The sequence below is a fragment of the Vigna unguiculata genome, chromosome 3 (assembly GCF_037176805.1).
Source record: "Vigna unguiculata cultivar grain cowpea cultivar isolate G323 ecotype 2 chromosome 3, ASM3717680v1, whole genome shotgun sequence".
NCBI classification, from domain to species: Eukaryota; Viridiplantae; Streptophyta; class Magnoliopsida; order Fabales; family Fabaceae; genus Vigna; species Vigna unguiculata.
The window spans coordinates 50,899,434-50,971,522 of NC_140794.1; the positions used below are offsets into that span (position 1 = coordinate 50,899,434).

Genomic DNA, 72,089 nt, shown 5'->3' on the forward strand with positions numbered 1-72,089 from the left:
AAATCCTTAGTGTGACACGTGTCAATTACATGTGGTAAGTTACCGCCACGTGGCAAGGTATATGTCAAGTGTCATGTCTTTATTTCAATTTAGTCTCCACATGTGTCTATTTGTTTCAATTTAGTACTATGTTTATTTGTTTCAATTTAGTCCCCACTCTATTTGTTTCAATTTAGTCCGAATATTTATTTTTTAAAATAGAAAAATAAATTTAAGAACTAAAAATATACTTAATCCAATATTTTTGTTTACCACACAATTTTCCGTAATTACTTTTAAAAAATTATCAATTTTAAAATAAATAAAATTTTTTATTTTAGTGTAATAGAAGGTCGACAAATAGTATGTAATATAATTTAAAAGCGATAATTAATTTGAATTTATATTCAATATTGATTATTCAAAACGAACATGTACCTTAAGTTGGGAGTTAAAAATGCAAATCTGAAATAAGGAGTTTAAAGAAGTAAAATGACCCTTGAGATTGAAGTTGTTGTTCTCTTTAATAAGAATATATAACTAAAGTATAGGTCAATTAAAGAAGAAAGGGGTACAAACAAAATTTTTTCGGTAGATCTCACATTCATTAGAAATAATAATAAATTATACAGAACAAATTTCATACGATATCAGACTCGTTCAAAATTTATTTTAATCAATATCCAGTCCTAAGATTTTATACAATTAATCTGTGGTTAATATTTCTCACATGAATAACTTAATCTTAGTCATTTGATTTTTATAAAAATATTTAAATAAAATTCAATAATAATGATTAATAAGTAACATATATTCACTAAAATTTTATAAATTTTAGTGTTTTATTCCCATAAAATGTTTAAATTCGATAATAAATGTGTGGAGTGGGATGAACAAAATGTGAGATTAGAATGAGATGATGATAATAAATAATAATGACAATGATATAATATTGAAAAATGTAGTGTAAGAATTGAGTGATAAAATATATGAAAGATATCTTAAGATTTTATGATAATGTGAATCGTATAAATGAAGACACAAAATAACAAAAGAATATTAATGAAAGTTCTCCCCGTTTATTTAGGTATAGATTCATAATTTATTTCCTAATATATATATTCCAGTGAAAATATTGTGTGTGTGTTTATTTTTTATATAATAAATATAATAAAATTATTATTATTTTTATTATTATAATTAAAAATTAAATATAAATTATTTTTATAAATTTAATGCAAATAGTTTTTATTTATTTTGTAGGTAATTTTTTAATTAAAAAATGGTTAAGTTTAAAAAATGAAAATATTTTATTCCATATTTCATATATTGGGGTTCTTTGTTGTTTATTTAAAGTATCAATTGGGGTTTGGATCACCTTTGTTGGTACAGAGAATAATGCTCTGTTGATCTTGAAATCTCCAGAATAACTTATGGTGTATCCATTAATTATTATTAGTGGAAGTTTTTACTGGACTAGGTCTAGTGGATTTTTCCTCTATATTGAGATTTTCCCACTTTACAAAATTTTGGTGTTTGTTTGTTCCTCCTTTTCTGTTATATGCATTCTATTATCTTATATATTATTTATTTTACTGGACTAGGTCTAGTGGATTTTTCCTCTATATTGAGATTTTCCCACTTTACAAAATTTTGGTGTTTGTTTGTTCCTCCTTTTCTGTTATATGCATTCTATTATCTTATATATTATTTATTTAGGACATATTTGATATGGATTTTGCTTTTGCTTCGTTATTTATTATATTTTAGATTTTTCCAACAAAAGTACTTACCTTGTCCATATTTATAATAAAATTGTAAATATTAATAGGTCGAAAAGATTAAGACCCGATTATCATGCTATAGATGAGGGGCCATGGCCCCCAAATGCTTTTTATTTTTTATTTTAAATTATATACATATATTTGAAATTTTTAAAAAATTTAAATTTTTAAAATTATAGATTGTATATTTTATAAATTGATAGAAATTAAAATATATCTTTTTATTTCTTTTATAAAATACAACATTTAATGTTAATAAGTAATAAAAACATAAAATTAAATATAATAAAAAATAAAAATATTTAGGTTTAATTATTCTTTTGATCTCTGTTTTTGTCTAAAAATATAAAATTGTGACTAAAAAATTAGAACTAATTTGAGACTCATCTTTGGAAATAGTAACTGAAAGGGTAATTAAACTAAACATTTATTAAGATATTTTTATTTTCTTCTGTCATTATCTTTTTATTTTTTCATAAAATTGTACTCATCTCTCACTCTCATATGTTTTTTTTTTTGAAGGGAAAAAATGAAGTTAGACACACACCAGTGCAGTAAGGGCTTTTTGCCTCGATTATTTTTCTCATTTTGCCTCGGGTTTGGAACCGAGGCATATTGGGGACCCCTTTTGGCCTCGGTTGTTACCCAGAGCCATAGGGTTCCTTTTCTGCCTCGGGGCCACGAGAATCGAAGCCATATGGTAAAAATATTTTTTTTTAATTAAATTTTTTGCGGCACCACTCATGGCAGCAGCAACACCATGCTCAAGAAAGCTGTCACCATCACGAAGCAACCTACACGCATACCAAACTCTCTGGCCACCACAGATTCGCGCAGCCACCAACCATGCTTGCAACTCGCCTGAACCAGCGCATCTACTGTGATGAACGGCGAGAACGATTTCTTCGTCTCAGAGGCGACGATCTAGATCCGCGATTGGGGCTCACAAAGCTCACATTCTCAAACTCAACTTCGCCATGACTCCAGAATCTCCCCACCCATGTTGTCTGAATTGATCTTCGGAACCCTTTTTATCACTTCCATTATGCGTTCTCCTGCTGTGCTCGCCTCTGAGAAGTACTTCACGTTTGACAAACCAACACCTGTTACCTGCTTCCTTGCGCACCACTCATGGCAGCAGCAGCACCATGCTCGAGCAAGCCGCCACCATCACGAAGCAACCTGCACGCGGACCAAATTCTCCGACCACCATAGATTCGCACAGCCACCATGCTTGTAACTCGCCTGAACCAGCGCATCCATTGCGACGAACGACGAGAACGATTTCTTCGTCGATCTGGATCCGCGATTGGGGCTCGCGATTTGGGTTCTCAGGTTTGATCAGGTCTGGTGACTAGCGAGACACAGAGAGAGATGGAGAAGATGCAGCGGCGCGCGAGGAAGTAGTAGAGGGGTTCGTGTTTTTGTGCCCTAATTAAACTATATGGCCTCGGTTCAATTAATAACCGAGGCATATAGCCTTATTTGGCCCCGGTTCAGTGCCACCCGAGGCCAAAGACGTAATGACTAGTGGCATTTTTGAAATTTCTAGCTACGTTTTTGGCTTCGGGTCTGTTCAATCGAAGCATATAAGCACCTTTTGGCACCGGTTTTTTTTGAACCGAAGCCTATAACCCCTTTTGGCTTTGGGTTTTTCTTGAACCGAGACATAAAAGTTGTCTGGAATTGCAAAAATGCCACTACGCCGTTATATGTTTCGGTTCCTTGCCAACCGAGGCCTATAAGGCAGGTAAAAATGCAATTCTGCACTAGTGACATATCCATTATTTTTGCTCTCATTTCTCATTTATTTTCTTCGTTTCTTGAAGAAAAAAAAATGTAACTCTCTCTTGCCTTACTTGATGATGAAATATTAGTTTAATAGTTATTAAAATTATTTTTTATCTCATGAGCCTTTTGTATACTGATTTTTATGATTATAGAAGCAAAAAGTAATGTATTATGTATTTTTTACCGTCGATTTTTAATTATGAATTGATTGTAATATATTTTTCTTCTAATAATTATGTTTCTCAATCTTTTATTAGATTATGATAAATTATTTTTTAATATATTTTAAAAAAAGATATATCAATGAACAATAAGATAATAGATTCATTTTGTATAAGTAATAGAAGGGAAGTTATACGTCAAGATGAAAACAAGATAAATTATACTTTTTTTTATTCTTCTTCACATCTTTCAAAGCATTTAAAGTATTATACTAATTATCCAATCTAAGGATCCAATTATTTTATAGAAGAGTCATTCTTTAAAGTGTTATACTAATGATCTAATCAAATTATAAAAAATTATATTACTCTAGCTCCTCCAATACTTTGGGTCAAGATCCGTCATTGCACATAAGGATTTAGAACTAATTTTTTTGTTAAAGTCTACGTATGTGCACTACTAGAATTTATAATATTTTAAAGGACTTTTTGCAAATTTGTTATAAAAATTTGAAAGAAAACTTTTTTTTGTTATTTTTTTTATGAATTTTAATTGGTAGATAATTCTTTCATAGATAATTATTTTTTATAAAATTATAAAATTTGTAAATATTTTTTACAAAATTTTCTACGAAAAACGTTTTGTGCAAAATATTTTACAAAAAAAATTGGTAGCAAATTCTTGTAAACAATTATTCATAACTAAGTGTTTTCTAATAACAAATTTTAAAAAAAAAATGTATCGTTTTAGTAGTGGTGTTTCAACTTCAAAAATAACTCACAATAATATTTATTGAAAATCATTTAAAAAAGGATATATATGAAATTGGACTTTTCCACAAACAAAAATATCCCGGTCAATACCAGCTTAATGTAGTAACTTACGAAAAAAAGTCTGTAATTTGTTAAACTCTAATAACTATAAGAACTAAAAACGAAAACGAGACAGATATAATACCCCGTAATTAACTGAATGAACAAGTGAAAATGATGAGATATACGATCCTCAGTCTAACAACCCAAAAATAGAGTAAATCCATATATAGAGTGCATGCAATTTAAAGTATCTAACAAACCTGACCATAAATTTCATTAATAGGCATTTCGGTACGTGCAATTGCCTCAATTGCAAATGCCCAAGTATCCATTAAATGCAAATAAAACACATCCTTATATACTAATTGCTCAATTGCAAATGCCCAATTCTCCACAATTTAGGTTCTCACACTTCGCTTCAATTTCATATTTTTTTCTTCTTCCTACAAGTATCTCAAATCCATTAGATTGAAGACTAATACTGTTGAAAGTATTATGAATGTAACTCACATTTAACCTATTTTAAAATTTATATTTTAGATTTGAATTTTAAAAGCAATTGGAGAATATATAGTGAAAAAAAGATCAGCTTTCATTTGAATAAAAAATATTTTAATATAAATTCAATTAATACCAAAATAAGAGTTCAATTTTAATATTTAGTCTATGTATTTTTTTTCTATAATTAAATAATTAAACATCATGTACTATATAAAACCATTATTTAAAAATTAAATTTTTTTATCATATATTTTTTCCTTCGTGACTTTTCTCTAACCCATTATATTAGAGACCAAATCCATATATGACATTGTAATTTCGCTAATTAATAATTATGATTACTTTTTGCAAGCGATTATTGTTGGAATAATTCTTATAATGTGTGAACATCTAAATCATAACCCGCCGCAAGATAAAAACTTTTTATATATGACAAGTAGTTATATAAATCCTTTGTATATTTAGTGTATTCTAATTAAAATATGAAAGAAAGTTTGATAAACACCATGTTAAATATATTTATTAAGAAAACAAAAGTAAAACTATTTGATAAACTAGTTTTATATTTACAATATAATTTTGACAAATGGCACATTATCCAATATAAGTTTTGCCCATGCTTGTTTCTTTATACTTCACAATGATTGAAATTAATTGGTTTTCAAACAATTTAATCTTCAGCAACAGTAACTGAAAGAAAAGTAGTAGGACTGTTACTTGTGATCATATACTTGTTTATGTTTTCATTGTGGGTTCTATGACACTACCAAGACAAAACTTACAATATATAAGTATATAGATTTTTATTTATTTTTAATTGTAACAAGTTACAATCTGATCAAAGTTAAATTATTTTAGAGGTCTCCATTTTTGTAACAATTTCAAGTAGGTCTCATTTTTTTTATTTGACTAAATTGGATCCCTAATTTTGAAAAATAGCAACAATTTGACTATAATCGATAACAACGTTAATGATTGTTAAATGAACAATGACTAGGTTTGCTTATGTGTTGTTTTTAATTAACGTGTCAATAATGTGTCTTCAACATAAATTATGAGGTGGAAAAAAAGGGGGTCGGAGGAGGAGGATGGAATCTACGGAGACAATGAAAGCATGACGACAACGACAACGAAGGCGTCATGATGACAAATTAGTAATGATGTGGAAGTGCGATGGTGATGCAAAATTGCGACAACGATGGTTGTTGGAGTTATAGAGGAGTTGGAGAAAGGAGAGGAAGAGGAAGAGAAAGAAAAGGAGGAGGAAGAGTCAGAGGTGATGACAGTTGACTGGCGGTGAAGGCGCGACGAGGAAGAGAGGAGGAGGAGGAGAGACTAAAGAAGAAGAAGGAAAGAAAAAAAAAGAGAGGAAGAAAAAGAGGAAGAGGAAGAGGATGAGAAGGAAAACGTCTGAGGTGATGCAGCAATGGAGGCGTGGTGAAGAGGAGAAGAGAAAGAAAAAGAAAAAGAAGGATAAAGAAGAGAAAGTAGAGGAGAGAAAAGAAGATTCGATCGTGATTTTTGAGAAATTTTATCAATGAATAAAAATTGTCGGTAATTATCAACGAATATTTATAAAAAAGTATTAATAGATGAATTTTTTGTCATTGATAATTATTGGTGAATCATAATATCAGTTAGTAAAATTTATCAATAACCACTCTATCACCAAATTTTTATCCATCGATAACATGTGGTACAAGCAAATTATTGACGATTTTTTTTATTATCAACGAATAGATAATTCACGAATTTCTTATAATATTATAAATGAAGGAAAAAAAATGTACTAATTAATATCACAATAGTACATGGTAGACATGTTAAATATTGTTAGAAATTATTAATAGTTAGAACTTTTTTAATCACAGGAAAAAATAGTAGAACCGACCCACATTATATAAAAGTAGAACCACTAACCCACATAAAATTTTTAAGTTTTTGTGACATTGACTATTATAAGATGACTCACGTAAAATATTACTATTGGTGGTTTTGACTTTCCTTTATATTCATGAATGTGCTGTCTTGTGCTGAAGTATTGACTTACAAATCGATATATTTCGTATCTTACATTTCTTTTTCCTTTCTTTTTTTTTCTCCTTAATTTCATATTTAAATTTAAACTCAGTGCAATATCTACCTATGTTTTTTGTTTTGTCGTGAGTCTCTTACAGAGTTTTGATGACTCATCATCCTATTTTTCTCTCTCTTTTCTTTAGATTTGGAGACTGTCGAGTATATTGTTCTTGAAGCTTTGGTAAGTTTCTATTTTGAGTGGTGCCTAGCAGTTGCTGGATTTTGTATGATACAACTATGTATATAGGGATATGATTCCCCCTATTCTTTGATATGTTAGCTGGTCCATATTCAGAGTTACTGTTTCGTATAAAACTACCTTATTGTTGTGAAATCTGTGTCGAATTTCTGATCATTCTTTGATTCAGTAATGCATGAGTGATAAAAGAATGATCTTTCACAAGGAATTATGAAACTCATTTTTACCCCCACCTCCATTTAGGGGTAAAAATGAGAGTTTGTAATGGTGTATACATAGATTATTTGATTTGTTAAAGAAAAGGAATATAAAGTTAGGTTATGGATTGTATAGTGATAGGAAAAAAAAGGTTTCTGAAAATGTGATATTGTGGACTGATTGAAGCGAGGAGTGAGACAGAAGAGAAGAGAAGAGAAGAGAAGGGAGGAAGATTTTTATTTGATTTATTAGGTAATTGTGGGAGTGATGGATTTTATGTAATATTAATAATGTGGATGGGAAAAATACATATTCCATTCGATTTCCTTGTAGGTAAAGAAACCGAGATTCGTGAAGACTGCGGCCCTTTGAATTTTTTAAAAATAAACTGGAAACCACGAATTGAGGATTCTGGTTATCTTGAGCTTTGATGCACCATTCTGTCGTCCATCAATTGCGAAAAGTGAAGGAAAAGAATAAATGAGGGAACACACACACCTCCCACACCCCTCCATCTCCCTCCACTGATCTGTCCACGCTTACACCGGTCAATTCTGCTACAATCCCCACCCCTTAATACTTTCCTCTCGACAACGCAAATTTATAAATTGTTTTCCTAGCGACACAAAGTTCACAACGCAGAATCTTCCCACCTTTCCTTTAAGTGCAATTTGTGAGGATGTTAACCAAGTCCAAACACTCCGCTGCTAATCACCTTAGGGTGTTGATTCCACTCCCACTTATGCCTCCGCTACGCACCAGAAACTTGGGAATGATTGGACCCTCATTATTTCCAACCCAGTAGGAGCGAACTCACATATGCCAAAGTCAAATTTTGGACCCTCTCTCAACTTCTTCATTCATACCATCAAACACTTTCAGTCAACAACTCCCTCCAATAGGTCCCACACCCAAAACCCCTTCACCGTTCATTTTTCCCTTCTTTCCTCCTTCCCCCCTTAATATGTAAACCCCCTTCACTTCTCCTTCTCCAGATCCCACACCACACCGATCTTTTTATCTCCACCCTTTTCGTTTCCGAATAAAGCACTTCAAGGTTCAAACCTTGAAGCTGCACCAACCCTTCTCCCTTCTCTAGAATATGAGGCTCTCTGTTTTACTTCTACTGTTCCTCACCGCTCTCGCTGCCACTTACCCAACCCATGTACACTCTAGACCCCTTCCACCATCACCACCACCTACCAACGCCCCTCACCACCCTCTCAAAGTCCTTCGATTTCTCATCACCTTAGTCATCACAGACAAGCCCAACACCAACAGGGTTTTGTCTGAGAACCAATTCCAAACCATGTCCTCGGGGCCGAGCAGAAGAGGTTCGGGTCACTAGTCTCATGCTCCGCTCAATCACTATCACTGCTCTTTCATTGCTTTACTACTACAGTTGGTTGGATTCACGTCATACTCCATCTTTGTACATGAACTATATATATATATATATATATATATATATATATATATATATATATATATATATATATATATATATATATATATGTGGAAAGTGTAACTTCTGTCTATAAGGTATCTATGGGTTGATTTTTTAGAAGAACAAAAGTATAGTAGGAAAGAAATTCGAATTTCGCACATTGTATTACAGTTTCAAAGCTTGTTGTAACATGAACATAAAGTTCTTGGATTGGTAGAAGGGAAGAGTTTATTGAATGTTAAAGCTCTCTATCAACTCTCCAGTCTTTTCTTATTCGTAGTAGGATCGTTCTTTTAAGGTGTGAATTTCATTCTATCTTTGACCGTGTGAAAATTCTGAGCATCCATACATAATTAACGTAAAAGCAACCAATAATTGTTCTGGCGAGTAAATATTGGCGTTGTAGGTGCCACCAGTACCATCTCGTATAGCAGTAACGAGATTTTTTTAATGAAATTTTTCATGCCATCAGGTAGAAAACAAGGGTTATAAGCCCTGGTATGGTGCATGCCGTAAAATCAAATCAGCACGAAGACTAAACAAACCGCCAAACCCATCAAAATCAAACGGGTAGGTTCCTTTTGTTGAGGAGAAAAAAGTTACAGCACTTGTAGTTGGTCACCAAACTATGACAAGGTAGTTGACTAGATTTTGTGAGATCCAACCTTCAGCTTGCAGGTCAATAGAATGGACTATTATTCCTCCCTCAATCTGTCCCCGCTAAAAAATTTTGAATTTAATAATAATTAAAACTTTCCAGTGCAACTTTGATGCTATCGTGTAAGTTAGAAAGTTAAACCCTCTTTACTTGAATTCACCATACTCAGACACAGACATACTATACATTTTTCTGTTCCGGAAATTCAATTGCTCTAATATTTATGCATTAAATAGTCTAGTTTTATCATCACAGCGTCTCTTTTCTTCTTATATTTGCTTAACTGCAATTCCAAATTGCAAACAAGAAGCAACGATAAAAAAAATGGTGAAGTAAATGGGGTAAGTGAGTGATTTACTCTGACATATAATGCGTGAGATTACAATCTTCAATAATGTCTCTTAATTACTGGAGTCCGTGTAAAGAATATTCCTATGAATCTCTCGTTTCCGTGTAAATTGAAGAGATATATTCTCCAAGCGCGTGCGAGCTGATATATATTAGTAATGTATACTATGGTTATATTAAAACTGTCTAAAAGTTAGACACATGTTATAAGTATTTTGTGTCAAATCTAAATTGAGTTGCTTTTTCACTTGTCCTCTGACCCAGCTAAAGTAGATTGTTCTCGTACAAGAGAAGAAGCATGAACGATTGTAGCCACGCTAAGCAATCTATGGCTAATTATGTGGAGATAGATAAATCCTAAATTAATATTTCAATCACCTTCACCAAATCAACTAAAACATTAACCCTTAGCTTCCTGTAAAAATTGTAGGACGTCAATTATTAAATTGACGAACTGCAATCGTCCTGTACTTAAAAATGAAAAATCAACAAAGTTATGCACGTGAAGAAGCAAAATGTTTACGGGTAATACTCCATTTGTTTATCCGTTTCTTTGGATGTTGTTTGAATTTGTCTCCGTTTTGACAAAAAAATCTGTATATTAATTGAGTATGGATATAGGTCATATCTAGAGATGACAAATAAACTTGTTTCCGTGGATATTGTCCGATTTCGTCTCCATTTTGACGGAAAATCCCGTATTGACTGGATTTCGGTATGAGTATGGAAAATCATCCCGATTTTTTCAATTAGGTACGAGGATGAGTATAATCCGTTATAAAACTTGTCCCCGTCATATTTCCATTCATGTTTAAATTATTAAAGTATTTACGATTAATTAAGTAGTTATATATATATATATATATATATATATATATATATTTATATTCTTTATTTCTTCTAATTATTTGGTTTGTCATATATATATATATATATATATATATATATATTTATTTATTTCTTCTAATTATTTAGTTTGTCATGAAACTCATTCGCATCTCCAATGTAATTTTCATTTTATCATAACTTTTATGTAATTATGTTAAAATGATGTATGTCAATTAAAAAAAATGTTATGTCTCACATTTGAATATTTATATTATTTTTTAATATTTTATTTATTGTATATTTTCCTTTCACATGATAATGTTCAATACTTTCAATTTAAGTGTTTAATAGCATAAACCTTTCATTTACTACATAATATGAAAATAAACCTTTATTTATTATTATAAATTTATTTTTATTTGAAAAACTCTTTTATTTTGTCAAAATATTTTTTGTTATTTTTCGACCATTGAGTATATATGTTGATATTTGAAAAGTTTTCTTAGATATCTAAGGTATTTTTTCATCTTATCATGCTCTTACTTACACATTTATTTTTCTTTGTGCGATTTCTTTCAATAGTCTCTCAAATTGTTTATAAAACACATATTTGTTAATTTTTTAATATTTTTATTTGGTGTTTATTTTTATATGTAGAATACTATTTCGATATATTTTATCTAATTATTTTTTATTTTCTAACTCATTATTAATCATACTGTAATTTTTTCACTATAATTGTATAAATAACTTTTATTTACTACAATATGAAAATTTAATGTAATTGACATTAATATTTTTATCACCATCCAACATATATTGGAGTTCAAAAGATACAAGATGTTAAAATATAATTATTATATTTATTATTTGTTCTTTGCGTCATTTTAATCGAATGATGTATTATAATTGTCATTAGTATATAAAAAAATATTCATTAGAATTTAAAAAATTGAAGTAAACAAACATTTAAAATATATTTTAATTTGAATATTTGTTTTCCTTTTATATTTTTTTAAAAATATTTTTAAATTTTATCAACTAAGTTTCATTAATGTTTGCAAATTTAATAAATGTTTTGGTTCTCATGAAATTTTATTTAGTATTCTAATCTAAAATGTAATAATTATAATTTATTTTAAAGTATTTGATATCTAAGAACAATCATCCTCCTAATATAGAATATTTGATAATATTATGTTTCCTTTATCATAATTGTTATTAATTTTATTAAAATTAATTAAAATTAATATTGAAGTAGTAAGAAAACGGGTACGGGTATGACTAAGAGATGATAGTCCTTACCCTGTACCCGTACCCGGTGGAGATGTGAATGAGAATGAGACAAAATTTTGATACCCGTTGAATTTGAGTATAAAAACGAGGATGTATTTGTTTTTTACGGGGATAAGTATGAGATAACGAAACAAACCCTCGTCCCGCCTAGTTGTCATCCCTAATACCCAAATTTTTATATTGGATATGAAAATGAGGATGTACATATTCATCCTATCTTCGTTCTCATACCAGGCCTCATATTCAACTCTTCTCTCATCCCAGTCCTGATTTAAATTAATAAAATATTCATAATTTATTATGTAGTATAATATATCTATAACAACATATAGAGAGGATATACTCTTTTGTGTCCACTTTTCGTTATTTCAATTTTACCCTTAATTATTATTTTAAAAATTAATTATTTTATAAATAGATTACTGTTATTCTAAAAATCTCTTTTATCCTTAGTAGTTAATTAAAAAACTTCTTATATGTACATATTTTATTTTCTAATTTTACATTTAATAACTATTTTAAAAAGTAATTGTTCTCAAATTTGTATGAAAATTAAAAAATGTGAACATATAAACACAACAACGTCTGTGTGTTTGAATATATATATATATATATATATATATATATATATATATATATATATATATATTATTCTTAGTCTTTTAATTGTATAACCTTACTTTTTTTAGTTACATATTTCTTTTTCTTAATAGAATTTAAAGAAAATGAGAGTGAAAATACATTTGAAATATTTTAAATTTGATGATCTGTTTTCTTTTTATTATTATTTTTTTTAATTTTTAAACTTTATCAATTTTATTTCATTAACTTTGAAAATTTTATAAAATTTTTGGATTTTATGAAATTTTATTTGTTATTATAATTTAAAGTATATATAATTATAATTATAAATTCTTTGTAAATACTTGATATTAAAATATTAAGAAAATAAATATGAATACAGGCACAAGTGAATACAGTAAGGATAAAAATGAGGCAAAAATTTTATATTCATTTAATCTAATTATGAAAATAATATTAATTTTCTTTTCTTTGGAATGTTTACGAGAGACTTGTCCTGCTACTACCATGTTAGTTTGACCTATATTTGGTCAAATTATTTATTGATTTTTTATTTTTGATTTCTATCGGAAACAGAAGGAACTTAGTTGATTTTTTTCTTTTCAAATTATTTTTTACAATTTAGAAAAATAAATCAAACAAAATAAAAAACTCATTAATTAATAGTTCTTTCCAATTTAAAAGTAAATATTTTTGATAAAGTCTTGGTAAATAATTTCATTTTTCTTTATTTCCGTTCTTAAATAAAACTATAACAACTTAGTCATATATCCTATTCTCCCCAATAACCTATTATTTCTACCAAAACACTGAGATAGGTAACCATCTTCTGCAGCGACACCTTGCCCGCGTTCCTTTCCAATTTGTCCCGCATCACTCAAGACAACTTAGTCAACTATTCGATGCAATGGAGTCATTGCAATCATGCTTAAGTGTAAATTTTTATTTATATTACTCACTAAAAGCCAATTTCGAATCCATCTTCATGTAGAGATCGTGGCTACTCTTCCCCCGTGCACTGCGTCGCCAGAGGGTGGATGGAAGGCAGTGATATGTCTCCGGCGTCAAAAGCAAGACCGATACAACCTCCTTGAAAGCAAATGCAGCAAGTAAGGACGCTTTATTTCAATTAATATTTCAGAAATGCAGGATTCCTTCACGTTTCCAATATCTAAATTCCGAAATATGGAAGATTAGAATGATTTTTTAGAATTAAATTCTAAATGTATGTCAATTGGAAATGAATTTCCAAATTTATATTTTTAGTTATGAACTCTGTTTGCATCAGATAAAGTCTTACTGAAATGAAAACAGAAAAAGAAAAATTAGGATGTGCAAACAGCAAAAGGGGTGCAATACCACACGGCCTTAATGAAACTTTCTATTTGATTGAAAATAGTTTGTCTTCCCTACGGTGGCATTGGCATACCTATTTTTTTAATAAGAAAAAAATATTACATATAGTTAAATATAAAAAAATCCTAGCAGGGGCAACTGCCCCCACCTTGTAACGCAGATCCGTTTATTGTTGATCATATAGGGTTTTTAGTATGTTGAAATGAAAAGAAAAAAAAGAGAAGTAGTAGTAAATTTGAGATTGGTTGATGATTAAAAGTCTTGATTACATCAAACCGCCCTTAGCTTGTATACAAAATGTGGAATAACTAACTTTACCAGAGGGGTTTAGTCAGTGTGTGTGTTCTGCCTTTGGTCATTTACCAATCCTTTTTTATAGTGTAGTATCCTTCACACTCAGGTACATCTTTCTTAGTTTCCTCCGAAGCCGTGAAATATGCACACCGGTTTCCTTCTCTAAATTTTCGTGAACTTAAGGACCGTAAGTATAGTAAAGCATTCAAATTAAAGGTATATGTGGCTTCTAAGGTTTGTAGCTTACTGCAAAGAAAATATTTGAATGCTTATTTGACTCAAACTAATCAAGGAACCCAGACGAGGATGGTGGAATTATGAACAGAACCACCATCCCATATTCAAGGAAGGCCTTGTCCTGATCCTGGCTCAATGCTTTGCAAAGGCATTCTCAATGCCTAACTAACCTTTCTAATTATACATTTAGTGATGGGGATATGGATACTTCCCATCTACTATTTTAATTGGTTGTGCCATATAGTAAAATGTTTCAGCAGGCTTCCGTTTTTCTGGATTTTTAACTCAATAGGAACCCCATCTTTTGTTTTACTTCAAATAATCTCTTTGTATGAACTGAGTGCAACAGTGATGTCGGTCACGTATTACCTTCTTTGGAATAAAAAGGAGTATGACTTGATTTTTTAGTGGACAGGAAGAAATGACCATTGTTTCGATAGAGTTTTTCACGCATAAGATAAATGATCAACCGCATGATCGGTAATAGAAAGACACATAAGATCAAGTATTAGGTGATGATAAAGTCTTGGCCAAAGGGACTATCCACACAAACCCAACATATAGGAATATATAAAGTATAACTGAGACATGCGCAGTATTTACTAGGATTTCACCCCATAAATCTAACTTAGAAGTTAAGATCCAAGATCACGTAAAGCCTTGTCTTACAAGAACCATATCTCTAGAGGGAATTAGACATATCTGTGGGATCATCATCATTTTAGAAGGTTTCACTTTAAACGCTGTTACTTAAAGTGACTACTTTTTTTTGCTAGAACAACCATGAAATCCATTCTTTCAAGCCCATGCACGAATGCCTTTTTAATTCTAGAATTACTGTCAAAGTTTTTTTTTTTTTCACATAAACAGTATCCAATTTTTATTCATTTAAGACAGGGAGGTATGTTCACTAGCTGCTAGGGCATCAGTGCCACTCTCTTCTTCCTGTACAAGCTGATTTATATGGCATTGAAACCCGAAAAGGGATAATGAAAAAACGAAAGCGTGTATTTAATATAGCATGGTTAGCCGCAGTCTATGGTATATCCACTAGTGCAAACAAGTGTGGTATGAAATTGAACTATTTATCAATAATTTATTGCCAGCATAGGAATGGACTAATAATCAATGATTTTACAATTGCTTTCATAACGTTATTTAAACCACAATAGACTGACAACAAAAACTACAGAAAAAAAAAACAAAAGAAAGGTTGAAAAATCTATCATAAAAGCAGCTACATACTCAAGACATTTGGGAATTGATGACTGCCTTGAAGTGCTCGATACTCTATCTGGCATCATCAATCTTCAACTGGGAGAAAACGGAATCCACAACACTATCGGATTCATCACCCCTCACAATGGTATCATCCGCTTCACTCAGTGTGGAGAGTGAAGGAAGACGCCGAACATTGGGCAGTTGAAGTGATGCAGAAACACTACTTGAACTATCCTCATACGGGTCTGTCTGAATTGCATTTGCACCTTTCTGAAGCTGCAGCGCATACTCCAAGTCCCACAACACATCGCCCATGGTTGGCCTATCAGAACCATCTTCTTGCAAGCATTTTTCTATCGTCTCACTAAATTTTCTGAGTGAGTTTTGATCAATTTGGTACTTGATGGAAGGATCGATGATCTCTTGGAGTATCCCCTTGGTTTTGCAAAGCAATCCCCATTCTGCCAAGTTTATCTGATCTCTTGGAAGAGTTGGGTCAATCACTGCTCTTGCACACAACACTTCCAAAAGAACTACTCCAAATGAATAGACATCAGATTTTTCTGTCAGCTGTTGCGACCTGAAATACTCAGGATCAAGATACCCAAAAGTGCCTTTAACACCAGTGGTGACATGAGGTTGAGTATCAGGAGGACCTGACCTTGAAAGACCAAAATCAGCAACTTTAGCAACATGGTTCTCATCAAGCAATATGTTTGTGGACTTTACGTCACGGTGAATGATTCCCCCAGCTGCTCCTTTGTGAAGGTAATGAAGACCCCTCGCAGAATCAATGCAAATTTGAAGCCTCACCTTCCAGGACAAGCTTGGCAACTTTGTATTATACAAATGGTCCCTGAGTGTCCCTTTTTCCATATATTCATACACCAGAATCATCTCGAACCTCTCATCACAATATCCAATTAAGGAAACAAGGTGCTTGTGGCGAATCTTAGACAAAACCATGATCTCTGTCTGAAATTCTGGAAGGCCTTGACCTGACCCTGGCTGGCTTCTTTTCACAGCCACTGTCATGCCATTCTTGAGGACTCCCTTGTAGACGTTGCCAAAACCACCCTTGCCAATTAACTGACTTGCGTGGAAGTTCTTTGTTGCCAGTTGAAGATCAATCAAGGGTATTTTGAGACCTAGGTTTATGTTGGGAAGGGGAGAACCGTGACTGGTTATATCAGTCAATCTGCTGTGAGAACTCCCTCCAGCATTAACGGGGATTGGCAACCAGTCCGAATTCTCAACGGGCTTTTCCTTCCTCATTTTAGAACGCCAAAGAAAGCCAAGTAGCACCACAACAAATACCAATACTAAACCACCGAGAACTGAACCCAGCAACACAGGAAGACGATTATGCTTGGAACCGGGTTCCACCAAGTCAGGAGGGACAGAATTTGATGATTCAATCACTTTCATTATTTCTAGCCCGTTTAAAAATGCATCCTTTATGTCAGCGGTTCCATTTGGTGTTAGGCTGACCTTAATATGTCCAGAGTTATCAGATTTCACCACGAAATCATAATAATAAGGGGCAGGCAACTCGTTAGACACGTTTCCGTCATTATTTACCTGTATGACATGAGCGTCATAAATGGAAAGATCGAAATATGTTAGGCCAACTTGTGAACTGACATAGTCACAGAAATGAAGCCTAAGGAAATGATCTGTGCTGTTGTCCACCGGAAGAGCCCATGTTATGTTGAAAAGTCCAAGGTCTCCGTCAGTGGAAGAGATGTTTCTAGTCTCCTTAGCAGTTCCGTACACCTCGGATGGCGCAGTATAACTAGTTGCGTTTGGACCATCGGCGTCATCACCTACACGGGGCACGATTTGACCCTGGTAAGGGGAACGATTCTTGGCGTTTTCCGGATAAGTGAGATATATATCATCAGGAATCCAGTTTCTCAATAGAATATCTTTGGTAGTTTCGCCACCAACATTAAGTCTGTGTTTGGTCTCCAACACCCGAGAGTACAAACCTCCGTTGAGGGGAGATGTACCTCCAATTGGAGCGAAACGCGCCACTTTGTTGGATATGAGATGGAGGGGTAGTACGAACAGTTCTATGGCATTCACAAACGCAAACGATGATTCCAGAGGTCTGAAAGTTATTTTGATACTGGGGGTACTGATTTCCATGAAAAACTCTTTTACTAAAGCAGAGTTGTTATTGCTGTCATTTCTACCATTAAAGTTTTGCAACAACCAGAAGCCAGGAACTGAAACGTTGAATCTGGCAGAGGAAAGATTACTCGGGGAAGAGAAAGGGAAGAAATGGAGGCGTACCAGGTAGGTGCCATTTGTATCGATGTTGAACTTATACCAAGAATCACTTCGAAAAATCCTTGCTGTTTGGTAAAGAGGAGAAGGCACCGATGACTGATTCGTTTCTGTGTTACTGCTGTTAAAACTGGTTTGAAGGGTTGATTCAGCAACGTAAGCCTTGCCACTATCAGTAACACTGTTGCCTGACCCACAATTGATGAAGTAGTTATCTGGGACGTTGTAGCCGAGTGAGGAGAACTGCAGTGATAAGAGCTGAAGAAGGAAAAGAAGTGGTATACAGCGAGAGTGTTGAATTATTTGGAGCTTAGGAATCTCCATGGAAATATGGTGATTGGGGCTTAGTATCTGCTATGATTATTGCATCTTTTGAAACTAGAGTATGTGGACTTGAATGAACACGGGACTCAAATGGGAGGAAGACTTCAGCACAGGTCAAGGCGTCAGCTTTGATTTTTCTTCTTATTTCCTCTTTTTTTCCCTTTTTTTAATTGTGAAGTGGATTTATCAACTACCGGAACTATTAGGGCCGTGAAAAAGAAGATTGAGAAGTATGGTTGACGTTGAGATGCTTGGTTTGAAACTTTCCATTACTTTTGTCTTCAAGCAATTGCCGAAGGGCGCATGCATGGATACTTACTGTTGTAATAAATAATTAAATATTGCACTGAAGCAACTACAAAGGGTTAATAATGCCACAAGGTAATAGAGTACAGATATCTCTCCCGAATGATAAAAATTTTCCAATGGTCCACTGCCACCTATTTTGTCCTGATTCTCTTGAATACATCATAAGTCTAAAATTCCAAAAGAAATGTCACTGTTAAGGTGTGAGGTAAATAAGTAAACTAAAAAAAACGAAAGAGAAAACGTGTTATCTTAAAAAATTATTTGTTTATTCGTTAAAATATAATTGCACAAAAGATTTGCAAAAGGGAAAAAAGTACATGGTTGATTTGCAAATTATTGTTTTCTGTGTTTTATTAGGCTTACTGTATGATATATATATATATATATATATATATATATATATATATATATATATATATATATATATATATATATATAATTAATTTAATACACTTGTCTTATTTAAGAATAAAAATAAAGTTACATGCAGAAAAAAACGAAGGTTATACATAATGCTTGGACCAACTGGACCGCCTCATGTTTTGTTCAGCATAGTTAAGCATATTTAGAAAAATAATTTATTAATTTTTTTTTCATCCAGTAAAACATTTGGTATTCCGGTATGATTGGAATTTAATAAAAAAATTAATCCTATTTTTAGTTTAAACTGAAAGTTAATATAATTTTCATCTCTAAAATTAAAAAAGAAAAGTTCCTTAATTTAAAAAAAAAATAGTCTATGAATATTAACTATGGGGGACTAAAATGTTATTTAAAACATTTTTTTTGTTGTAAAGCAAAGTTGAGGAATTGAAATAATATTTAAAAAAAAAGACTAAAATGTTTTTTAACTTTAAAATGCCAAAATCGGATTTACAAATTTAAAGGGTTAAATATCTAATTAAGTCTGAAAAGTTACTCATTCACCCTTCAGGGATACCTAATTTTGGTTGAGATTAGAAACATGATAGTTGCTCCTTTGTCTTTTTGTTTTATATTGTTTTCTTGTTATATTATTATCTTTGTTATTATCTACTTTCCATTTGTTAGAAGTTATAAAAATATAAATAAAATACTATCATGAGGTTCCTAATCCTTTTTATTAATATAAAGATAAAAAAATAGCCATTATAAAATGAATTAAAATAAAAACAAAATTGCATATGGAGCGTGTGTTACAATTTTTTTTTCCTGATGCGAGTTTTCCGCATGACCAAGTTAACGAATAAGTTGATGCAAGGTTGTCTTCGAGACAAACTTAAGCAAATTAGTAATAAAAAACGAAGTAAAAGATTTTAAAAATTAACAAAAATATAGAATAGTTCAAAATGATACTCTAAGATAGGGTTTATGAACCAATCGGATTGGATCAGCTTAATTCGATTAATTTTATAATAAGTCAAAAAATTATTAATTCGGCTCAAATCACAGCATGAATTAAATAAATTGACTAATTAAATTAAAAAAATAAAAATCAATAACATTTTTCCTCAATAATATAATGACATTAAAATATTTAAATAATTAATCAATATCAAAGGCTTAATCTCTTCAATTCAGTATTTCATTTCTTTAATGTAGAAACTCGCAATTGAAACTCACTTGACTTTCCTCTTAAGTAAATCGGATTAATTTAACTTAGATTATTCTTCAACTTTTTCAATTGAATTCGATTTAAATTTTTAAATTCATTTTAACATCTCAAAATAGATGGTCTAATTCCTGTCTTTGAAGGTGCCTTTAACAACAATGGTGACATATGGTTGATCATCAATAGTACCTGTCCTTGACAAATTTTAAGCCTCTGCTTCTGAGACAAGCTTGACAAATTTGTTTTTGCACAAAGAGTGTCCCTTTTACCATATATTCCTAAACCAATATTACCTAAAAGCTTTCCTCTCAGTACGTTATTAAGGAAACAAGGTGCCTCTCTCACGAATTTGGGACAAAATCATTATCTGTTTACCATTGATCATATTGGGACTTTGGGATCTTGGAGTGGAAAGAGAAAATAAAAAGTTTCAAAATAAAGATTGGTTGATGACTTGGAGACTTGAATTTATCCATATAAGAGACTAATATGTTAGAAGTCGTACATCAACTAGAGATAAGACAATTTCATAATATATAAGTGTAGTACCGGATGTTTAGATAAAATTTAAGGAGTGCCAAAATAAAATGTTAAGTATGTTTTTAGATCCTGAATTTTGATGCCAAATTGAAATTTGCCACCGTTCAAAACTTTGATACATTTTAATATGCAAACTTTACAAATGTATGAATCTAGTCCTTTAACCCAATTGGGTTAAACTTTCTTGACACGTCAAACACGTTTCTAGCAGATATTAAAGCTAAGACATGTTTGACAATATAAACAATTCAAATGATAACATGAAATGCATTTGACACTTTAAAAATGTTTAACCTAATTGGAATAAAAAAATTATATCCATTCATTCTTTAAATTTAGTAAAATAAAATGTTAAAATTTTGGACATAGACGAATTTCAATTTTGTGTTAAAACTTCGATACTAAAGGCATACTTAAATCCAAGATAAATGTATAAAAGTTTTAAAGGTATCAATGCATAAAATACATTAAAATTAAAAAGAATTATCTATCTATCTATCTATCTATCTATATATATATATATATATATATATATATATATATATATATATATATATACATACATACATACATATATATATATATATATATATATAAACAAATTGGTTGGCATGACTCCCTTATCACTTAACTAAGGTTCGCCATTGTATAAGTGTATGCAAATCTCACTTTAAAAAGTAGTTTTGTGGGGTTGAATTAGACTTAAGTTCATTTTGTAATTTAGTAACAAAGTCATTGGTTAAAATCTATTGTAGCGAGATTTGTGTTTCTTGAATATTCATTAGACCATTTGTAGCACTCATAGATACAACCTTAACTCAATTATTTCCTAATAATTATTGTACTTCACAAGTCACATTAATTTGTTGACCAACAATATTTCAACCCTTAACTATTAGAACATTGTAAATATTATGCATCTTACCGGAAGAAAGGCTACATCTAGTACTAGACCAATTATTTGGTCAATATGTCCCAGATTCTTTTTCGTTTCAAATAATAAGTTAAAAACAAGAAAAAAGTTGAAAAAAAAATCAATAATTAATTACATACTCAAACAATATTCACTTTACCGAATGTCAACAAAAATTGTACCCGTAAATATTTGTGTGTAAAATCCATGATAGATATTAAATGGATATATTCAATGAATATTCAGGAATAATGGATACAAGTATTTAATTACTCATTTAGAACATATAAGAGTATCATGGTATCTGACTCATGGATACCTACCAACCACCGCCAATAAATAGTAATAAAATTTATTTAAGTACTTTTTTTAAATTCAAGTGACTAAAAGAAAATTACTAATAAAAGAAATATTAATCATGAAATAATCATTTAAAATTTGGATACATTTCTATTTTTTTTATTTAAACCTTTGTAAAAGGTTAATTTTTTAAAATATATATTTTGGCACAATTATTTTAAATTTATTTTTTAAAAAGACCAAATTAATTTACATTAATATTTTATTAAGTACTTTGATTTTTTTTTTAAATATTTTAATTTACATTTTAAAAATTTAATTATAATTATTCAATTACAATCTTCAAAACGTAAACGACGAGACAAGGTAGGGACGGGTTTCTTGGTCTCATACCAATCCCCAAAGAAAAAATTAATCTCTATATCCATACCCAAACTCAACGGATATCAAATTTTTGTTTCATCCTCGTCTCCACTAGGTAACAAGTATATACTTGTACCTAGAGATGACAAATAAACTTGTCTTCGTGGGTATTGTCCGAACTCGTCCTCGTGTTGACGGGGAATCCCTGCATTGACTGGGTATGAGTATTGGTATGGGGAATCCCCAACTTTTTCAATTGGGTATGGGGATGTACATATCCTCGCCATAATACTCGTCTCCGTCATATCTCCGTCTTCGTTTAAATTATTAAAATATTCATAATTATATATATATATATATATATATATATATATATATATTTCTATTTTTTATTTCTTCTAATTATTTTGTTTGTCATGAAACTCATTCGCATCTCTAATATATTTTTCATCTTATCATAACCTTTATATAATTATGTTAAAATGATGTATGTGAATTAAAAAAAATTCATGTCACACATTTGAATATTTTTATTATTTTTTATTATTTTTATTTATTTTATATTTTTCTTTCACATGAGAATGTTTAATATTCTCAATTTAAGTGTTTAATAGCATAAACATTTCATTTACTAGGTAATATAAAAAAATTACTTATTATTATTAATTTTTGTTTCATTTGAAGAACTTTTGTTTCGTTAAAACAATTTGCGTTATTTCTCAACCATTGAGTATGTATATATGTTGATATTTGAAAAATTTTCTTAGATGTCTAAGGTATTTTTCATCTTATCATACCCTTAATTATACATTTGTTTTTCTTTGTGCGATTTCTTTCAATAGTCTCTCAAATTGTTTTTAAGACACACATTTGTTAATTTGTTAATATTTTTATTTTTTTGTTTATTTTCATCATGTACAATATTATTTCGATATATTTTTTCTAATTATTTTTTATTTTCTAACTCATTATCAATCATACTGTAATTTTTCACTATAATTGTATAAATAAATTTTATTTACTACAATATAAAAATTTAATGTAATTGCCATGAATATTTTTTTATCACCATCAACATACCTTGAAGTTCAAAAGATACAAGATCTATGCTAAAATTTTATTATTATGTTTATTATTTGTTCTTTGCATCATTTTGATCAAGTGATGTATTATAAATTTTATTTGTGTATAAAAAAGAGATTCATTACAATTTTAAAATTGAAGTAAACAAACATTTAAAATATATTTTAATTTGAATATTTGTTTTCCTTTTATATTTTTAAATTTTATCAACTAGGTTTCATTAATGTTTGCAGTTTATAAATTTAATAAATATTTTGGTTCTCATGAAATTTTATTTGGTATTCTAATATAAAATGTAAACAATTATAATTTATTTCAAAGTATTTGATATCGAAGAAACAACCATAATCTAATATTGAATATTTGATAATATTATGTTTCCTTTACTGTAATTTTTTATTATTTTATAAAAATTAATTAAAACTAATATTGGAGTAGTAAGAAAACAGGTACGGATATGGGTACAAGATTATACCTGTTTAACCGGTGGGGATGGGGATGGGACACAAGTTTGATACCCGTTAGGTTTGTGGATGAGGATAGATTTTTTCTACGGGGATGGATATGAGATAGCGAAACCTGTCCCCACCTGCCACTTTGCCATCCCTATTGATACACGCTTTCTTACTATTTCAATATCAATTAATTAATTTTTATAAAATAATACAAAATTATGGTGAAGGAAACATAATATTATAAAATATTCAATATTAAAAGGAGAGTTGCTTCTTCAATTTCATATATTTAGAAAGAAATTATAATTTTATACATTTCAAATTAAAATAACAAATAAAATTTTATGAGAACCAAAACATTTACTAAATTTACAAATGTTATGAAACCTATTTGATAAAATTTTTAAAAAATATAAAAAGAAAAAAATATTCAAATTAAAAAATATTTTAAATGTCGATTTACTTAAATCTTTTAAATTCTAATGAAATCTCTTTTTTTATAACTAATTAAAGTTATAATAAATCACTTGATCAAAATCACACATAGAATAGAACAAAGATTAAACTAATAATAATAGATTTGTAATTTTAAAATGAATTTTTCATCTTTTAAACTTCAATATATGTTGGCTGGAAATAAACAAAATTCATATCAATTACATTAAATTATTATATTATAGTAAATGAAACTTATTTATACAATTATAGGGATATAATTACAAGTATAATGATGATTTAGTAAATAAAATAATTATATAAAAAAATATCAAAATAGTATGCTAAATGATAAAAATAAATAGCAAATAAAAATATTTAAAAAAAATAAATGTGTCTTACAAAAGCTTGGAGAGACCATTGAATAAATAACTTGAGACACCATTGAATGAAATCACAGAAAAGAAAATAAATATATAATTAAGAGTATGATAAGATGAAAAATATCTTAGAGATCTAAGAAAAGTTTTTAAATGTCAACTAAGTCGATGGTTAAGAGATAATGAAAATTATTTTAGCGAAACAAAATAGTTTTTCAAATGAAACAAAAATTAATAATAATAAAATTAGAGATGGCAAATAAACCTGTCCCCGTGGGTATTACCCGAACCCGTCTCCGTTTTGACGGGCGGGGAATCCCTGCATTGACTGGGTATGGATATGGGTATGGGAAATCCCCGATTTTTTCAATTGGGTATGGGTATGGGTATGGGGATGGGGATATAAATATCCCCGCCATAATACCCGTCCGCGCCATATCTCTATCCTCGTTTAAATTATTAAAATATTCACAATTAATTAAGTAACTATATATATATATATATATATATATATATACACTTTCCATTTTTTATTTCTTTTAATTATTTGGTTTGTTATGAAACTCATTCGCATCTCCAATATATTTTTTATCTTATCATAATCTTTATGTAATTATGTTAAAATGATGTATGTCAATAAAAAAATGTATTTCTAACATTTGAATATTTCTATTATTTTTTAATATTTCTATTTATTGTATATTTTTCTTTCACATGAGAATGTTTAATACTCTTAATTTGAGTGTTTAATATTATAAACATTTCATTTACTAGGTAATATAAAAAAATACTTATTATTATTAATTTTTGTTTCATTTGAAGAACTTTTTTGTTTCGCTAAAACAATTTTTGTTATTTCTTAAACATTGAGTATATATGTTGATATTTGAAATTTTTTCTTAAATCTCTAAGATATTTTTCATCTTATCATACCCTTAATTATACATTTGTTTTTCTTTGTGCAATTCCAATAGTCTCCAAATTGTTTATAAGACACACATTTGTTAATTTTTTAATATTTTTATTTTTTGTTTATTTTCATCATGTAGAATATTATTTTAATATATCTTATCTAATTACTTTTTAGGTTTAATTATACATTTGGTCCCTATTTTCGTAGCAAAATCTCAATTTGGTCCCTCTATTTGTTTTTGTCTCAATTTGGTTCCTTCCGTTAGTGATACAGTAACACCGTTAAAGGGGTGTCACGTGTCAGTTTTTGGAATTTTGGAATTTTTTTATTCTTTATTTATTTTTTTGAATTTTTTTAAAAAATAAAAAATTTGCCATGTGTCAAGCTGTCGTGTCGTCGTGCCACGTGGTAGTGACAAAGTGATGTGACAGTGACAGTGACAATGACACATGTCACTTATATGACAGGTGTCATTTCCACTTTCTCAATTTGGTCTCTTTATTTTAAATTTTGTCTCAATTTAGTTCCATTTTTGTAAAAATTGAGCAATTTTGTCCCTCTCCAAATTGAAATCAAATTTAATTTCTATATAAATGTACACAAATATTTCTATCAAAATTGATATTTCAAGTAAATATTTTTAACAAAATTAAGTTTATTTAATTAATATTTTACATTGAACTTTACTTAAACTTGTTTTAAAGCTGTTAATAGATAATAATGTTAATAAAAAAAATCATAAATTATATTAATATTTTATTACATCATACTTTAATATTATTTTTTATTTGAATTTATATTTCAAATAATTGTATATTTTTAAAATGTGTAAATTTCAATAATTTGTACACAAATGTTTGAATTGATGTAAAAATAACAATTATAAAAATTTTAAAAATAATTTTAACTAATTCATGTAACAATAAAAAATATATAAATTTAAAATTTGAAAATAATTTTAAGTAAAGTTGAATGTGAAACACAAATTTAAATAAACTTAGTTATATTAAAAATATATAATAAAAATATCAATTTGAATAAAAATATCAAATTTAATAAAAATATTTGTATAATATTTATATAAAAATTAATTTTTGTTTCAATGTGGAGAGAAAAAATTGGACTATTTTTAAAAAAATAGGAACTAAATTGAGACAAAAATTAGAATACAAAGACCAAATTGAGATTGAGGAGATGACACCTGACATAATATTGACATGTGGCATTATCACTGCCACATCACTATGTCACTGCCACGTGGCACGACGATCGTTTGACACATGGCAATTTTTTTTTAAATTCAAAAAAATAAATAAATAAAAAATTCAAAAAAAAAATTCAAAAAATCCAAGAAGTGATGCGTGGCTCCTCAATTAACGCTGTTACTGTACTTTTTAGATTTTGTTATAAAAATGGGGACCAAAGACATAACTAAACCTATTTTTTATTTTCTAACTCATTACAATTATACTTTAAGTTTTTCACTATAATTGTATAAATAATTTTTATTTACTACAATATAAAAATTTAATGTAATTGCTATGAATATTTTTTTTTATCACCATCTAACATATATTGGAGTTCAAAAGATACAAGATCTATGTTAAAATTTTATTATGTTTATTAGTGTTTATTATTTATTCTTTGCGTTATTTTGATCAAGTGATGTATTATAACTTTTATTAGTGTATAAAAAAGTGATTCATTAATACCCATTTACAAAACAATGAAACAAGTGATGTATAAAATGAAACTATTTATTAATAATTTATTGCAAGCACGAAATTTACTAAGAATAATAAGTTATTTTACAATTGCTTTCGTAACGTTATTTAAACAACAATAGACTGACAACAAATTACAGAAAAGAAAAGCAGAGGTTGAAATATCTATCTTAAAAGCAACTTCCTACCCGAAACATTTGGGAATAGATTATCAATCTTCAACTGTGGGAAAGCGTAATCTACAGCACTATCGGATTAATCACCCCTCACAATGCTATTATTTGCTTCACTCAGTGTGGAGAGAGAAGGAAGACGCCGAACATTGGGAAGTTGAAGTGATGCAGAAACACTACTAGAACTATCATCATACGTCCCTCTCTGAAGCTGCAGCGCATACTCCAAGTCCCACAACACATCACCCATGCTTGGCCTCTTACAACCATCTTCTTGCAAGCATTTTTCTATCGTCTCACTAAATTTTCTTAGTGAGTTTTGATCAATTTGGTCCATGATGGAAGGATCGATGATATCTTGGAGTGTCCCCTTGTTTTTGCATAGCAATCCCCAATCCGCCAAGTTTATCTGATCTGTTGGAAGAGATGGGTCAATCACTGATCTTGCACACAAAACTTCCAAAAGAACTACCCCAAATGAGTAGACATCAGATTTTTCTGTCAGCTGTTGCGACCTGATATACTCAGGATCAAGATAACCAAAAGTGCCTTTAACACCAGTGGTGACATGAGGTTGAGTATCAGGAGGACCTGACCTTGAAAGACCAAAATCAGCAACTTTAGCAACATGGTTCTCATCAAGCAATATGTTTGTGGACTTTACGTCACGGTGAATGATTCCCCCAGCTGCTCCTTTGTGAAGGTAATGAATACCCCTGGCAGAATCAATGCAGATTTGAAGCCTCACCTTCCAGGACAAGCTTGGCAACTTTGTATTATACAAATGGTCCCTGAGTGTCCCCTTTTCCATGTATTCATAGACCACAATCATCTCGAACCTCTCATCACAATATCCAATTAAGGAAACAAGGTGCTTGTGGCGAATCTTAGACAAAACCATGATCTCTGTCTGAAATTCTGGAAGGCCTTGACCTGACCCTGGCTGGCTTCTTTTCACAGCCACTGTAATGCCATTCTTGAGGACTCCCTTGTAGACGTTGCCAAAACCACCCTTGCCAATTAGCTGACTTGCGTGGAAGTTCTTTGTTGCCAGTTGAAGATCAATCAAGGGTATTTTGAGACCTAGGTTTATGTTGGGAAGGGGAGAACTGTGACTGGTTATATCAGTCAATCTGCTGTGAGAACTCCCTCCAGCATTATCCAGAATTGGCAACCAGTCCGAATTTTCAACGGGCTTTTCCTTCCTCATTTTAGAACGCCAAAGAAGGCCAAGTAGCACCACAACAGATACCAATGCTAAACCACCGAGAACTGAACCCAGCAACACAGGAAGACGATTATGCTTGGAACCGGGTTCGACCAAGTCAGGGGGGACAGAATTTGATGATTCAATCACTTTCATTATTTCTAGCCCGTTTAAAAATGCATTTGGTATGGGAGCGTTTCCATTAGGTGTTAGGCTGACCTTAATATGTCCAGAGTTATCAGATTTCACCACGAAATCATAATAATAAGGGGCAGGCAACTCGTTAGACACGTTTCCGTCATTATTTACCTGTATGACATGAGCGTCATAAATGGAAAGATCGAAATATGTTAGGCCAACTTGTGAACTGACATAGTCACAGAAATGAAGCCTAAGGAAATGATCTGTGCTGTTGTCCACCGGAAGAGCCCATGTTATGTTGAAAAGTCCAAGGTCTCCGTCAGTGGAAGAGATGTTTCTAGTCTCCTTAGCAGTTCCGTACACCTCGGATGGGGCAGTATAACTAGCTGCGTTTGGACCATCGGAGTCATCATCTACACGGTACTCGATTTGACCCTGGTAAGCGGAACGATTCTTGGCGTTTTCCGGATAAGTGAGATATGTATCATCTGGAATCCAGTTTCTCAATAAAATATCTTTTGTTGTCTGGCCACCAACATTAAGCCTGTGTTTGGTCTCCAGCACTCGAGAGTACAAACCTCCGCTGTAGTGAGATGTACCCCCAATTGTAGCGAAACGCGCCACTGCGTTGGATATGAGATGGAGGGGTAGTACGAACAGTTCTATGGCATTCACAAACGCAAACGATGATTCCAGAGGTCTGAAACTTATTTTGATACTTGAGGTATTGATGTTCATGAAAAACTCTTTTACTAAAGCAGAGTTGCTATTGGTATCATTTCTACCATTAGAATTTTGCATCAACCAGAAGCCAGGCACAGAAACGTTGAACCTGGGAGAGGAAAGATTGGTCGAGGAGGAGAAAGGGAAGAAATGGAGGCGTACCAGGTAGGTGCCCTTTATATCGATGTTGAACTTGTACCAAGATTCCCTTCGAAAAATCCTTGCTGTTTGGTAAAGAGGAGAAGGCACCGACGACTCATTCGTTTCTGTGTTACTGCTGTTAAAACTGGTTTGAAGGGTTGATTCACCAACGTAGACCTTGCCACTTTCGGTTACACTGTTTTCTGACCCACAATTGATGAAGTACTTATCTGGAACGTTGTAGCCGAGTGAGGCGAACTGCAGTGATGAGAGCTGAAGAAGGAAAAGAAGTGCCACACAGAAGCAGTGTTGAATTTTGTGGAGCTGAACAGTCGCCATGCAAAATGGTAATCAAGGTTTAGTTTTGCGTATGATGTTGCATCCGACGAGAATGGCATGGAATTCCAAGCAGAGGAAGAGTTCGACACGGGTCAAGTTCTGTGTCCCAAATTATAGCATTCATGAAAATGAAAGTAGAAAAGTCTTGCCAGAGAAATTTTAGAATTACGAGTCCTTTCAACATTTATTCCAACAATGAAAGGACATTTAATAATATGATTTATAATATATTTATAAAGGAAAATTAACTATTGACAAACCTTTTTTTGACAAAGTTAACAAAGTATCTAAAAATGGAATTAACAAACTTAAATTTTTATTTTTTAATTAAAATAAAATAATAAAATAATACTATTTTACCAAAATAAGAAAGTTTGTCAAAAACTTTGTTAAAAAACTTTGTCAACCAATAATAGCCCATTTATAAATTTGTCTCACTAAAAAGTTTTATTGCGAGGGTAAATTCTATCTTGTACAAGTGATTTATTGATGGACCATTAAAATTCACGGTGAGATTAACTAAACAAATGATCAATGAGTGGATTTTCTAACCGGTAACTTATTGTGATTAAAACTATCTTGTAATCCTTCCAAGGATTTTTCTTGTCTTGTACTTATTATCGTGGTTGATTTGCACCATAGTAGTTGAAATAAAAAATATTATTTTTTAAAATAAAATACAATTTAAATCGATTTATCTTAATATTTAGTACATTATTATTTTACAGAAAGTAAAATTGAATGTCTAAGGATTTCCAAAACATAAGACGCAACTTGAAAAATATGAAATAGAAATAGCAACCAAAAATTAAGTAATGTAAATAAATCAATCTATAATCTGAGGAATCATACCCGAGTTAAAAAAATTATCTAATTTAATTAATTAATTAAATTGATTATGCGAATCCAAAAAAAATAAACTATTTTTTTATTCTTGATTTAATTTCCAGAAAGATAAATGAAAATTTTCAATTTGAAATTGTAAAAATCAAAATCGAATTTAGAACAAAAAAACACAATAAAATAAATAATTGTGGGAATCTGAATATAGATTCTAAAAGGGTTAAGTATGTTTTTATTCTCTTAAATTTGACTCAAAGTTGAGATTCATTTATGTTCGAAACTTTTAATGTATTTTGGTTCCTAAACTTTAAAAATGAATGAATATAGTCATTTTAACCCAGTTATGCTAACTTTTTTAAGGGGTTGAACGCATTTCCTAGCCATATTGAACCGGAAATGTGTCAAACGGTGTGAACAACTCTCTAATATTAACATGAAACACATTTGACACGTCAAACAAAATTAACGTAATTGGTTTAGAAGGAGGATTGTATTCATTCATTTCTAAAGTTTAAGGACCAAAATATATCAAAGTTTCAGACATGGACGAATTCCAACTTTGGATCAAAGTTCACGGACTAAAAGCATACTTAACCCATTTTAAAAAGGGTACAATTATATTATTATATTGATACTTTGTTTTCCTTATTAATAGCATATTATATATATATATATATATATATATATATATATATATATATATATATATATATTATAAATAAATAAAAAGTTAAAAGTTTTTGAAGTGAGTCTTCCTTTTTAAAAACAGGAGTGGTTTACATAAACCTTAGATAAAACCCATTTCATTCTCAGTCTTCGATCTCCTTCCTTCTTAGTAAATTGGCCTCCTTCATTTTTTTTTTCCTCTTGAAGATCCAAAGCCATAGAAACGATTAGTGTCAAGGATTATAGTATACAAGTCAATCAATTTTATATTAGGGTAAGTTCAAATTTTCCTCTTTCCATAGAGAAACTCTATTTTTTTCTGGTGCATACAGTTTTCTCTGATTGCATGTGATTTCTCTGTTTTCTATATGCATCTTCATCTAGCTGTGTGGTCCTTAAATCATTATTCAATTGTTGATTTTAGTCGTTGGGGTATGAATATAGGACCATTAAGTGGAGACGTTGTGTAAGGGGGAGAACAGTGATAAGAGTCTTCCTTAAGGTAAGGGAAGCTTATCATTTAAATTGTTTTAAAATGAAAATTTATAATTGCATAAGTTTTAAATGATTTTGTAAGTTTGATTTGATACAATTTTTTAGAGTTTTTAAGTATTGTGTTGTGTTTTAGGTGAGTCTATATTTTGATGGATGATGAATTGTAGAGTGATGACATGACTGAATTGTTTAATGGTATGAATTGGGTTTGAATGAGAATTATATTGATGAGTACTAAAAGAAAATGATTATTGGGAAAAGGGAGTGTCTGAATGTGTTATAAAATGAGAGAAATTAAGATGATAAAAAAAACTAATATGTTAATCTGTTATGGGTTCTTGTATTTGTTTTGAACAAATGTGATGTTAACATTATTGAAAAAAAGTAATTTAGAGAGGTTGGCATTATTGTAAATAATAATATTTATAAGTTGAGTATGATATTATGGTAGAAGGAAAAAGGTAATTGTTTAGAAGAAATTCTTTTTTTCTTCTATTGAGTGTCCACGGTTGAGCTACTCTGAACATTGTTAGGGGGAGGCACTGAGCTGCTGGTCTAGAGTTTTAGAAAAACTTTAAATTTTAGTTTAACTTGTTTATGTCCTCTTTGGCTTAGAAATGAAAAGTTTAGTTCTAAGTGGATATTTTCAAGGAAAAATATCACTACTTAAGATGTCAAAGTGTATTGAAAAGAGATTTCGAAAGTGAGACTATCTCGACTCTAGTAGTATCTAATTCACATAGAGTATGATATGTAGGTGGTAAGAGTCGAAGGAGGCTTCACAAGGCAAACAAAATGATATGAAAGATGATCATACTTATAGAGCTAGTAAAGTTAACCATGTCATGACTTGTTAAATTAGATTTTGTTTCATCTTAATCCCTCTCTAATGATGGTTTCAGATATAGGGAGTAAGTGTGACAGGTGTAGAGTCTCACGAGTCCATTTAATACACTAATCTTCCGGAAATAACTTGTGTAAGTATAATTGTTATAGGAGTTGGATGTGCAAGTGCTTTGTAATGATGAGTGAGACTTTAGTAGTAATTTTTGTAAAAACCTAATAGTAAACATTGAGTTTGTTTTCTGGGTTGTCATTATAAAAGATTTATTTAATATTTTTGTATCTTCTTTTGTCCTATCCAATTAGTTTTTTTTTTCTATTCTTTTAAAAGCATTAGCTTACCCCTTCTATTTCTTATTTCCTTGTATTGTTTGTTTTTATGCGATGATTGTATATAAATATGTGAACAAAGATAGGAACAGATAGGTCAGTAGTCCAGGAAAAAGAGCCGTTATCTCTAATATAATTTTGAATAGTGATTAGTTCGATAAATGAAGTCTTTATCTTTATTTTAGAAAACATTTTTTTGAAGTACTTCGGAATATTTTGAAAAAGTAATTGAGATATAATGTTAAAGGTTTGTAATATACTTTAAACTTATTATATATATATATATATATATATATATATATATATATATATATATATATATAATCCTCATTTTTTAACTCACGTAGGATGTCAAACAATATACACTTACGCAAACATTCAAACAAGTGTTATATCACATTAGTTTTATAGGTAGTTAATGTGAGATCGACATGTGAAAACATTGAAATAAGTGTTGTTTAAAATGGAACAATCAATAATCTATTGCAGTCACGGAAATTGACTAATAATAAGTTGTTTCACAATTGCTTTCTTAACGTTATTTAAACAACAAGGAAGGGTTGGAAAATCTATCGTAAAAAGCAACCTACTCCAGACATTTGGGAATAGATGACTGTCTTGAAGTGCCACATTTTCTATCTGGCATCATCAATCTTCAACTGGGAGAAAACGGAATCCACAACACTATCGGATTCCTCACCCCTCACAATGGTGTCATCCGCTTCACTCAGTGTCGAGAGTGAAGGAAGACGCCGAACATTGGGCAGTTGAAGTGATGCAGAAACATTACTAGAACTATCCTCATACGGTTCTCTCTGTATTGCATTTGCACCTTTCTGAAGCTGCAGCGCATACTCCAAGTCCCACAACACATCGCCCATGGTTGGCCTATCACAACCATCTTCTTGCAAGCATTTTTCTATCGTCTCACTAAATCTTCTGAGTGAGTTCTGATCAATTTGCTCCGTGATGGAAGGATCGATGATCTCTTGGAGTGTGCCCTTGCTTTTGCAAAGCAATCCCCATTCCGCCAAGTTTATCTGATCTGTTGGAAGAGATGGGTCAATCGCTGCTCTTGCACACAAAACTTCCAAAAGAACTACGCCAAATGAGTAGACATCAGATTTTTCTGTCAGCTGTTGCGACCTGAAATACTCAGGATCAAGATACCCAAAAGTGCCTTTAACACCAGTGGTGACATGAGGTTGAGTATCAGGAGGACCTGACCTTGAAAGACCAAAATCAGCAACTTTAGCAACATGGTTCTCATCAAGCAATATGTTTGTGGACTTTACATCACGGTGAATGATTCCCCCAGCTGCTCCTTTGTGAAGATAATGGAGACCCCTGGCAGAATCAATGCAGATTTGAAGCCTCACCTTCCAGGACAAGCTTGGCAACTTTGTATTATACAAATGGTCCCTGAGTGTCCCTTTTTCCATGTATTCATACACCAGAATCATCTCGAACTTCTCATCACAATACCCAATTAAGGAAACAAGGTGCTTGTGGCGAATCTTAGACAAAACCATGATCTCTGTCTGAAATTCTGGAAGGCCTTGACCTGACCCTGGCTGGCTTCTTTTCACAGCCACTGTCATGCCATTCTCGAGGACTCCCTTGTAGACGTTGCCAAAACCTCCCTTGCCAATTAGCTGGCTTGCGTGGAAGTTCTTTGTTGCCAGTTGAAGATCAACCAATGGAATTTTGAGCTCTAGGTTTAGGTTGGGAAGGGGAGAGCCGCGATTGGTTGTATCAGTCAATCTGCCGTGAGAACTCCGTCCACCATTATCCAGAATTGGCAACCTGTGGGAATTCTCATTGGACTTTTCCTTGTTCATTTTAAAACGCCAAAGAAAGCCAAGTACCACCACAACAGAAACCAAGACTACACCACCGAGAACTGAACCCAGTAACACAGGAAGACGATTATACTCGGAGTCCAAGTCAGGGGGAACAGAATTTGATGATTCAATCAATTTCATTATTTCTAGCCCGTTTAAAAATGCATCCTTTATGTCAGCGGTTTCATTAGGTGTTAGACTGACCTTAATATGTCCAGAGTTATCAGAGTTCAACACGAAATCATAATAATAAGGGGCAGGCAACTCGTTAGACACTTTTGGGTCATTATTTAGCTGCTTGACATGGGCGTCATAAATGGAAAGTTCGAACAGTGTAAGGCCAACGTCTGAACTGACATAATCACAGAAGTGAAGCCGAAGGAGATGATCTGTGTTGTTGTCCACCGGAAGAGCCCATGTTATGTTGAAAAGTCCAAAGTCTATGGCACTGGTAGAGATGTTTTTAGTCTCCTTAGCAGTTCCGTACACATCAGATGGCGCAGTATAACTAGCTGCGTTTGGACCATCGGAGTCATCACCTACACGGGGCACGATCTGACCCTGGTAAGGGGAACGATTCTTGGCGTTTTCCGGATAAATGAGATATATATCATCTGGAATCCAGTTTCTCAATAAGATATCTTTCATTGTCTGGCCACCAACATTAAGCCTGTGTTTGGTCTCCAACACCCGAGAGTACAAACCTCCGCTGTATGAAGATGTACCCCTAGTAGGAGTGAAACGCCTCACGTTGTTGTCGGATATGAGATGGAGGGGTAGTACGAACAGTTCTATGGCATTCACAAACGCAAACGATGATTCCAGAGGTCTGAAAGTTATTTTAATACTGGGGGTACTGATTTCCATGAAAAACTCTTTTACTAAAGCAGAGTTGTTATTGCTATCATTTCTACCATTAGTGTTTTGCAACAACCAGAATCCAGGAACTGAAACGTTGAATCTGGCGGAGGAAAGATTACTCGGGGAAGTGAAAGGGAAGAAATGGAGGCGTACCAGGTAGGTGCCATTTGTATCGATGTTGAACTTATACCAAGATTCCCTTCGAAAAATCCTTGCTGTTTGGTAAAGAGGAGAAGGCACCGATGACTGGTTCCTTTCTGTGTTACTGCTGCTAAAACCGGCTTCAGGGGTTGATTCACCAACGTAAAGCTTGCCACTTTCGGTAACACTGTTGTCTGAACCACAATTGATGAAGTACTTATCTGGGACGTTGTAGCCGAGTGAGGCGAACTGCAGTGATGAGAGCTGAAGAAGGAAAAGAAGTGCCACGCAGAAGCAGTGTTGAATTGTGTGGAGCTGAACAGTCGCCATGCAAAATGGTAATCAATGTTTAGTTTTTCGTACGATGTTGTATCAGATTAGAATAGCATGGAACTGGAACCAGAGGAAGACTTCGACACAGGTCAAGTTCTCTAATGGCAGCTTTGGGTTTTCTTCTTATTTTTTCTCTTTTGTTTTTATTCTGAATGTTTATTTATTCACAACGGGGTCCTAAATTATACATTCATGAAAATGAAAATGGAAAAGTCTTGCCCGAGAAATTTGAGAATTATGAGTCCTTACAAGATTCTCTCCAACAATAAAAAGACATTTAATAATGTGATTTATAACATACTATTTTTTATATTTAATAGAACAAAATCTTTTGATGAATGTTTGTCATTTAAAATATGTCACTTTATCTTCTATCCTAATAATAATTTGGATCCATCTTTAGTATAAATGGTCTAAGTGGCATGCTTGAAGTCTGCAAAGCAAAAATGAATAATTTTCTCAATAAGGTAAATATTAAATTTATTTAAAATATGTTGTTTTAAGGAACAATTTACTATTAAATGTAATATTACTATTAAAAATAAGACTCTACAAGTAGAAAACAGTCTTCAAACTATTGCTGATAGCATTATTTCAAAACAAAACAATAATTAATTCTTAAAATACTTATATATCAACCTATCATTGAAGAGATTTACTAGAGAAAGGAAAAGCATAGTGTATTATCTTTCTAAATAACATGAAGATGGCACAGACAACTTATTTTTAGCTAAAAAAGTTTAACGATAAATTTCAAACTTAAACTTGTACAATCTATTAAACCACTATATTGACCCTATTTATAAAATATATTAACACTGGAGTATCTTTTAAGTAAAAAAAAAACAATAGTATTAGATTATTAAATTATTCTTTTAATTCTAAATTATAGACATTAAACTCTAAACCTAAATTAATATAAAATTGTTATGTCATAAACTTGGACCATCTTCAGAAAAAAATTATAATATAAAAAATTGAACTTATTTATTCATCGTATGGGATATCAAGGGCACTGGAAAACAACTATTTTCATTTCATCCCTGTTTTCATTCCAATTTCTTTATTAGTACTGTTGACTGAATTGTAAGATAATGCATCTACAAATACAAACTGTTTCTTACAGTTTTGGAAGTTTTGCGTGGTAAGAAATTTGATTTCTTGGAAAAATTTATTTCACAATTGTGCCAGAATTTGGCCATCATAATTTGTTAATTGAGAAATGGATTAATGTATAGGTTGAAGATCACAATGTTCCTGAAATGGGAAAGGAGGATCGGAGTAGGATCCATTAAGAATGGCAAAGGTGGTAAGCTTGTTTGCAGCTTCTGAGGCATGAATTCCATCCCAACTCACGTAGTTGTAGGGATCATTGCATGCAGTTGCCGTCACTTTTCTGCCATTTATCTCTTTGGAATTGCCACAGTAAACTCTGGGATCGAAGTTGTAGTCACCACCTCCATAGCCGCAGCAAGCTTTTGTACCATACTTAAGCCCTGTTTCAAGATAAAAGTCAGAAAAATAATGAAGAAATTCTGGTAGTCTTAAACAAGTGTAGGGTTTGTGTTTGAACCATGAGAAGTGGGATGCTGGAAGAGCTCCAGCAGAACAGTGAAAGTATCCACATAAACGACAGAAGCATCGGAAAGACTTTCTCTGATTTGTCTCAGTGACTGTTTCAACATATTGTTGTATTCCCTCACTGCGTTGTTGTAAGAAACCAAGCATCCAAACTCATCAATGTCTGAACTGTTATGAGGAAGCTGGACCAAGAAGGAAGGGTAGCATCCCACTGGTGCAAGATTAAGAACCAAAAATGTACGTCCTCCAAGATTATATAACTCCTGTAAATTCATTGAGCAAAACTCAATTATACATCTTTTTTTTCATTGATTATAGATTTGAGTTATTGTTGACTGTTATGGTAATCTCACCTTAATGGTAGCAGCAATTTGTGAAACAACCTGAGGGAGGTATTGTTGCACTCCACCTATGCCAATGGAAGCTAAGTTGGAAGTAAAATCATTTTGGCCAATGTAGAATGTGTAAAGAGACTTTCCAAATATATCTGGTGAAGGAAGCTTGGATCCTGAGGAACAATCAAAAGTAGTACAATAATGCCTTAGAAATTAAAAAGTAGAGTGGGATCTAGGAAGTTTGTGCATTTTGTACCTTGTTCATGCACTTGATTAACTTTGGTTTTGAACTGCTTCATTTGGTTGAGTTGGATGGCAAGAGAGAAGGGACTGATCCCAGTGACAAACAAAGAAGTATTAGGTAGAAGCACAGTGGATGCCAGTGTAGCATAATTAGCTCCATGTGTATAATCAGATCCAATTGATTGCAGATATGGACTCAAAAATGGCAATCCAAGAGCTTGAGCTGCCCAATGAAAAGCAATGTATAGCTTGCCTAATATTAGTTCTGTACTACTGATAAAATGGTTTCTCATATTGCAGATTTTATTGAAAAAAAGAATACTAAATTAACTGGTGGCTCCACATATAAAATCTGATGATCTATGTTTCCCAGTGGGGATGAGAGTTTGATTATCCCACAACTTAACTATGTTTGTTTGTACTAAAAAATAGCAATGGTTAAAAATGATTTATTTTTAAATGATTTTTGTAAAAGTAACTTAAGTTGCTTCTAAAAAGAGAAACCCAGATATGTTAATAATCACAATAAGTGATTATTTACTAAAAAAATACTTTCTCTATATATAAAAAGGACTTAAGCATACCCTTGTCACGTGAAATTGTGTTTATTTTACCCTTTATAGAAATTGATAGGGTCTCACCTAATGAACGAGGGGAGCAGAACCAAAAGCTTAAATCTTTCCTTAAATTTTTCATTCTTTTTCGTTTTTCTTCAATGTCCACACTCATAAGGTGAGAGATATTATACAGAATCAAAGAAAACGAACAAATTTAAACCAAACTAAGATGAAAGAGTTGATTAATTACCAAGAAAATCAACTATGAGTCTCCCATCTGTGGCTCTTCCTACTGGTTTGTTGAAGTAAGTCATTCCAAAGGGACCAGATTGGGAAGGAAAAGCTGCCCAAAAGCCACCAGTATCTGAATTTGAATCTCCGAAGTTGAAAATGGCCTCGAAATCACACTTGCTGCGACTTGAACCGATCATGCAAAGCAATACAAGAGTAAAAAAGACTAAGAAATTGGTGGATGCCATTGAAGTCATTTTTGTGAGCTTAAAGACACTGTCTAATGAGATAGTGCTGGAGGAATAAAGGGTGACCTCTCCTTTTCTAGTTTTGTTTATATTTGCAGTTTTAACTGCATTCATTCTACAATAATGTATGACAATAATTGATGTTCATCAGTCACATGGAGAATACTACCAAAAAAATCAAACACATTCCACATTTTCAATATAGTACATATGGAATTAAAAAGTATTACTGTGTTGATGTGAATAACTTCTTTTATTCTGTTAAATATTAGATAGATTATATATGCAACATTCTAAAACAAATATATAACATATCCTTATATATGGTTTATATATACCATAAAGTATTTCAAAATATTGCGTAATATACGAAAAAAATAAAAAATATATAATAATAATAATAATAATAATAATAATAATAATGCCAACAAAAATAAAATTTTTTGTCATTCAGACGATGTTCTTACAAGCGTTTCTGCTCATGTATTATCATACATGTCATCATACAAATAACAAAAATATTCTGGATTGTAGTTTCAGAATCAAACCACCACATGTGATGATTAATTAAGTCATATTAGATTTCATAACAAATCAAAGCAAAATAATTACTTTTCTTCCCTAACCAATTCCTAAATTTTGTGCAATCCTTCTCTATGTGTCCCTTCCTCTTATAAAAGGAACACTTGGATTCTTTATTTATAACTGGTTTAGTAGATATTTTTTTCTTCTGATTAACTTGATTCTTCTTATTCTTAAGAGAAGTAGTCAAGTTCACCATTTGACCTTTCTCGAATAGCAACCTTTCCTCTTCTTGAACACACATGATCAGTTATTCATTAATAGACCACTTATCCTTATGTGTTATAAGCAATTTTAAAAGAAACATCTTGATGAGGCAAAATACACAAAATATAATGTACTATAAGGGAATTACATATAGTAACATAAGCTCTTTAGTTAAGCCACAATGTCTCTTATGCGTATTATTGATCACACATTCACTTAGTCCTTTAGTCTCGATGAGCCTTAAGGATGAAAATACATGATATAGTGTTGGTAAGAGATTTATCAAATGTGATGAATTGTTCATCAATAAACATTAGCAAATCTCTCACATTACTGATCAATAGATTCTGAATATCAACAAAAAACTTGGTCTTTATTAAGGTCACAAGGTGACAATTTAACCTCTTTCACTTTTCATAGAGATTAACAACATCTGGAGTGTTGTCTTAGTAATAACCGTGATTCTATTTTTCTAATAGCATAATCAATATTCACCCAACCCAAATGGAGAAGAACTTTCTCCTTCCAAAACTTATAATTACCTTCTTTTTAGTTTGAGAAACTGCAATTTTCTTTTAATACATGTTCATTGTCATAATTTGATTGTCTTGACAATGGAAACATGTTTTAATAAATAAATCTAGTGACATAAAACTTTTTGTGGGTCAAAGTCATACTCAATTAGGCTCATAAAACCAAGTGACAAAACTATTATGTTTTATCGATGCAAACACGTTTTAATTAATGAATCTAGTGACATAAAACACTTGTGAGCTAGAGTCTTACTCAATTAGACTCATCACCAACTGATAAAACTATTATACTATTATGTTTTACCGATGTAAATACGCGTCTTGATGAATGAATCTAGTGATACAAAACTTGCATATAGACTAAAGTCTTACTCAATTAGACTCACATCACAAAATGATAAAACTATTAATCATTATGTTTTACCGATTAAACACACATCTTAATGAATGAATATAGTGACATAAAACTTGCATGTGGGCTAAAGTTTTGTTCAATTACACTCATATAACCAAATGACAAAACTATTAGAATATGTTCCTTCTCTTAATTCCGGTGAACAAGTTGGGAGAGAGATATAATCCAATATTTCATCATAATTAATCATACAAATGTCAGAAAATTCATGTGGGTAAAAATTCATGACATCACATATAATTAATTACGATTAATGTTTATTGCGTGATTATAAATATCAATCAATCTGTGTGAACACTCTCTAATTCATTAAAATATATTCCCATTCAAACATCTAAAATAAACATATGCATCAACCTTGTTTATAATGCAACCAAAATAAATATTAATGTTTACGTACATAAATTAATCATACAATCATACAACATATCATTTATAAACATATCATTGTTAATTGCCATAAGCAAGTGACAACGTTTTGCATTACACGAGTACACAAAACAAATCTCAGATTTCTAGAGAGGCAATGGCAGATCTTTACCAAAAAATTTGAAGGGGCCAAAATAATACACTTAAAATTTATGTATTTAATTATTGTTATTAATTTAACAAAAATATATATAATTGAGTATTGAATTTTTCCTTAGAAAAATGACATTTTTTTATGTTGTATTTGATATATAATCCATTTTAAATAAATTTGTCTAATTTCATCTCATTCACTCTCTATTCATTGGATACTCTCATATTTGAGAATGTTTCCTGGTTAATGGTTAAGTTTCAAAGAATTGATATGAAATCCCCACCTATAATTCTTCGAATCTTAAGAAATGATTCCTCTATTCCAACTATTGGATCTTAGTATCATGTTTGAAAATATGTAAAGGTAAAAAAGTAAATCTATATTGTTTCCATCTTCACATATATCTTCCCTTCTCTCACTAAAAAATGAATCTATTATTTTATTTTTCATCAATATACTTATTTAACAAAAAATAAGACTAAAAATAATTTATTAAAATTTAATTGAAAATTGAGAGACGTACCTACTAAAAACATTATATGATAATCAAGAAAAAATTAAAAAATGGTTATGAAAAAATATATATTATATAACTTTCCTTCTACGTTCATAAAAATATAAATATACAAAAAAACTTATGAGATAAAAAAATATTAACTATTAAACTAATATTTTAGTATTAAAATATAAAAGAGAATTACCTTTCTATCTTAAAAAATGAAGGAGAACACATGAGAGATGATAGCAGAAAGAATGAATTTGTGTTTAACTCCTTTTTTAAAAACAAAAAATAAAAGAAAACATGCAAAAGTGAAAGATGACTAGAATATGTGAGAGACTTAAAAGATAATGAGAAAAAACATTAAAAATATCTCAAAAATTTTTATTTATTCTTTATATATTTAATTTTATGCTTTATTATTTATTAAGATTAAATATTACTTTATAAAATAATAAAAACCTATCTAATTTAATTTCCATATCAATATAATATATATTATATATATATTTTTTTAAAAATTTTAAATAATATATTTTAAAACAAAATTAAAAAAATTGGGATATACTTTTTAGAAAAAATTAAAAATTTTGGAGGGGCCATAGCCCCCTAAACATACACTAAAACCCCCCACTAGGGAGAGAGATTAAAGACCTTCGGTCATTGTTACTATCATGAAAATCCTTTAATATGTTTTTTGGTTCCAAAAATGTACTCTCTGACACTTTGATGACATAATATACCGTAAAGGAGAGCAGATTTGATGACCTAAAATGTATAGAGTCTTTGACCATCATATAATAGTTGCTAGTTGCCATAATGAATTATTGTCCATTAGATGAGATTACAATATAAAAAGTTATACAACAATTATATTTTGATCGACAAATAAACCACGTTCATAAAAATAATTGATTATGTGAATATCTCATACTATATCACATATTATATATTTGAAAAATTTCTAACAGTCTACTCCTAAGTGACAAGAGACGAGTGGATAGTATAAAATATTCTTTTCAAATGAACTCCTGTTATGCTGAAATATAAAAAAGAAAAGTCAGGTTTTTCTTTGAAATCACGATCTCATTTTTTTCTTTATAAAACTCACTTAAATATTTACCAAATTTATATTATTTCCCATCTTAAGTGTATAAATAGTGTAAACCAGTTAAAAAAATACACGACCATTCAATCATAAACTATTATTATAATAATATTAAACTTTATCTAAATTTCATAAAATGCATATCAGCAAGAATTTCTTATGCATCTAAGGTGAATTAAGAAACAAAAGTTTGATACATCGAGCATGAGAAATGGACAAAGACATATACTAGATGACAATTAAACTTAGTTTTTGTTTATTTGTGACCTTTTGATGAAACTAGTTGAAGAATAAAAGTGGACATGAAATTAACCCTTTGGGGTGGGTGCATGTCCCAAAATTGCACGCAACTCGCTGTATCAGGCCTAAATAACACTTTTCAGTCAATTATAAAAATAAAATAAAATAATTAGTGAGCAAGAATATTGGAAAAATTAGGATTAATTTTAATTCATATATATGGCTGTGTTTCGCCGTCGTCACCACATTGTAAACTCGGTAGTTGTTTCCTTCTTTGGCAAAAGAGTTTTGTTTACTTCACTTTCGACGGCTCCCAATTCCTAATTTCATTTTTTCCTTAGCCGCCTTAAAGTCTTTGCCCTCATCCTCTCTCACTCCCTGTCCGTCGCAAGCCTTCTTCGTTGTATACGATGCTATTTTCTCGGATACCGAAAAACCTCAGAGGAAGCTTCAACTCATGTCGGCGGTTTCTGTCCATTGGGGACCACAACCACCGGTTTCTTACCCCGCATAACTTTCATTCGCGTGGAGACTCTACTCATCAGGTTTTCTGTTTTATTATACCTCTTTGCTTTGTGTTGTTTCACTTAACATGCGCGTTTTGGGATCCTCATTTCCTGTAGTCCGATTTCAAGTCTCGAACTTTCTTGCTTCTTCTTTCGCCCCTTTTCTTTTAATTGGAATCTCGTTTCGGCAATGCGGCATGCGGGATCACTGCTTTCTGAATTCTATTGGTAAACATCAACGATGTGCCTACTAACTGTTTGGAGTTATACCGGTAGAAGTTGTGTTTGGTTCTGAGTTTTAGTAACGCTTCCTGGTCTTGGGAGCTCAAATTTAGAATTGTCTTGTTGCAAATCAAAAGTGAAGAACTTATAGTGTGGTGATTGTTGTCGCTGCTATGATTTAACATTTTGAGGAAGTAGAATCTGTTGTGGTGAATTGTGAATGGGTAAGCTATTTTGTGGTCACTTAGCTTCCATACTTGTACAGGAAGTTTATGTTTTGCATTAACAGTATGTTCATATCATATAATGTAATTTACAAATAATGGATATCTGTGCCCGGTAGAGAGGAGTCTCTTTAGTAGATTTGGAGGTACAAGAGAGCTCTATTGTATCAGTGCTTTAGGTCTGATTGGTTAAGAGCATTGGAAAATTTGGGTTCTGAAATCTCTTTTGGCGGCCCCTTGTTGTTACATAGGATTTAAGAATACTCATTATTTTTTATTCTAAAGGTAGAACTTGAGTTCTTAATTTATTTTCAGTAGATTTCATTCTATTGTTCCTCTTTCACAAATCCTCATTTTAACTTCTTTTTTTTAAGTGACCTTGGTTGTAGTTGTTATGTAATGAACTTCTATAATAATGTTATTCAAACGTTCGATCAATGGTATCCTCAAGTTGCTCAACTTATTAGCAACTTCATTTCGGACTCTCTAACGTCAAATTATGTTTTGCGCTATTTCCTAGAGACTATTCAGGAAAGGAGAAGTTTTCTCCTTTAGTATCCAATCAGGCACTGAATTGCAGTTGTATTTAGCTTCTTTCGTTGGTTCATTTTTGTATCAATTTACCTAAAGAAAACTTCTTATCCTCTTCCTGTTAATTAGTCTTCTTTCATCACCATAATATCATCTTTTTATCTTATATCGTTCTCATAACATTGTCTTCTTTTATCTGAAGGAAAACGTCTTGCAACACTTAATTTTACTTGCAAATGATTATGGTGTGATGCAGGTTATGAGAAGTTTAAATTTTTCAAATCGCCTACCAGCATTGCATAGTTGTAGATATCTGATCCATCAACAAAGCAGCTCCGTAGTTGAGGTTAGTTCTGTGTTCTTTCTAGGTAACTTCTCATTTTTCTGTTCATTGATTAGAATTCCCATTTCTTACTGCTTCAATTAGTTATGCTGTTTTTATATGGCCTAGTTGCATTATAGTTCCTTGAAGATATTGTAGAATTTTGTTCTGCTAGTTTTCAAAAACACCAATTGAGTCTCTCAAGTTCTCTCCCATCTACTACCAGGTCCCTCCATTCCTATTCCATCCAATATTTAACAGATTTACTGATGTGGCAAACTAACATGTCATGACAGAGTAAATACAATGTATATGCTTAAGAACACAGAATATTTGAACCCTAAAATCATCTTATGATTGTATTGAATTAGTTGTTATATTAATGATGCTTTGTGGGTACATTATAGTTTTTATAACAACAACGAACAACAAAAGGAATATCTTTTCATTCTAAGCAAATCAATGACTTAAATATTGGATGGAATTGGGATGGAGGGACTTGAAACTTGAGGGACTTGTTGGTACAATTGAAACTTAGGATACCAAAATCATACAATTGCAATACTTCAGCGACAGAAAATGTAATTGAACATTTTCTTTTTTCTAAATTTTATTATATTCTCTTACTAAAAACCAGATTACAAAGAGTTTCCCTAATCATGTTGGTGCGTTTACGAGTGTGGTCACATGTATATTTATTCAAAGGAAAAAAGCAAGGGCATTATAAGCATAGTTATCAATCATGGAATTTAGTGTGCAGTGGCTGATTCCAAGACTCGAATAGTAGGATGAACGCTATTGTGAAATTTTAGATACAATGTAAGTTACAGTGAAGTTATCAACAACTTCATACAAAATGTGATTTTACTAATTGAACTGTTGAACTATAAATATATAGCAACTTGGATGTTCTTGTCAAATTTTATTAAAATTAAAAACTATAAGTTTGTGATCAAAGAGTTCTCACTTAACATGTTAAAGGTATATTGATTTTGATGTTTATCAATGGAAATAAATGTAAAATTTGAAGGTATGATCTATTTAATAAGACTATCAATTAATAGTATATTTTGGGATAATATTTTCTGATAAAAAGTTATTGAATGATGTAATGGTTGAGTTATCTTGTAGTGGTGTAATTTGGTTTCTTCTTATCTGAAAATGGGTAGCATTCCAGGGCTGTAATGAAAGAGTGTGATCTATATAATAAGGCTTTACAATTAATAGCAGATTGAGGTAATATTTTCTAAGAAAAAGTTATTCAATGTATAATAGTCTGGTTAACTTGTAGCAATGTAATTTGGTTCCTCCTTATCTGAAAATGGGTAGCATCCCAGGGTTGTAAAATGCAATAGAATGTGATTAACAACCATGACTATAAGTAATACAAATTTCATTATTTATCCATTGTGCTGTTCCCTATCTGTTCTCAGGAACAATTTAAACCTTTTTGTTTTGAACAAATACTGATAGATTTAGGGCTTCTTGTTTCTCTATTTTTAATATTTTTTTGAGAAAAATAATCGTGTTTGATAGTAGTAGTTTTGAAGCCTGTTTCAACGCTACATATAAAAAACATTGTCTTTTAGTTGTTTTGGTTTTCTATTTTCAGTTTTTTATTTTTACTATTTTTTAAATAAAAACAGAATATCTTTCACATCTTCCTATGCTACTCACTAAAAATAATAGTTTTTGAAAATTTTTATATAAAATACTTTTTAAAAGATAAAAGACGAAAATACAACCAAACACATCCGTAATAAAAATTGGAAGATTTATCGAAGACTCTTGTATGTATTTTTCAATTATCTGTCTATACTTAATTTTCCATTATGATACATGTGTTGCTCTCAGGATGAACATGATCCATTTTCACTGGTTGCTGATGAATTGTCACTTCTTGGTAACAAACTCCGAGCAATGGTAGCTGCTGAGGTATCAAATTGTCCTTCATTTACTTTCTAGTGTATGCATTGAATCAAAAGGCTAAGTCCTGGGTCAATTGCTGCCTAGAAATCAGACATAAATCATGGTGAAAATTGTTTATTATGTATCAGGTTCCTAAGCTTGCCACCGCTGCTGAATACTTCTTCAAAATGGGAGTGGAAGGAAAACGATTTCGCCCTACAGTAAGCATATTCTCCATGCTCTGTAGATGTTCCTGTATTCTTTTGCATCAATGTTTGCTGCAGATCTTCTCTGCTTGTGCAGCAATTATTTTTGTTGGGTTTAATATTTGCATATCAATTATCGTTATAGCGGGACCTAAACTAGCATTAACTTATGCTTGGAAAGTTGTGAATTTTCTTACAATCACTCGACTTCAAGTTGCCCCTTTAAAACTAGTACAAACAAGCTTACACATCCATACTTACTGACTCATTTCCTCTGTTCTATCGTGAGCTCAGATTCACCCAATTCTGTGAAACAGGATTATTGACAGTTGACTTTAAGGATGTGTTTGGGTAAATATCTTGCTTACGTGATTATTGAATAAATTCTTATCAATCAAAAGTATTCAAGTCGATTTTATAATCAAAGAACAAAAAAAGGTTAGATTGTTTGTGTTGTAAGACTTTAAGCTGTTTTGACAAGTTATCTTAAGCTAAATGAAATATGCTAAAACAGCTTATGGACACATCATAAACTATTTCGTATGTTCTCTTAAACAATTGAAGTGGTGCTTATGTAATAAGTCTAAACAAGCTGTAAATAAGCTCTTCCAAAAATGGACATTGGAAAATACGAGGTGCCCTTAGTAGTTTGGGCTATGTCAGGGACAATGATATTTTTAACAATAGGTGCAACTTTTGTTTAAGCATATTTTTACTTTTTCTGATGTCTGGATCAGGAGGCCTTCCTATCATTCTTAATTTTTCACTTCATGGTGCTAATTAACTCTGATGACTATGGTGTCTGTTTCTCCATCTTTTTTTCCTTGTGAGTGTGCATATAATAGTTATAAGGTGATAAAATGTCTATTTTATTATTTTGTCTTTGTTCTCCTGTATTGTTTTGTTTATTGTTAATCTTGTTTCGTTCATTCACATTCTGAATTCAGGTTGATGATTTGATGTTTCTGCAGGTTTTATTGTTAATGGCAACAGCATTAAATCTACCAATAAATGAAGCAGCTGCTCCTATTGAGCTAGGAGGTGACTTAACAACTGATGTACGTTTAAGACAACAACGGATAGCTGAAATAACAGAGATGATTCATGTAAGTCCTTCAGAAATTTTATCGCAGTGTCTGTTTTTTATACAAATTAGCATTGCTTTTAACAGTTTCTCTATTGGAAGTATAAGAGCTTTTTCCAGTGTAGAAACTTTTAAAACCCTTCTAGCTTTGTATCCATGTTAAATAAAACAATGCTTCTCTGATACTACTGATAATATTAGTTTTAGAATATATATAAATTAAATTTTAGGGCGTGGCCCTGATTTAGGTATATGATGTTCAGACTTAGATTAAGGATATGTTCTTGACTGCCAATAACTTCACAAAAGAAGTTCAGAGATGAATGTGTGAAAAGAGATTATTGCAATATTGCTTTACATTTTTTGTTATTTCCATCTTTGATGCACTGCTTATTCTGCTTCTGTCTTTTAGTCTAATTTTGTTGATTCTTTTTAAGCAATGTTGACATTGGCTAAAAGATGTGTTGTTTTCTCCTGTAATGTTTAATAAACACACGGGTTTTAACTAGTGAAAACAAAGCACTGCTTCACAGTTTATTGGTTTAACCATGGTCAAACTGGTATATATTTAATTAATCTTTTAAGTAACGAAATAATATAGAATTATAGCAATCATGATATAAAATTGTGAATTAATATAAATGTATAAGTTTTATGTTTTATATAATAAAAAACACGTTTTATTTATTGTAAAAATGTTTTAGATTAAATTAAAATTTAAAATACTGTTTGAAAGCAATATTTTGTTGATTAAATTAAAATTCTGTTTCTGTCTTTTAGTCTAATTTTGTTGATTCTTTTCAAGCAATGTTGACACTGGCTAAAAGATGTGTTGTTTTCTCCTGTAATGTTTAATAAACACACGGGTTTTAACTAGTGAAAGCAAAGCACTGCTTCACAGTTTATTGGTTTAACCGTGGTCAAAGTGTTATATATTAAATTAATCTTTTAAGTAACGAAATAATATAGAATTATAGCAATCATGATACAAAATTGTGAATTAATATAAATGTATAAGTTTTATGTTTTATATAATAAAAAACACATTTTATTTATCGTAAAAATGTTTTAAATTAAATCAATAGATAAATTAAAATTTAAAATACTGATTCAAACCAATATTTTATATATTTCATCAGTTCAATGGGTTCTGTTAAATGAGCCAATTTTTTGGGGTTGGCAGAACAATTCCTGGTCAGACTGGCTGATCTGGCTCTCCATTTATTTTTTTCTATACAGTATTGTAATTTATTATTTTATGACCATTGTTATTCTCTGGTAGACTTGCTGTTGACATTTTATGCGTCTCTCTCTCGAGCTCTTGATTGTATGATAAAAATTTCTTAGGGGAAAAAGAATAACCTGAACTACTCAGTTTATTAACTGGTAGTCAGAATTGGAAGAAAGGGCTTTTACTTGTCATAACTCTGAAGAAAGCTCATGATTGTGTTTATGGTCTCTATCTATTTGTGATTATGGTTGTGGTAGAAGATTAGTGAGTGAATCATATGATAAGAGAAAAGTGAAGAATGAATGAATCTGGAATAAGGTTGGAATGGTACATGTTGAGGAGAACATTAGAGAAATTTGCTTAGAGTGGCTTGGCCATGACAGGAGAAGACAAATAGATGCTCCAGTAAGAAGGCCAATGGAGGAAGACTGATGAAAACTCCACGAGAAACTGTTAAAAAATCTTGCGTTAAATGTATTTATTGAAAATTTGTTATGATAAAGCTTACCCATCTTGTGAGACAAAGCTTAGGTTTTTTTTTTTTTTTCATTTTTTGTTCAAAGAGGTAAGGCTTAGTTGTTGTTTCTATGGAAAGGGAATATCCATTTCAGACAAGCAAAAAGACTAAACAACTCTGTTGCAAATTTTGCCTTTGCTCTCTGTATTTCCTTTTTATTCGTTTGTGCTTTCTAGTTTAGTTTTCCTTTTATTTGTTTGAAAAATATCATTTTGATAAACCCTTGTAGCCACTGTGCATGACCTTTCAGATTTTTGGAAATAAATTTTTGACGAAAGTTGTGTTTCCCTGCTCTTGCGCATATGAGAAAGATTCTTCTGAAGCAGAGAGATATTTTTTTATACCACTCCAGCTTTGTGATATTAATATCTTCCAACTTATTCTAATTATATTAATTTTGTAATCTGTACTTGGTCGCTCAAGTGATAGCTACTTAATGTTTATGTTTTAGTCATGTTAACAAACTGAAAAATTCTGTATATGAAAATGAGATTCATGCAGGTGTGATATTAAATACAATTTTTGACGTGTTCTGTCAATTAAGGTTATCATTATTGTTATTATTCTTTTTAAGATATATCATTTTAGCATCAGACAAAGTACCTGTTACAATGACTATACAATCTTCTCCTCTTGAGTTAGCTTTTGAGGCTGAGTTAGGTTGAGTTTATTAGCGTATTCAGTCTTATTTTGGGTCATCTGTAGATGTCCAAATCTGAAAACTTTATGCCTCTCAAATGTTTAGTCCTAGGAATGAGTCGTGTATAAATATCCCCAAGTGGTGGGTGTGTGATTAAAGTCCCTCTTTATACTGCTGTAAGAATATTTTTTTGTCATTATTACAAAATAATGTTGGCATGATGTCATCACAGGTGGCCAGTCTTCTTCACGATGATGTATTGGATGATGCTGATACCAGACGTGGTATTGGTTCCTTGAATTTTGTAATGGGCAATAAGGTATATATAAAGTTGTGTCCCATTTGCCAGCATATTATATGCCATTGGTGCAGTATTGTTTGGTTATATTTTCTATACACATACTGTCAAGTGGTGGGCGTAGGTTGCTTGATTTTATTTTTCTTTTTCTATGCAGTTGGCAGTATTGGCTGGAGATTTTCTTCTTTCTCGGGCTTGCGTTGCTCTTGCCTCTTTGAAAAACACTGAGGTAAGTTAAATGGGTGATATGCTGTGTATGCATTCAAAACTGTAAAGATGTGTGATGTATCTAGTTTCCTTGATGGGGGGGCACACAATTGTTTTTCTGCCATCTGCCTATGATAAGGATTGCATCCCTGTAGGTTGTATCTTTATTGGCAAAAGTCGTAGAGCATCTTGTCACCGGGGAGACCATGCAAATGACTACAACATCTGATGAACAGTGTAGGTATGCTCGAGTCCTTTTCTGTCATGTATGTATGCATTTTCTTTGCTGGAAGGTTAACCTTAGTTTTGTAGATTCTTATATCCTATCAGTAGTTAATGTTTTCTTTATAAGAATTCAACGATTTTCCTTTACCCAAACATGTATTATAGATCAGTCTCAATTCGTTAGAATGTGGGCATGTAAGGCACCAATGTATGGTTAGAATGGTTTCTTATAATTGTTAATGTTTTCAGCATGGAGTATTATATGCAAAAGACCTACTACAAGACTGCATCTTTAATATCAAATAGTTGCAAGGCAATAGCCATCCTTGCAGGGCAAACAACAGAAGTTGCAATTCTTGCTTTTGAGTATGGAAAAAATCTGGTTTGTATATTCAATTTTTCATGGATTTATACTTTGAAGTATGATACTTTACATAGTAAATAGTTTGTTTAATTATTTATAGTTGAAGGCTTTGCATGATAAAATAAATGGAACTACAGAAACGTCTGGTACTGGTAAATTTTTTTCATGCCACTGGGAATTATGATTCCTAAGAATGACTAAAATATGTTCAGTTGGTCATGAATATTCTTAATATACACATAAACATAGGAGTCTTGGTAATCAAAGAGTAGCATCCTGTTTTTGCCCTAAAAGTTATTTAATGTATTGAGTTATCTGATCAGAGTATTGTATTGTGTTATTTTTACTGCAATGAAACTGTTTTTTAACTCGAAAAAAAGTTAGATTCCCATATCTCCTGTTGGAAGCAATTTTGTTGGAATCAGCTAAACACATTTTCATTCCTAAGAATGTTATATTTTAAAGATTAAACATAGATTGCAAACTTTTTTATTTTAATTTCTTGTGCCAAACGCTTATCCACCATTTTATCTGGCAACATTTGGTTGATATCTATGTTCTTGTCTGTACATGTTATGCATATGTTGCGGCTTATGATTTACTGGAAACTTATTTCCCTGTGCACTGTTTTGCAGGGTTTGGCATTTCAATTGATTGATGATGTTCTTGATTTTACTGGCACCTCTGCATCCCTTGGAAAGGGTTCTTTATCGGACATTCAACATGTAATTTCACAATTTATTGCTATTTTAAATTTCATCCACTTTTGAATTTTATTCATGTTTAAAAAAATCTCACTAAATGAGGTAAAAGAAAAAAGTAGGCTTAATTTCACTTCGGATATGGCAATAGTGCAATTTTTATTCCTTGGTTTCCTAATGCATGAATTAGAGCGTTCGAGTATCGTAAAAGTATGATTTTGTTCCTCTATCTGTCTTCCATTAAATATTAAAAAAAAATTGTTGACGTGACAATTGATGTGTTGCTTGACACAGGCTATTGTGACTTGCATTTTTTGTCTCTTTGGTATTGCAATCGTGAGAAACCGTTAATGTAATTAAGTCATGTTAGCATATACATCTAGCAAAAGGTCAACAAAATCTGGAAAAAGTTTAATGGAAGGCTGATGGAGGGATCAAATTCATGTAATCACAATACTTGAAGGATCCAATTTGCATACTTTCAACTGTCGGAAAGCACACACAGAGGAATGCTTGAGGGGATTAAAAAGGGCATTTAAGCAAAAAATTATATGACTTGAAACATTTCATTTAATATCTGTTAACATGTGTTATTTATTGTGCTTATTTCTTGATCCTGTTTTGACAGCATACAGAAATTTATTTTTACACTGATATTGAATTTTATGCTAACAAACCTATTTGGTTGGGTGCCATATAGAAGAAAATATTTTTTATTATTACTATATGGCTTGCTTTGCCTTTTATTTTTCTTGAGTCCTGTTGTCTTTTGTTTTACCTGCTGAATGACTAGGTGTCCAAAAAATTAATGCAGGGAATTGTTACAGCTCCCATATTGTTTGCGATGGAGGAGTTCCCACAGTTGCGTCTAATTGTTAACGAGGGCTTTGAAAACCCTGCCAATATTGAGCTTGTAAGTTAAATTATGTTTCTTGGCTGCGTTTATTCTACATAATTACTTCTTGTGCCTCTAAACAAAAGAAATAACCATGTTTAGATCAGATAACTTCCGTGAATCTGCCATTTAAGTGATTGCAGTTGGTTTTGTCATTTCAACGATTTTAGTTTGATGATCATTGATGGCCTCTCTGATAGTGAGGTTTATTTTCCCTGCTTTTATTAAGGTCAACAAAATCTATAATTACTGTGTGTTTTAGTTCTCGTACCATAGTTACCTTCAAAGTTCAGGAATGCAATATCAGGATCCTTCACGGTAACCTACAACAATGATTGAATTAAACCCTTTTCATCTATCCTCCAAACCAAACTCGTGGTGCCCAAAATCCACATCAGACTAGCTTAATATTACGCAGTTGACATATTTTTGCATTTGCAATTTTGGTTTTGTAGGCTTTGGACTATCTAGGGAAGAGCCGAGGTATACAGAGAACAAGGGAGCTAGCCGTGCAGCATGCTAACCTTGCAGCAGCAGCAATTGATTCCTTACCTGACAGTGACGACGAGGAAGTAAGAAAATCAAGGAAAGCCCTAATAGATCTAACTCACAGAGTCATTACACGAACAAAGTGAACGCAAAACTTTCCCCTCCCCCCATTTTTTTCTGGGTAGTTAAAGGAAAAAAAGATCTTGGTAATTCAAAAATCTTGGTAATTGTTCCCCTCAGCCCAAAGTGTGGGGGAAATAAGGTGTTTCTAGGATTAATGGCGCTGTTAGTTTTTCTTGATTGTTTAGATTAAATTATCGTCCCTTTTGTTTGTATCACAATAATGACCTTGGGTAAGTTTTGCCACTTTACCTCCCTCATTTTCTTACAACTTTACCTTGCTGCTGCTTCTATTTGGAGCATGGAACAACTGTATAGACTTATTATTCATAAATTTATTAAAATCGTCTTGTAAATTGTATGATCATAATCAATTGAACAGCATGAAAAAAGGATTTTTCAATGCAGTTCAAAATACTCAAGAATTACATATGAAATACCGAGTTTCACAAGTGGTTTGACACTTGAGTTTTTTAAACAAAGTCTAGGGTTTCGGTATGGTGGGAGATATTATTTTATCCAAAAAAAATAATGGAATAATCCAGTGGAAGAGGAACTTTATCGACAAGTTATACAAAGAAAAATTAAATATAAATCGTCTAAAAGTGCAAGAAAAATAAAATCATAAAATTCTTTTTTCCATGTTAAATCACTTTCTTTTGTGACATAAATATTTGCAACTTGCTTATAAATTTTAGGCAGCATATTTTTCTGACATGCACTGTTTAATAAAGTTAAACCAATTAATATTTACGTAGGTTTAAGGTGTAGGTCAACACTCGACTCCGAACCCACCAATACACTATTAATTTTTTTTATAATTTTTTATTTTTTATTATAATTATTTATTACTTATAATTATATAAGATATTTTTAAATATAGGTATGTTTTTCAATAATTTGAGTGTTTCGTTTATTTGTTTACCAAGTTATATAAGATGATACTTTAATCTTAATTATTATCTTTATAATAACTTTTTAAGAATGAGGTCAATATTTTGATTCTATTATAAAATAATTTGAGTTAATTAACTTTTATTGTAATGAAATAAATATATAAAAATATATATTCATAAATGAGTCAATATATTAGTTCGGATCGGATTATAAAATTTTTGACTCACCAAAAAGTAAGTCAGTTTGAGCTGAATTTTTTTAACTCAATCCGTGTGAGTCAAGTTGACTCTTTAGAACCCAAATTGTTATGTTTGATTCTGATTTAGTGTAATTATATTTAATATACTCCAAAATATTTAAAAAAGGTAATTTTATTTATGTATCATATATATATATATATATTATAGATATATTAAAAACAAAAAAAATACATATAAATAAAATATATCTGACGAGGTTTAAAATCTAGTATTTAATAGTTTCTCAAATATTTCAAAGACTGTATCATCTGCTCAAACATATTTTTAAAATCTTTAACCCTATTTGACAAGGTCTGGTTTATTTTCACCATTAACTATACAAACTCAATCAAAATTAAACGTATTCTAATAATCCTCTTTCGGTTCAAAATGACTTTAAATAAAACTGATTGTAACTCCAATGAAGTATTAATATTTTTTTTTCTATCAGGCTTTCATATTAATTAATATTTTTCTGGTTTAATTGCTTTCGAGTTTTTTTTTTTAAATTGTTAACTTTTTAAACGAGTAATATGTATTTTTAAGAAGTTAAAAAATCGGACAATTTTTTTCTCTCTATCTTTATTTTTTTGTTTTTTAGTCGTTAAAAAAAATTATCTAAAACAAATCTAGATACCATTGTCTAAAATATTAGGTGCGTGTTTGATTCTGCAATAAAGTAATATACAATTGGTTAGAATTAATTCTTCAAAACAGAATTAGTATGTATTTGATTTTCAAAATCAATTAATAAATAAATAATTCACGATGCAACTAGATATTTCGTTTGTGTTGTTTATGTGTTTGCATTGAAAAATCAAATAAAAAATATATATTTAGCAAGTAGATGACTTTTTTCTTCCATAAATTTGAACAAAAACAGATTAATTTGTCCAATAATTAAATGAATAAAAAATATAATTTTGGCTAAGCTACTTCTGAATTATTTGAATATTTAAACCATTCTTAATAAACATCTTATTTTAAAACAAATACTTCCCTAATTCATTTGATAAAAAATTAAAAACTTAATTAAGTTCCTAACAAAAGTTTATAGTTCAAACTTAATAAATTTTTTTTTAATTGAGTCTATGCTTTTAATTTTTCTTTTGTTAACTGACTATCTGATGTTAAATTATCTGATTTTAATATGAAATTAAAAATATGTCATAATTTTACATTTCATTCTAAAAAATATAAAATCATACAAACTTAATATTCCTACGTAGGTAAAAAGATTTGTCATGAATATTATATAATTCGATAAAATTATAAAAATATAATTTGATAGCTAAAACTATAAAGTAAAATACAATTAGACTCTAACAAAATTTAAGCATACAAGATTTTAAGTATACAATATTCAGTTATACAAAAATTATTCTACAAGATTTAATTTGTAAAAATATATTATGAATGACAGTAATATCCAACATATTTATTATTAATATTTTTTAAAATTATAAAATTATAAATTTATAATTTATAAAATAATAAAATTATATGATAACTTAAAAAAGTAATATGATAAGATAATAATCATATCAACATCAACTATTTAATAAGTCATGTCATTAATTAACAAAAAAATTAAAAAATTAACAATAGAGAGTTAATTAAAAAAATTATTAAATACTTAATAAATTAAAATATTTATTGAAAAATCAATTAAAAATCCTCAATTTTATCATAAACATAGTACAGTACAAAATAATTTCAAATTTTTTGTTCGCTAAGAGTTAAGGTGGCATGACTTGTGTGTTAATGAAAAAATAAAAAAATTAAAGAGCATGACATTGTTTTTTAGATTTTAAAGTAATGAATTAATGAATCATAACAAGGGAGGAGTAGAAGAAACGGAAAAGCTGTGTAAAGTAACAGAGGCAGACGGAAGGAAGGGAAGCTCTGAACCCCGTGAGCTGAGCGTGACTGTTGCAGTTTATAATCCGTTCCTCTGCTACCCCTTACCATAACATAACCGTTCACCTTCACATTCACCTTCATTTTCAATTCACAGCTTAATTTTCCTCCTCATTCTCTCTCTTCAGCTACTGTTACAGGACTCATGCTCGTGTAGGGGAGAAGATGGCTTCAATCTCCGCCGCCGAACTCAACTTTCTAGTTTTTCGTTATCTTCAAGAATCAGGTTTCCTTCCGCGTCTTTTCTTTTCTTCTCTTTGTTTTGTTTCTTTTTCGTTTCAAAATCTATTCATATGTGGTATACTTTTACTTTCTCCTCTCTTTCCTCTTTTTCTCTGTCTCTCGTGTTTCGTTCCGTGTAAGATGTTGTCAATTTCCTAGTTTTTTTTCTTTTATCTAGAGGAGAAGAATCAGGTTTGAATGCGCTTTCGACTTTCTTGTGATTCAAATTTTGTTGATATGTCATATACTTGTATTTCTTTCTTTCTCCCTGTTTCTGTTGTGTGTGGGGGTCTGGAAGATGTTAAGGTTTTAAATGTTTCGACGAGTATTGAGTCCTTCGTGTTTATAATTTGACGTTTTCGAGTTTGTATGGGCGTTCCAATGTTGCTCCAGAGGATTAGGGTTTTGTATGGTTAGCAAAAGAAAATTACTCACGAGACAAAAAAAAAATCTTTGTCTTTTCTTTACTGGGTTGAAGATCTAAGAGGGCTGAAAATTGTAGATCTGCTGCTGAAAAAAAATGTGTGGGGTGTTTAGGGTTGATATTTAATGTTGTAAAATTCTCTGTTTTTTTTATCAGCTAAGGTTTTTAATTAAGATACATTGAGGCTGTAGTTATATTTTGATACTGAGATGGTGGTGCCTGGTGTTTGGTATGGGTTGCAGTTCATTTTTACCGAGTGAGATGCTATAGTGAATCAAACTTATGCCTGCGACGAGCTATAATTATTTTCTGCTCCTATTTAAATATGTTTTAATCGTGTATTATAAATCATGAATTATATTGCAAAAAGATGGTGGTCAAGGTAACTTTGAAAGTGACTCTTGGGTGGTTTGAAGAATAAAATTTTGCTTGATCTTAGGACTAAATGTCATTGTTCACAGAACTGCTTAACATGCGATGTATAATGTAAGATATAAAAGCATTTCATGCCTTTTTACCAAACAGTTTAGGCAGGTATGTATGTTTGGATTTAAGTTGGCAAAGTACTTTTCTCAAATTCCAATTAACAATTGTGAATTCCAGTTCACAAAATGGAAAATGAAGATTTTATTGGTTTGTTTGTAAAAGTACTTTGCAACACTCCCCGATAAATTTGGCAACATGCACTGAGTTTTTTGGGAGGTACTGACTGCTTATCAGTAGTGTGTGGAAATTGGGGAGGGGGTGGTGTGTGGGAAATGTTTTAGAGAATAGTGGTATAAGTGGATAAATTAGGTTGGGATAAATCGAATTTGGGACCCTTCGGAGAATTTATGCCTCTTGAAGTGCCTAACGGGAGTTTCTCTTATTGTTTTCTTCCTTGTGTATACATTAAGCAGAACTATAAATCTTGGGATCTGATCCTTAATTCCTGGCGTGAATATGTATATAGTATAGGGGTAGAGGAGACAAAAGGGAAGATATCAGTTAAATCATTCAGAATAACTTAGGGGCAATAGTTATTTTATAAATATGGTTTATGACGGAATGTTATCACATTGTTTGGTTTGGTCCATGTAGACACCCCTCTTGTTGTGGGAAAAGTTATTGTTGTTGCTTATACCTTGCAAAAGCTTTTGGGAGAGTTTGTCCTTCAAAACATCTGTCTGAAGTTATTTTGTAATGATAATAATATGTTGGTGCATTCATAAGAATAAGGAAAACTGGATGATGTTGTGTTTATAGCATAATTTGTTTACTGGATAATAAAATGTCATGCTTTCAATATATATGAAATGACCATATTACTTGCAACTGAATTGGTTTACTTGTTACTTGTTCTGCATCACTCCTGCAGGTTTCACGCATGCTGCTTTTACTTTTGGTTATGAAGCTGGTATCAACAAATGCCCCATTGACGGAAATTTGGTGCCACAAGGTGCTCTTGTTACATTCGTTCAGAAGGGTTTACAGTACTTTGAGATGGAAGCCAACTTGAGTAATGTTAGCATTTTCTACTTTTTGTATTCTTGATTTATATCAACATAACATTTATCCATTTGAACAGACCTTTTTAAGCTTTTAAACCCTAGGTATCATGTTGATCAATGTTTCTTTTAAGCCTGCCAGTGTGATGCAGACCTGGAAGAAGATTTTTCGTTCTTACAACCTTTGGATATTATCACAAAAGATGTGCATGAACTTAGGCAAATAATAAGTGAACGAAGGAAAAAACTACAGAAGGAAAGAAAGAAAGAAATTGAGAAGGAACATGAAGGAGAACGTGTACGGGCAAGAGAAAAGGAAAGACGTGAAAGAGAAAAAGAAGTTGAAAAGGATAGACGTGAAAGGGAGAAGGAAGTTGAAAGGGATAGACGTGAAAGGGAGAAAGAACTTGAAAAGGAGAGGCGTGAAAAGGAGAAAGAAGTTGAGAAGGAAAGACGTGAAAGAGAGAAAGAAGTTGAGAGGGAGAGACGTGAAAGAGAGAAAGAACTTCAAAAGGATAGGGAGAAGGTAGAAACTGATAAAGAACGAGAACAACAACATGGAGATCAGAATGTTAGAGACATGGTTATAGATCATGAAGATAGGGTCCCTGTAAAACATGAAGAGAATGGAGCAGTTGGAGGTATTGTTCTGCTCCGTGGAAATGGCTTATGTAGAATTTTTTTTCTGCATGTTTACTTCTTGGCTGCATTTTCTTTCTAAAATCTGTCCTAATTTTTTTTTTTTCAAATAATTTCATTTTACTTCTCTTTTATTTTCTGTTCATCTTTACATGTTTCTATCATTGCTTGCTCCTTCTAAAATTTGTATTATATTTGCTTGAACATTATGGTTAGGTTATGAATCAGAGTGGTTTAATGACTAATGATAAATGACTGATATTGTAGCTTGCTCGGAAATATGATTCTCTTAAAATAGTTTTATCCATTTCTTTGAAATTGCTTATCATAGTTGCTAGTGTTTTTACCACTAGAGTCCCTTGCCACAAATGCTGTTAATAGGAGTATTTCATTGTATGTTGCAGTAGTACACAAAAATGCTGACTAGGGGTATATTTCAATTAATATTATTCCTTCATTGGATTTTTTTTCATTTGCTTTAATAGGGCCAGAACCAATGGACATCTCTACAACATCAACATCTCAGCTATGTGAAATTCCCAGTTCATGTGTAACAATTTTGGAAGGTCATACATCAGAGGTTAAGTATTTATTCAATGGTGCTTTTGTTTCTTAATTTTTCTTTTCATTTAGGGATATTTTTCTTAAACTCTCTGTTAATTAGCCTGTTCATCATCTGTTCTTAGGTGTGCGCTTGTGCATGGAGCCCTACAGGATCTCTTCTTGCATCAGGGTAGACATCCAAATAAATTATTTCTCTTTATATAAATATGTATTAAAGTGTGCATAACCTAATGGATAATACACATTATATCATATTGGTGCATATTGGATTTCCTTTTCTAATGCTTACAATTTTGTTTGATTTCCTTTTTGATTGAGGAAAATGGAATGCATTCAGTTATTATTTTTTAATTAATTAAACCTGTTTGGAAACATTGTTTTTGGTATTCAATTTCTGAAGTGGAAAATAAAATCAGTATGATTTAAAAAACTGGTGTTTCTGGAATTGGATTTTAATAGCATGTAAAAGTGGCCCCTGGCTGCTACAGGGGCCTATTTAGTAGAGCAGTTTAGTGTAGTTGTGGTAGCTCACCCAATAGTGGACCGAATTGCAGACACAGTGGATGAGTTAGTGGCACTACTTTTTTATTCCAAAAGTCCCTTTGAACGGAGACATTGAGCTTTGTTGGGATTTCAATTAAAAAAGTGAAATCTGCCACTGTAATGTTACTAAAAGTCGTGAAAAGTTACTTGCATTTAGAAGATGATTACTAGTGATTCCTGTCTAGGAAAATTGTATATGACCATTGTTAGCATTTATTTCTACGTGTTGTTTAAGACATGCATGACTTTTTATTGTTAAATGAATAGTTTTGAGTTTGTTTTTGTCCTTTTTAAGAGTTTTATATGAACTGTGTCACATCTGTGTAAAATTTTAAATATATTAAGTACATCCCCAAACAAGTTTTGTATTAGTTTTGTCCCTTTAAAATTTAAATTTTTTAGGTCCATGTTGGTCATAAGGATAGAGGGAAAATTGATGTGGATGATTGTTTTAGCATGTGAATTTTACAATTAAAAGTGATTCGGTTAGGTGCATAATTAACACTGTTAACCTGTTAGAATAGGTATTAAATATAAGTAGTTAGCATTTGTATCAGAAAAGTGCTACATGTTGTACCTATGAGCTGTTTACTTATTATCATTAATTACCTTACTAAGTTTCTTTTATAAATAACAAAGATAAGCTGAGAGATAATGCCCTATTTTCATTCTTAAGTTGGTACCAATTTTGCGGTTGTCCATCTCTGTCCACTGTTTTCCTCTTCTGTTGCCAGCCACTGTCATCCGCTGTTGACCACCTTTTTGTCACTAGACCAAATCCAATTCTTCTCCACAAGGCTCGCGGGACCTCCTTGTCCTTGTTTTGACCCCTTGTTTTGTTGGTTTCAGCCTTGGTTGAGAGGCTCCTCTCTCCTCTCTCTCATACTCTTCATCCACTACTGTTTGCTATCTTTTACAATTGGCACCAGCTGTGAAGTATAAGTTGTTTTGTAATATTGATTGCTGGTGAATTCTTCCTTTACTCAAAGTGGATGCAAACATCCTCAATGTTCCTTTTGTGAGAGAATTGCAAATAAATCCTTCTCCTTACATGGTTTTCCTAGCAAGACATCAAACATCTTCCAATCTATTGAGGTTGAACCACATTTTTCTAATGAAGAATGTAAAAAAATATCTTTAGTTTGAAGTTTGGCAGCCAAACACAACCTTTCACTAGTTTGTTAAAAGCTTGCATATCTCAAACCTTGGAGTATCAAATTCCATGGATAATCGACTCTAGTGCGTTCAATCACATTTCTGGTAATGCTTCCTTATTTTCTTCCATTTCTCATCCTAAAGTTCCTTATGTTATTATTTTCACCAATGGATCCAAAGTTAGTTCTCAAGGAGTTGGTTGAATCTCCCTTTCTGTCTTTGAACCTAAAACAGTTGTCTTTAATTGTCCTTTTAACCTAATTTCCTCAAGTCACTTAACTAAATCTTTAAATTGTTCTATACCTTTGATGCAAATTCTTCTATTATATAAGAGCACAATAGTTGACTGATTGGTGAAGGACATGAATCTAGGGGACTCTAGTATCTAGGTAATAGACTGTGAATGTTTATTTAGCATCCCCATCTCCTAAGCTTCTATATGATCTCTCAGGTCATCCACCTTTATCAGCATATCATTTATAGACATATTATATAATTTATGTAGGGATAAAGTATCCTATACTTATCTGTATTTATTGTCATCAGTTTGTACAAAATGAACTTTGTTGTGTAGTCCAGACATACCTGTCTTAGCATCTCTTCCATTCATTTTTCATGGACCAAAAAAAAGTACCACTTTACATTGACAATAGCTGCTGCTAAATTCTGTTCATTTGTTCATAGATTTCATTGAAAAACATTCAAACAATTTAAATTATCTAATGATATCCAATTATTCATTACATTCCAACAATTTTCAGTGGTATCCATTGCCCATGCTTAACTATTACTGAAATAAAAGGCCAGGGGGTCTGTATTTCTCTAGTTCTTTTTTGGGCCATTTAACCCTTTTTGAAGTTGTAGATACAAACTTTGGCCTGGACTTTCTGTCTTTTTCTCAATTTTACTTTTTGCATATGGGTTATGTAAGGTATGTATTGTCTGTGGTTGTGAATTTGGTAAAATTGTGACAGACATTTGGGTATTAAGAGTAATATAGGAATAGGAACCTTGCAATATTTTCATTATGAAACTAACAAAATTTGCAATAGATGGAGGGAGTAGCCCATAGGTTATTTTTTGTCTGAATGTTTTTGCTTTATGGTATTAATGATATTCTTTCACTTTACCATGATCACTTGAATTTTTAGATCTGGGGATTCAACAGCTCGTATTTGGACAATAGCAGAAGGGAGATGTAAGCCTGGTTCACATAATGGCCCTTTGAGCGTGTTGGTGTTGAAGCATGTTAGGGGTAAAACAAATGAAAAAAGTAAAGATGTTACTACACTTGACTGGAATGTGAGTTCAGTTGCATACTATGATTTAAATCTAAGACAACTACTTTCATTTCTGTTATTTATATATTTTAATACCAAAGCTGTTTCTCTTGTTTCATTGTTGTAAGTTTTGTGAAGCTCTTCTTCCCCCCAAAATACTAGCAAGCAATGTTATCAAACTCGTGACTTTTTACAAACTCGTGAAAAGTCCATAGACTTTAATTGTAAACTCTATGAGTTTACTTCATATAAAAAAATATTAAAACACCAAGTAATAAGATAACGATGAACATTTTAATTCCACAATAATGCAAAAACATTAAATCTCAATAAAAAGGTAACAAGTCAAGTAGTTCATTACTAAATAAGTTCAACCAACACCAAATAAAACATAAGTCAATGCAATATACAAGTTAACATTTAAATAACTAAATAACTGAAAAAAGGAGAAATGTCTTCAAATCATACAGAGATGATAAAACTTCAAGAAATCTGTGAACCACAACATTGCAGGGAGATGATTGTTGATGTTTGGTTGAGCCTCAAGGAAGAACAAATGATGAACTGAGAAGGGATGCAACTGAGTTGGATGGTTGTCATCACCGCCGCTGAGATGGGCATAGTTACTGCCAAGAGAAAGGGATGGCGTGATGAGAAGAGTATCTCTGTCACCAAAAGCAAAGTGAAATAGCACATAGATGAGTGTCCCGAAGAACCCTAATTGTGGGTCTTCTACTTCCATTTTTGCATGCCAAAATGACACAAAGGGAGTGATGTTTTGGTTATGAAAACAGTGGGAGGATATTTGTTAAAAATCAAGGCAATAGATGGGATTTTAAAATTTTCCACAAAATATTGTTGTTTCTGTAACTTTTTTTCTGGGAATATCCAGAGATTGCTTTTAAGATTATTATCTATAATATTTGCTAGTAATGATTTACACCTTATGGAGAGTTAACTCTGGCTGTTTTACAGGGGGAGGGGACACTTCTTGCAACTGGTTCATATGACGGGCAAGCAAGAATTTGGACTACTAATGGTAGGTCATTCTTTTGTATCCTTAGATTCTCCTTTAAGGAATTTTAATTGACGAGATAAAAGAACTAGAAGTTGCCTTGGAATCATATTTTTATAAGTATGCGTTTGATTCCACAATCATGAGAAAAAAAAAAGTTCAATATTAATTGCATAGTGTAGGTTGGTACAAGTTTTACTACAAGTCAGCAGCTAGTGTTATTAGTTTTTTGAGGGAATATTAGGAACAACTAGCAAATTCATGTTTAGATTGATCTTGCTGCAAATCAATGCACGATTGTTACAAGACACAAATTATTGAGAGAACTTATGTTAGGATACACTCGTGTTCTGGTGATTAACTCGTTATTTATTACATTCAATTGGAGAGTAATCTAAGGCGATAGCTCGCAGAATACCATCCCTTTCTTAGTAACTAGAAATTGATTCTAAACTAATTAAAATATAGTTGACTATATATTCTATAACAATACCTCTAATGTTGTAATGTCAGTGTGGGTTGCTTGGTGACACAATTTTATTTTCCCTATTCAAAATGATTGGGGAGGAACATGAATCGTATGTAATGTTTTTTCTTTCACAGAATTTTTTAATAAATGTCAAACGGATTGATTTGAGTGCTAAGAATATTATGCTTTTGTCTTACAATTTAGTAATGTGTCTTTCAACTGTCTTTTCCAGAGAATCCCCTATGGCTATTAATGTCTCATTTTTATAGTTGCATTCATCCTATTTGGAAAAGCATTGAATTCGACTTCTGATTTATTTAAATAGACTCTGGGCGTATTTCAATTTTCTTTAGGTGTTTTGACTCTTGCTATCTGTGACTAGGTGAACTGAAGAGTACATTAAGCAAACACAAGGGACCAATATTCTCCCTGAAGTGGAATAAGAAAGGCGATTATCTCCTCACTGGAAGTTGTGATCAAACTGCAATTGTGTGGGATGTGAAAGCAGAGGAATGGAAACAACAATTTGAATTTCATTCAGGTGCGAATGTGCAATGAAGGGAAAATTCTATAAAAAGAGCTCTTAGTGAGAGTTTTCTCTGCCATATTTATGAATGATTGTTTAATTCGGGATTGATATGTTGTTTAGGTCCCACACTAGATGTTGATTGGCGCAACAATGTGTCTTTTGCCACTAGTTCCACCGACAATATGATATATGTATGCAAAATTGGTGAAACCCGCCCTATAAAGACTTTTGCTGGACATCAGGTTTGTACACTAGTTCTTATTTTGTGCAACTATGCTATAGGCGTATATTGTGAGAAAGGATTCATCCCCTGCATTCTTCGCTACTTAAAAATATGTGTGTGTGTGTGTGTGTATTGTTAAAAATATGCTGAATTTTATCTGTTGAGTGTTGACAAAGCAATAGCTTGAGATATTTCTTTAAATTACATCTGTTAATTACCTTACTGCATTTTCAGGGTGAAGTTAATTGTGTCAAATGGGATCCCACTGGTTCATTGCTGGCCTCATGTTCTGATGATATCACAGCAAAGGTAATAGTTGACCACTTAATAACTAACCTTGTGACCTTATTATTTAATATTTAGGACACTCAAGTCCCATTTTGATTAGAGAAAAGGCTGAAATGGTTTATGTAAGTAGAGGGCAACTCTTGCTTATTTATGGGGATTGAGTTAAACTCAAATTCATATTCTGAGGTGATATCAATACCTATCCTAAATTTGTTATTGGACCACCTACTATACAACTAATAGCAAGTCCAATGGTGTGCATGTAAGTGGTTGTTTTGGGAAAAACTGAGTCTCGCATTGCCTAGAGATAAAGGCAGATAGTATATGTATAAGTGGATGGTAACTCTCACCTCATTATGAGTTAGGCACAAATCTACATTCTTAAGATATGTTATTTTCGTACTAATTGTTTTTTTTGGCTGATACAGCAGGCAATTGTTTTGGTATTTTTATAAAATTATTTACTGTCTGAGAATTATGAAATTATCTTTGAAAATACTGTATGTTGGTCTGATGTTCTTGTTTGGATTGGTTGTGATTGTTTTGTAGATATGGAGTATGAAGCAGGATACATATCTTCATGACTTGAGAGAGCATTCCAAGGTACCTTGAGTTTTGTTTGTTTTCCTGTGTCTTCCGTTTGTCGCATTTTGTAATTTGCAATTTTAATTGTTGTTGCGTTATGCATGTTGTTGGTAAAACTAAATAATTTGCTTTGTAGGAGATATATACCATCCGATGGAGCCCCACTGGTCCTGGTACAAATAATCCTAATCATAAACTGGTGTTGGCCAGGTAAGTTAGTTTCATGGTGAAATTAGGTTCTGCACTTCTGATGTACATACATGCATCTGTGTATACTTTCTCGAAACTTAGAATGTTGTTTTACACTGTTTCTGGACCCCTGAATCCCAGTTGATGGGTGTGGAGTGCATTTCTTCAGTCAGTAATATTGTTTCCTGTATGTGTTAACTAAACTACACAGATTAATGTTGGGTGATGCCTTGAAATTGGTAATGCTGTGTTGCCTTTGGCTGCTTGCTGATTCCAATTGATTATAGTTGTGTTCACGTAGTGTTATACTGTTTTTCTTCTTTGATTGACCGACCCATCCCTAAATTTAAAATTCTTTAACATAAACAAGGTTTACATTCTATATATTTGACTGAATTGGAGATTTTGTTAAATTACTCTTTTAAACTTTCTGTAAATTGTTCCCCTCTTGACAGTTTAATTGTGATGTTGGGTGCCTGCTTGCTATTGTCTCTTTTGTTGGATACTTCATTGGAAGTTTGTTTTCATTTTAAAAACTTTGCAGTCATCTGATATTTTTGCAGTGCTTCATTTGACTCAACTGTAAAGCTGTGGGATGTAGAACTCGGGAAACTCATCTACAGCTTGGATGGACATAGGTACCGTTTTTATGGATAGAATTTATTTATTTATTTGAGGGTCTTCTGAGCTTTGGTTTATTCTTTGTATTTCAGCCTCTTTTCATTCTCTGTTTCGAGGTTATAGACTGATAGGAGGCTGATCAACATTTAATCTAACCCTCAATTTAAGGTTGATCACTACGTTTTACATGTGGAAAACATCAGGCATAGTGCAAAGAGGCACATAGGGCCTGTTTGATTCCTTCTCACTTTTTTGTTTTGAACACTGTTTTAAAAAAAAAAATGCTATTTTCGAAAGTTGTTTCCAGAACAGAATAACATAGGACAAGCACTTCCAAAAAAACTCTCAAAAAAAAAAAGGAAATAAGCCATGCCATAAGTTTTTTTTTTTTTTTCCTGATGTGTGTATTTGATTCCACAGGCATCCCGTATATTCTGTTGCTTTTAGTCCCAATGGTGAGTATTTAGTTAGCGGGTCTCTTGACCGATCTATGCACATATGGTCATTGAAGGAAGGCAAGATTGTGAAGACATACACGGGCAATGGAGGCATTTTTGAGGTCTGTTGGAATAAGGAGGGGGATAAGATTGCTGCATGTTTTGCTAATAATACAGTTTGTGTTTTGGATTTCAGAATGTAATATCTGTGAAGGCTTAGTAAATTAAATTCTTTCTTTTCCACCCTTGAGATGAGATCGGTGGAAGTGTATTTTGGGTGGGTTAGGTTGCCCATTTTAACCATAGTTGTAGGTATAACTCATTGTTCGTGGATCCTGTTGTAATTTGCTATACCTTAAGTGAAAAGTAGTTTGTAGGAGTGTATTCTTAATAAGCAAAATGTATAGATCTAGTTGGACAACATCCTGTTCAAGTATCGCTAGACTTGTCTATTGTGTATACTTGCCTTTCTCTTGCATTTTAGGCTCCTTTGATCCATTAAGGCAAGTTATGAAGGAAACGCGGAAGGGAAGGTTATTGGTAAATAATATCGTTTTTAACAGCTCGATAAAAGGAAGGAGGAAAAGTAGACTTTCGCGTGGGCTTCTAAAACGCTTTAATGTATAAACTTTATTTTTGGTGGGGCCCTAAACAGCATTGAACAAATGGTTCAACATCTTATTCTTCGTAAAAATAAACTTTATTGTGAGCTGACTCGGGATAATTAGTATCTTCATGTTTGTTTGATAACAGTTGTTTTTTGACAATTATGAATGGTGAGGAATAGCAAGGATTTAAGTAAAAATTGCATTTGTAGAATTCTAGATTATAATGACATGTTAACATGCAACAGGAATTCGATCTTAATTTTGTTTTGTTGAAATTTAGAACCTGTGCGGCTCTTAATAAGTTAGCTGCTATTGCATCCAAAGCTATTGTAAGAAACAGCAGCAAATATGATAAGTTCACCAGTAATCCCCACATGAACACGAACCGTTCTCAAAATGGTGGAACCGATTCCGGTCTCTCATTATTATTTTTCTGCCTGAAATCTTGGACATCATCTTCATCACGGCATGACAATCCAAACAAACTCGAAGGTTTTTTACAATCTTGATTGCAGTTCCTGGACTGGTACTTATAAGCCCAAATGCTAAGGCCAGCTTCTCACTGTGAACTTCCAACGATTGCTCTTTCTGATGCTCTCCTATATCATGTAATACCAAATCTATTTTTGGGGTATAACCGCGTGCCTTGAGCCAACCATTCATTTTCCCGAGCATCGAATATATATCCTTGCTTCTCCGGTGTCTTATGTCACCAGCAAGGAACTCGTGCACTCTGTTGTTAACTTCAATGGAACTACAACCAGGTTCCTTCTCAACCCCACTCTCTTTCATAAATGATCTGACCTTAGCCACACCAACCCAGTTACGAGCAGCAGCATACATGTTAGAGAGAAGGACACAAGTCCCTGAAGTAGCCAAATCATTGCTCACAAGAAACTCCGCAATTTCCTCTCCCAAAGAAACATCGTTATGGATTCTACAAGCCCAAAGCAATGTCCCCCACAGGACAGAATCAGGCTCAACCTTCATGCTTCTCACAAGATCATAAGCTTCTCGCACACGCCCAGCACGCCCAAGAAGATTAACCATACACCCGTAATGCTCAACCTTTGGTTCCATCTCATACCTATCCTTCATCAAATCGAAAACCTCCCATCCTTTGCCAACCAAACCAGCATGCGCACATGCAGTCAAAACAGCAACAAAAGTAATATCTGAGGGTCTCACTCCAACACAAAACATCTCATGAAACAACTGCAAGGCCTCATCACCAAACCCATGTATGCCATACCCCATAATCAACGAATTCCACGCCACCACATCCTTTCCCTCCATCCCATCAAACACCTTGCGCGCATCCTCCAAACTCCCACATTTGCAGTACATATCAACCAACGCAGTACCCACACGTAAGTTTACCTTGACCCCAACCCCAACACCATTATTCTTAACATACGAATGAACCCACCTACCACACTCCAACGCACCAAGCTGGCCACAAGACGACAAAACAGCCAATACAGTTATCTCATTGGGCCTAACCTCCTTACCAAGCATTTCCCTAAAAAGCACCAAAGCCTCATTCGGGCACCCATGCTGAGCATACCCATCGATCATCACGTTCCAACACACCACGTCCTTCACTCCCATCCCTTCAAACAACAGCCGCGCCTCTCGGAGCATCCCGTGTTTCGCGTAGCAAGTAAGCATGGCAGTCAAAGAAACCAAACTCCTCTCAGGCATTGCGTCGAACAGTTTCTGCGCGGATACAACATCACCGCCCCGTGCGTAGGCATCAAGAAGGCTCGTGGAGACGTAAAGGTCGGAACTTAGTCCGAACTTAACGGCGTGGGAGTGAACGACTGTGGTGGGTTGGAGGGTGCAACCTTTGAGGAGGGAAGAGAGGGTGAAGGCGTTGGGTTGAACGTGGTGGGCTAGCATTTGGGCGTAATAAGAGAGAGCGCAGTCCCAGAGAGCGGAGTGGGCATGGGCGTTGATTATGGAGCTCCATAGGAAGACGTTAGGGGCTGGGGTGCGGTGGAAGAGGGTGACGGTGTGGTGGAGGAGGCCGAGGGAGGAGTAGGAGCGTTGGAGCTTGAAGTTGAGGATGGGGTGGTGGTGGAGATCGCGTCGGAGGAGTGCAGCGTGGATTTGGTGAAGGTGGTTTATGGATTTAGAGTTGTCGATTAGGAGGGCGAGGTTGTCTACCTGAGCTGAGGGCGCCGCCTTCGTCAATACACTCACTTCGATTGGGCTCATCTTTCTTTATACACCTACACCCACACACCGCATCTATGCCCATCTTATTATGCATCCTTTCTTCTCAACAAAATCCAAATTGCCTTTCACATCCCAATATATTCATTTTCTTAAACCCATTAATACATCTGAAGAGCAAGAAAATAGCACAAAAAAAATATGGGAGCATCTCATGGTTGTGTAGAATCATTATAATAATGACCTAAAGAAAGTTTTTTGGAGATACATTAATAACAATATTAAGGTATTGCTTTTGGATCCAAATTGTCCTTGAAGATGAGAAATTGCCTCACCCACCAGCTTTTATAAATTTGATGTTCCCATTAATAAAAAAAGCCATGTAGACCATGAGAAAATGTTGATTTCTATTAAGTGTATTAGAGAAAAACATAAAAGTTGAACTTGTATTTGTTATAATTTATAAAAGTGTGGTTGTTAGGTCTTTTTCCTTTCCCACATTAGTTTTACTTTTGATATCAGAACAACATTCGTCTTATTTTTTTGAATATGTTTTAGTTATCCTTTTGGAGTCTTAATTTGTGTTTTCCTCACGAACATAATATTATCAAAGGTGTCAATATTGATGAGGTTGTACTAACCCACAATTGGGGTTGGGTGTTGCTGTTATGAGTACAAAAGATTTCGGAGCATCAACATTGCTATTTGAAGCTTTCCCAGAATCACTCTAAGGAATCCAAGATTTGTTTTATGTACTTATGTAGTGTGGAATGCTGTTACTGATACAATTCTCTTGAAAAGTGGATGTATTGATTATGTTGAGATGGAAAATGAATTAAAAAAAATGCACCCAATAATAATCTCTCTACAAAAATAATAATAAAAAAATAAATAAATAAAATTTATTTCTATTTTTTATATAAGTATTGAATGTCATGTCAAGTCTCGGACTTGCTTGATAATCAAAACACTCCTTCATAGGCTTTTAATTTTTTTTTTAGTAATAATAAAAAATAAAAATTATAAAATCATCTTAAATATCATGTCAAATCTCGAATTTGCTTGATAATTAAATTTTTATCATGTAGAATCTCAGGTTCTCTTGATA

General features: G+C 31.9%; 4 protein-coding genes and 4 pseudogenes across 6 annotated transcripts; 2 read left to right on the forward strand and 6 right to left on the reverse strand.

The window, feature by feature from the left end:
- Window positions 1-15,620: 15,620 nt before the first annotated feature.
- On the reverse strand, window positions 15,621-18,634 carry LOC114177831 (putative receptor-like protein kinase At5g24010 pseudogene; annotated as a pseudogene). The gene has a single exon (XR_014993831.1). The product of XR_014993831.1 is annotated as a putative receptor-like protein kinase At5g24010 pseudogene (transcript).
- An 8,780-nt stretch (window positions 18,635-27,414) lies between these two features.
- LOC114176641 (putative receptor-like protein kinase At5g24010 pseudogene) lies at window positions 27,415-30,215 on the reverse strand (annotated as a pseudogene).
- Window positions 30,216-33,789: 3,574 nt separating this feature from the next.
- On the reverse strand, window positions 33,790-36,927 carry LOC114177489 (putative receptor-like protein kinase At5g24010 pseudogene; annotated as a pseudogene).
- A 561-nt stretch (window positions 36,928-37,488) lies between these two features.
- Window positions 37,489-39,746, reverse strand: LOC114176700 (GDSL esterase/lipase At4g01130-like). The gene is made up of 5 exons (XM_028061818.2): window positions 39,444-39,746; window positions 38,650-38,859; window positions 38,412-38,566; window positions 38,051-38,321; window positions 37,489-37,973 (listed from the first exon to the last, which is right to left on the reverse strand). Exons 1-5 carry the CDS (start codon window positions 39,679-39,681, stop codon window positions 37,705-37,707), a joined length of 1,143 nt encoding a protein of 380 aa, XP_027917619.1. The 5' UTR covers window positions 39,682-39,746; the 3' UTR covers window positions 37,489-37,704.
- Window positions 39,747-40,249: 503 nt separating this feature from the next.
- Window positions 40,250-43,095, reverse strand: LOC146887935 (uncharacterized; annotated as a pseudogene).
- Window positions 43,096-44,017: 922 nt separating this feature from the next.
- Window positions 44,018-54,825, forward strand: GPS1 (geranyl diphosphate synthase 1). Its single transcript, XM_028065699.2, has 12 exons — window positions 44,018-44,324; window positions 45,519-45,608; window positions 47,439-47,519; window positions 47,642-47,713; window positions 48,670-48,804; window positions 51,403-51,489; window positions 51,626-51,697; window positions 51,831-51,916; window positions 52,150-52,282; window positions 52,900-52,989; window positions 53,780-53,878; window positions 54,316-54,825. The coding sequence occupies exons 1-12, from the start codon at window positions 44,190-44,192 to the stop codon at window positions 54,493-54,495; spliced, it is 1,260 nt and encodes a 419-aa protein (XP_027921500.1). The 5' UTR covers window positions 44,018-44,189; the 3' UTR covers window positions 54,496-54,825.
- A 2,626-nt stretch (window positions 54,826-57,451) lies between these two features.
- On the forward strand, window positions 57,452-68,654 carry LOC114176602 (WD40 repeat-containing protein HOS15-like). Of its 2 annotated transcripts, none has more exons than XM_085670743.1 (14): window positions 57,452-57,751; window positions 59,529-59,674; window positions 59,801-60,299; window positions 60,783-60,877; window positions 60,984-61,030; window positions 63,711-63,861; window positions 64,815-64,878; window positions 65,706-65,864; window positions 65,973-66,094; window positions 66,310-66,384; window positions 66,913-66,966; window positions 67,085-67,158; window positions 67,701-67,775; window positions 67,851-68,122. In XM_085670743.1, exons 1-14 carry the CDS (start codon window positions 57,691-57,693, stop codon window positions 67,879-67,881), a joined length of 1,653 nt encoding a protein of 550 aa, XP_085526869.1. In that variant the 5' UTR covers window positions 57,452-57,690; the 3' UTR covers window positions 67,882-68,122. The 2 variants fall into 2 exon arrangements, with proteins under 2 accessions (XP_085526869.1, XP_027917486.1); XM_028061685.2 differs by lacking the exon at window positions 67,851-68,122 and adding an exon at window positions 68,179-68,654 and having other exon boundaries at window positions 57,454-57,751.
- Window positions 68,655-69,027: 373 nt separating this feature from the next.
- Window positions 69,028-71,165, reverse strand: LOC114176601 (Tetratricopeptide repeat (TPR)-like superfamily protein). Its single transcript, XM_028061684.2, has one exon. The coding sequence runs from the start codon at window positions 71,021-71,023 to the stop codon at window positions 69,161-69,163; it is 1,863 nt and encodes a 620-aa protein (XP_027917485.2). The 5' UTR covers window positions 71,024-71,165; the 3' UTR covers window positions 69,028-69,160.
- Window positions 71,166-72,089: the final 924 nt, after the last annotated feature.

Coding starts and splice junctions, on each gene's coding strand:
- LOC114176700 (XM_028061818.2), bottom strand. CDS start 39,681: ATGACTTCAATGGCATCCACCAATTTCTTAGTCTTTTTTACTCTTGTA. Junction 38,567..38,649: donor TAATCAAGTGCATGAACAAG/GTACAAAATGCA, acceptor ATTGTTCCTCAG/GATCCAAGCTTCCTTCACCA. Junction 37,974..38,050: donor CCAGCATCCCACTTCTCATG/GTTCAAACACAA, acceptor ATCTTGAAACAG/GGCTTAAGTATGGTACAAAA.
- GPS1 (XM_028065699.2), top strand. CDS start 44,190: ATGCTATTTTCTCGGATACCGAAAAACCTCAGAGGAAGCTTCAACTCA. Junction 51,917..52,149: donor ACATCTGATGAACAGTGTAG/GTATGCTCGAGT, acceptor TAATGTTTTCAG/CATGGAGTATTATATGCAAA. Junction 52,990..53,779: donor CTTTATCGGACATTCAACAT/GTAATTTCACAA, acceptor AAATTAATGCAG/GGAATTGTTACAGCTCCCAT.
- LOC114176602 (XM_028061685.2), top strand. CDS start 57,691: ATGGCTTCAATCTCCGCCGCCGAACTCAACTTTCTAGTTTTTCGTTAT. Junction 66,095..66,309: donor AGACTTTTGCTGGACATCAG/GTTTGTACACTA, acceptor CTGCATTTTCAG/GGTGAAGTTAATTGTGTCAA. Junction 67,776..68,178: donor TACAGCTTGGATGGACATAG/GTACCGTTTTTA, acceptor TTGATTCCACAG/GCATCCCGTATATTCTGTTG.
- LOC114176601 (XM_028061684.2), bottom strand. CDS start 71,023: ATGAGCCCAATCGAAGTGAGTGTATTGACGAAGGCGGCGCCCTCAGCT.